Consider the following 71,697-nt stretch of genomic DNA (forward strand, 5'->3'; position numbering starts at 1 on the left):
AAAAACTGGAGGGGGGGGGCAATAGGCGCCTATATAAGAAACAGACCCCAAAATCGGGACTGTCCCGATAAAATCAGGACGTCTGGTCACCCAGGCTGCGAAACGTCTGGGACACGAGCAGGACCTGTGCGCATGCGTATCGCTAGCCCCCGTCATCCCTCTCTCGCGTTGGTCTTTCCCCTGTTCCATTTCCAAGAAGACGCGGGAAGAGAAACCGCCAATAGGGGGAGAGCTCCCCCAGACCACGCCCCGAACTCTATCTCTGCGGCTAGGCCTCTGCCGCTCCGTTCCGGCGGCACCGCCCCTCGGCTCGCGCATGCGCGGTAGGCAGGCGGCAGGTGTGGCCTGGTGCTGCGGGGCTGCTGGCTCCTATGAGCAGGCGCTGGCGCTGCTCGCCCGCCGCCACCGCGGTGCTGAGGGGCCTGGTCGGCTCGGCCTTCCTCTGCCTGGCCAGGGCCATGAGCCAGTGCCGAGCCCCGGCGACCTGCGGGGCGGGGCCCGCGGGCGGCGGCGGCGGCTCCTCCTCCGCCCGCCTCAGCCCCCCTTGGCTGCGGCTGCCGCAGGTGCCGGGCGCCGACCCCTGCCGGACCAACGACCTGTTGCTGCTGCTGCCGCCGCCGGAGCAGCCGCAGCCGCCTCGGCATCATGTCGTCTATTTCCCGGGGGACGTGCAGGTACCTGCCCGGCGGGCGGGGAGGTGGGCCGGGGGGACCGCTGCCCCGGGCTCTTCCCTCCCCCAGTGCAAACTCATGGGGGCGGGAGGCGGAGGTGGGGCCGCCTCCTGCCCCTCTCCCCGGGAGGGGGAGGAGGAGGAGGAGGAGGGCGGCGAGGGCAGACCAGCTGCCCCCGGTGTGTTCTTCCCCCATACAGCCCCGGGGCTGCCCCCGGTGTGTTCTTCCCCCATAGAGCCCCGTGGGGGGTGGGTAACCTGCTGCCCCAGGTGTGTTCTCCCCCATAGAGCCCCGTGGGGGGTGGGTAACCTGCTGCCCCAGGTGTGTTCTCCCCCATAGAGCCTCGTGGGGGGTGGGTAACCTGCTGCCCCAGGTGTGTTCTCCCTGTACTAATAAAAACCAAGTTAAACCAACTATTGCAAGGAGGGCAGAGTTTTGTTATGTTATATTGGGGCATTTTCAGATTTGCTTAGCGTGCTGCTCTCCTAACTCCTGTCAGTGTGTCCATTAGAAACAGTTAATACCCACAGCAGGTGTTAATACAATGCAGGAAGCTAAAGGTATGCTGTCAAGTGGGACACTTGGGAATGTTGCTGCTGTTTGGGCAGGATAGTGTCTCTAGCCTCTCTTTGCCAGAAGCTGGGAAGGGATGATGGGATGGATCACTTGATGATTACCTGTTCTGTTCATTCCCTCTGGGGCACCTGACATTGGCCACTGTAGGAATACAGGATACTGGGCTAGATGGACCTTTGGTCTGACCCACTATGGCCTTTCTTGTGGCTAGCATTATAAAAATGCTGCTAGAGAGAAATACAGTCCTGTCCATTAGCGTGGAATATCAGTGTGCTTATCTTACATAGTATGCATTACAACTCAGTGTTTAAATATATTGTTTCAGAGTAACAGCCGTGTTAGTCTGTCTTTGCAAAAAGAAAAGGAGTACTTGTGGCACCTTAGAGACTAACCAATTTATTTGAGCATGAGCTTTTGTGAGCTACAGCTCACTTCATCGGATGCATACTGTGGAAACTGCAGCAGACTTTATATACACACAGAGATCATGAAACGATACCTCCTCCCACCCCACTGTCCTGCTGGTAATAGCTTATCTAAAGTGATCATCAAGTTGGGCCATTTCCAGCACAAATCCAGGTTTTCTCACCCTCCACCCCCCCACACACAAACTCACTCTCCTGCTGGTAATAGCCCATCCAAAGTGACAACTCTCTACACAATGTGCATGATAATCAAGGTGGGCCATTTCCTGCACAAATCCAGGTTCTCTCACCCCCTCACCCCCCTCCAAAAACCACACACACAAACTCACTATCCTGCTGGTAATAGCTCATCCAAAGTGACCACTCTCCCTACAATGTGCATGGTAATCAAGGTGGGCTTTCTCACCCCCCCCCCTTTTTTTTTTCTTTTTTTTCTTTCCCGGGGACACACACAAACTCACTCTCCAGCTGACAATAGCTCATCCAAACTGACCACTCTCCAAGTTTAAATTCAAGTTTAACCAGAACGTCTGGGGGGGGGGGTAGGAAAAAACAAGGGGAAATAGGCTACCTTGCATAATGACTTAGCCACTCCCAGTCTCTATTTAAGCCTAAATTAATAGTATCCAATTTGCAAATGAATTCCAATTCAGCAGTTTCTCGCTGGAGTCTGGATTTGAAGTTTTTGAGTTTGTGTGTGTGGTTTTTGGAGGGGGGTGAGGGGGTGAGAGAACCTGGATTTGTGCAGGAAATGGCCCACCTTGATTATCATGCACATTGTGTAGAGAGTTGTCACTTTGGATGGGCTATTACCAGCAGGAGAGTGAGTTTGTGTGTGGGGGGTGGAGGGTGAGAAAACCTGGATTTGTGCTGGAAATGGCCCAATTTGATGATCACTTTAGATAAGCTTCAGAGTAACAGCCGTGTTAGTCTGTATTCGCAAAAAGAAAAGGAGTCCCTGTGGCACCAGTGGGGTGGGAGGAGGTATCGTTTCATGATCTCTGTGTGTATATAAAGTCTGCTGCAGTTTCCACAGTATGCATCTGAAGAAGTGAGCTGTAGCTCACGAAAGCTCATGCTCAAATAAATTGGTTAGTCTCTAAGGTGCCACAAGTACTCCTTTTCTAAATATATTGTGTGCTTGGATCTATTGGGAGCTACTTACATTTGGATACAGTGAGAGTTACTGTTGGATACAATTAAGTAGGGTGAAAGTCAATGCCTGATTTGTTTCATCTCAATGTAGTGTGTGCACTACAGTTCTGGTTAGAGTAAACAGCTACTTATTGTACAATTGAATTGGTTTATTAGGGTGAAAATAGATTTTGCTAAGATGATGTGTGCATGTGTGTATGGAAATTATTTTTTAAAAATTAGTAAAACAATATTGGTGCGAAATCAAGTGGTCAAAAGTTAAGGTTGCTCTAGAATGTTAGCAATTTACCCATACATTATCAGCAGTAATATAATAAATCTAATGAGAAACAGGACATGGTCAATCTCAAACTATTGAGCAGCATTAGCTCCTGTATCTTCTGGCTCATGAGTGCTTGGTTTCTCAGCTCTAACATTCAGTTAACAGGGGGTGGGGGCAGGGCATAGATCAGTATTCATGTCGGGCTCCCTGTCAGTGCCTGGGCAAGCTAAAGATCCAATTAGCAGACCAAATTCAGTGATGCACCCTGGTCACATGGCACTTGAGGCACGTTGCACATATGCTAAGAAGAAGTTAACTCTGACAGTTACTCCCCATGCATTAATGCATTATAAAATGTTAAGTCTAGCTATTTAGATTTGGAAGCTAACAAGCTACACAAGCGAAGTTTATAAACTGCTTGAACCAGGGCAAGTAGGCTTGTTCTTTCATGAAACACTTACCTAAATCCAGTCATTAATGTTTCTTGGCTTGAAAGTTCTTGACACTGACATCAATAATTGAGATGTTCAGTTACAATAACTTCTGTAGTTACTTATTGTGGCAGTTGGGAGCATTTGAGTGGTTTACAGTCACTAACAAATTCATACTCACAACCTATTTCTGAGGTAGTGAAATATTATTTATTGCATAGGTGGGGAACTGAGACTCAGATTGAGGCCCTGATCCCGCAAAGGCTTACCCATGTGTTAAATGTTGTCTCTGAGTAGTCCTATTGACTTCAAAAAGAAAAGGAGTACTTGTGGCACCTTAGAGACTAAGAAATTTATTTTCATGCATCCGATGAAGTCAGCTGTAGCTCACGAAAGCTTATGCTCAAATAAATTTCTTAGTCTCTAAGGTGCCACAAGTACTCCTGTTCTTTTTGCAGATACAGATTAACACAGCTGCTACTCTGACTTCAATATTTCTATGGTGAAGAAAGCAGAAGAGTAACTTTTTGTTACGGAAAAAAACCCCTTTTCCTCCTTCATAACCAGCATGGAGCGCAAAAACTGCACAAACACAATTTTATCTTACTTTTTAACCTTTTAAGGTTTGTGACTGTGCAAAGAAGCATAGACTTTGTCCTCTGTAAACTAGGTCTGGCTTATCAAGATTTGTGTGTCATTTCTCTTGCATTATCCTTCATGAAAAGCTAATCAGTTCTATTCCATCAATAGAAATAGGACTGTGGAACACCACCCATAGTTCTCGGAGTTGTTTTTGTTTGCAGTATTAGCAAGGTGGATATAAGTGGACTGCATTAACATCTTAAAATGAAATGAGACTGATTATGTCTTTGATTAGTTTCCTGTGCATTTTTATACTTAAAGTGATGTTACATTTTAAGTTTTAAGGCCAAACTATAATGGTGAATTAGTATTTTTGTGAGGCTGAATATAATTTAATGTAATCGGTAGTCTACAGAATCTTAGCCTTTTGAAGTGGGAATTCACCAGAACACAATAAATATCAACACTTGAAGACTGAATGTTGTATTTGGGTAATATTTTGCTATAATGTGTACAGTAAGCAATATCTTTTCTTTAAGACTTGTTTAAGTTTACATATTTTACTTATCAGAAAAAAAACACATGCTTCCCATTTGGAGATTAACCTCATCCTTTGATCCTGGATCAGGGGTGAAAGTAAGTTAGAGGACTTACCGGTAGGCCGGAGTCCTGAGCAGGGGGCATGGCCTCAACCGGAAGAGGCAGGGTCTTAAATCCCCGGGCCCTTTAAATCTTGATTTAAAGGGCCGGGGCTCCAGCTGCGGTAGTGGCAGCTGGGAGCCTGGGGCCCTTTAAATCACTCCCGAGCTGCCAGCTGCAGAGGCGGCTGGGAGCCCCGGGGCTTGGGGGCGATTTAAAGGGCCCAGGGCTCCAGCTGCTGCTACTGCAGCAGAGACCCGGGCCCTTTAAATCACTGAGGAGCCCTGGGGGCTCCCGGCTGCCACCGCTACCCCGGGGCTCTGGGCTCCCGCAGAGCTTTAAAGGGCCTGGGGCTCTGCTGCAGTAGCAGCTGCCTGAGCCCTTTAAATCCCCGCCTGAGCCCTGCTGCCCGAGCCCTGGGATAGCAGTGGCCGGGCTCCATCGGGGATTTAAAGGGCCCCGGGGCTCCAGCTGTTGCTACTGCCCTGGCCCTTTAAATGCCCACTGGAGCCCCACCGTGGCTATCCCAGGGCTTTGGCAGCAGGGCTCGGGCGAGGATTTAAAGGGCTGGGGCAGTAGCGGTGGCTGGAGCTCTGGGGCTCTTTAAATCCCTGCCAGATCCTGCCCACCCCTACCCCGGGCAGCAGGGCTCAGGCGGGGATTTAAAGGACCCCGGGGCAGTAGCAGTGGCTGGAGCTCCGGGGCCCTTTAAATTCCCGCTGCCACTACCCCAGGGCTTTAAATTGCCCTCTCGGTAAGCCGGTCCTGGTACAGTGCACCGGCTTACTTTCACCTCTGTCCTGGGTGTTGAATGTCTCAAAGACATACTTTTCGAAAGACAATCATGTATCCCGCTCTAGCAGCCAGACGTAGCCCTTTCCATAAGTACTTGTGCTAGAGAGTCTGAAACAAACCGAGAGTTAAACCTTTGCTCACCAGAAACACTGCACTCTTACACCATAGTAATGTATTGTCTGTCTTGTTTCTTTCAGAACTATCGTGATGTTATGGTCTGCCATCCAGAAAACTTTCAATGGGAATGCTGGAGTTTAGAAAACATTGCTACCATACTCGCTCACCGATTCCCTAATAGTTATGTTTGGGTTGTAAAATGTTCCCGTATGCATCTGCACAAATTCAGCTGCTATGATAATTTTGTGGCAAGCAATTTGTTTGGAGCACCAGAACACAGCAGTGACTTTGGAGCTTTCACACACCTTCATGCATTGCTAGTTAATGCATTCAGTGTCACCCAGAACATTTTGCTGTCCCAAAAGAGTATGTATGGTTTCAACAAGGATGCAACAATAGCAAAATCAGTTCCTACTACAAATGGCTGCCCAGCATCAGAGAGAGAGAGAAATTGGGAACATTCTGATAATTCTGCTATGAATTTTGGTACACCATCTGTTATAGGTGACGCATCATTTACCTTGATTGGCTTCAGTAAAGGTTGTGTGGTTTTGAACCAGCTGCTTTATGAGTTAAAAGAAGCTAAAAATGACAAGAACACAGATGCCTTTATAAAAAATATAAGAGCATTTTACTGGCTGGATGGTGGTCACTCTGGAGGAAGCAATACTTGGGTTACTGACCCTGAAGTGTTGAAAGAATTTGCAGAGACAGGAATTGCAGTTCATGCTCATGTTACACCTTACCAAGTGTTTGATACAATGAGGTCATGGATTGGGAAGGAGCACAAGAAATTTGTGCAGATTCTTGAAGAATTTGGTGTGCAAGTAGATAAACTGCTTCATTTTGCAGATGAAGTCCCTTCCTTAGATAACCACTTCAGAGTTCATGAAGTATTTTGAGACTTTGAATACACATCTGTGTACTGTATTCTTTGCAAAAGCACTTTTGACATAAGTCTTGTAGTGTTGACTTACCTTTTGTTTTGCGCTGACGGTCTCTACAGAAGAGTACTAAATCCATTACAGCGTGTTAATCTGTGTGTATATATATAAATTCATGTAGCGTAAGAAGGGGCTTGGCAAGAGAGCCTGTATGCTTGTGCTGATATTCCTATAGCAAGAGGGAGCGTATGACTCTTGGAAAAAAGTAACAACTGTCCATATATAGATGTATTTTTCAACATAACAGGTGGACATTTTTGTGTAAAATGTTTGTATTTAATCTGAAGCTGATTTCTGTGGCCAAAATTTTCAACCCTACTGCTGCCTGAAGTTAGGCTCCTAAGTCATATATTACTGTCAGTAGGAGTTGTAGGTGCTCAGTACCTCTGAATGTCAGGCCACTTTAATTGGGAAACCTAATTTTGACCTCTTCCAGTAGAAGAAAGCAATCTTTTAGCTTTTTGGGATAAAGGAAAAAATGATAGTTGGAACAGTCTTGGGTATATACTTCAATGCAAATTGTACTATTTGGATAGTTTAAATCTGCTAGTTCTGTAACTTTCCCTAAATGAAGCAAAAGTACAAATGACATTTACTTCTGGAATAATGGTGCCAATCTATTCTTCCTAATAGCCACAGAAAGGGCAAGGTGCTTATGAAGTTCCATTAACTAATTGTTAACCATCTGCCAGCAAGTAGCCTTTCATTTGGGGACTAGAGAATATTAAACATATAGGTATAATTTTTAAAATGACCAAGAATGCTTTCTAGTGTTTAGTTTACTATTGTTTCAACATTCCCTAGTCATATTGAGGCTTGACTAACTTTTACAACTCGTATGCTTTGACCATAACAGTTACCTGTGAGGTGTGTCTATCCAGTTGCATCTGAAACTGTTGGGCCCTTTTTGAAATTTGTAACAAATGGCTGTTCATCTAAATCAAGCCATGAAATATATTGTATGCTGGTATATATTGCAAGTTATATGATAAATTCTAGAACATGTTCTTAATTTCACAAGAATTTTGAAAGATCAGTTTGTAGAACCATGATTGTTAGTATACTGCACACACAAAAAAGCTATATAGCTGTATTTTCAGAAGCATAATTTTCTATGCAACTTTTTTCTGACCAAAGTGCAAAACTAGACAAGTACAAAGGATGCTGTCAGCTAGTGTAGGCACAAAATTTGAATGTATTTCAAAACTACAAGATGGGTGAGGGATTGAATCTGTTGCCTTACATGTCTCTTTCACGTTTATCCAGGCGATAAATGAATCTTGGAAGCTTGGAAAATCATAACCCTAAAGATAGCCACAGCTGTTGATGAACTAATGGTTGTTTGAAAAAATATTTTTGTCTAGAAGTGTGTAAAAAACAATTGAGTTACAATAACCCTTGGTTGTGAATATGGAACTACCAAAAGTTAGTGTGGGTCTACTTTGAAAAGTGATAATGTACAAATTGCGCCATACTCAACTCGTTTCTTAATGGGGGTTATATCTGCTTGCTGAGGGGACAGTTTTTACTTTTTCCTCCTTTTAGCTCTACAATGCTGAAAGAAGGAGCAGGATTCTTTTTTCCTCATGCATCATCACACAATTGTTTAATTTCCACTCAACCTCCAGTGGTCTTGCACATGGGTAGCTCTGAGGTTATATGGATGTCAAACATAATTCGGCATGGACATATCTTACTGGTGGTGGTGTGCAAGAATGAAAAATCCCAGCTAGACTCCAGAGAACTCTTTTTTACTTAGCGCAATTGATATGGAAGCAAGTGAAAAACATTGCACATTAAATACCATGTTTTACAGAGCCACTTTTCAGAGTAAAACTACCTGTTAAGGTTAAATCTGAGGCTTAAATGTTTGCTCATGAGTGAACAAAAAATTAGCCTATTCAGTAATTATAGATTAAAGTGCTTTAAACAATGGAGAAAATTATAGCATATAGTATATAAAATGAATTCATAATCATTAAACTTTCCACAAGGATGTGATATCCAGCTTCTGCTGCTGTTCAAGTTTCATTGGAAGCTTTAGCCAGCACTACCCCATGACTATCTTTTCAATACATTTTTAACAACCCTTCTTTATATACACATTCCAAAATAGAGGATTACCCCTGGTAGCACTCTTAACTACACAAGAAGTGGGAATCAGGGTTTTTCTATTTGAAATATATGCTTTAAAGACAACAAAGCACACATTTTGTAGACTGTTTAATAAAAATCTACCAATTGAGAGGTCTTAAGCAAATCATCCATGCTTAGACTGAAAAATACATCTTATGCTCCTTACTGGTCTGGTGGGTGTGTGTGTGTGTAGTGAAGAAACTTTTCCAAAGTTGTGCAGATATTAATCTTGGTACACAAAGAAAAGAGAATTGTCTAATCTGTAATAGGCACATTTCAAAACAATATTCAGTGCTAGCCAAAGTGGAAAGTTTCACTTTTAAGAGGATATTACAAACGTGTGAGAAGAGCTATTTATACTGTTTGGCAGTGCTCTCAAGGTGTCTGGATGGTTGTCCTAAGTAAATCGGAATCATCAGTACAACAGAAGTGGCTTACGGTAGTCGGTACATTTGATCATATTATAGTTTCCATCTTTAAGAGTGGTTCTCATTCTAAGATTTACTATTTGTCCCTATTTTTTTCATTTGAAATATTTTGGCTGTTGTATTTTCACTTTCTCTAGCCAGTTGCAGTGTTCTATTGGACTGTGCCTCTCATTCACTTCAGTGCATGCTAAAAATAATATGTGCAAACATTATGGAAAGTAAATAAATATTTTTATGGGGGAACCACCTCAGTGTGAATGTAAAAACTAACTGTATTAAACAAGGAATCTGCAGTTAAGTGGCATGAGGTATACTTTATTGTGGATTTCTGGAAATCTGTGTTTATGTACTGCTTATATCGAGTGTTGTCAAAGTGGCTTATTTAAGAAAGGCATAAGACGGTCTGCTGTTTGTCGTGAGGGACAGTAAAATATTTCTCCCTCACTGTATATAGTAGAATGCCCTTTAGAACAAGACTCAGCTCTGTTAAACTGTCAAGGTTCCTCATTACCTATTTAGTGTAGAAATGTGTATACTTTTAAATCTCTGGAACCTTCGCTGTAGCAATTTTTTTATCCCCCTTTGTTTTACTGATACAGCATCAACATGTAAGGATATGTGTAAAAATACTGCTAAAACATTAAATTTGAACACTTATTTGTATTTGTATCCACTTAATTATTCCATCTTTTATTTAAAAAATACTCTAAAAGTGACTGACTAAACCATAAAACAGTCAAGGATTCTGTTAGTGCTTTATACAAGTGTAAATGTAACAGCGTAGGTTTGTACTAAAATTGAATTTAAATTACGATGGAATTGTGATACGGCAGGTTAAGCAGTGGAACTATACTACTTTGTTCTACGGTAACCGTTTAAAGAGAAAAGCTACCTTATGAGAAGTGGTCAGATAATTAACCAGTGTACAGCAGTACAGGCATTTTGATCATTTAGATACTGTTTCTAAATACTGTAATGTACATTGCAGGCCCCTTGCAGTGTTCCCACCTGTGCCGGCCCCTCCCCCCCACCCCCTTGGGTTCCCTAACTGGGTCTTGGTTTTTCTCCCTACCCCTGCTCTGCCCTGGGCTCTCCATCACACCTTCCTTGTTCAGCCATTCCCAGTGTCCACCTACCACTCACAGTGGATTCTTCAGCTCGGTCTTTTTAGCTCAGTGTCTTTGAATGCCTCTTGTTTCTGATTTTGTGGCAGAGGGTGGATAAAGTTTCAGATCTACTTTCTCTACCATTTATCATTTTGTATACTGTTGTGATATCCCTCCTCTGTCTCTTCTAAACAGTCCCAATTTTTTCAATTTATTTATGGAAGACTGTCTGTCCAAGGAATTCTCCGGCTGTACACGCTTTGTGGATTGGGGGAAGGAGGAGTATGGAAGTGTGTAATCACAGATCTATAGGCAGAGTCCCACCCCTGCAAACTGGGCTTCATCGCATGGAGGGGTTGTGCAGTCTCTGGAGCTGCTGCATGAGTACGCTCATTCTTACTGCTAGCATGAAGTAGTGCGGACAGTTCACTGCTGCTGTAGCTCACTACTAGGCTGACAAGATACCCAGTCTAATCCTACCTCTCTGTTCTGCTACCAGGACCCAGAGGGGGCTACTTACAAGATGAAATCTTAATTCATTTTAGCTTAGCCATGCTACTTCTCTCTTACCTTTCGTCCATAAACACCCAGAAGACTGCTTACCTCACAGTATGTACTTTTAAAGAGATGCATTCAGCTTTCAGGAAAAATACACACGGGGTGGGAATATAATGGTGCCGTCTTGTCCTGGGTGCTTAAATTTATCTTTGTGTTTCTCTTTTGTTCTTCTGCATCCATTTTTCTAGCAATCCTGAGTAATTTTTTTTTTTGAGAGGAGGGTGGTTATATTCCCTTTCATATCGTATTTTTTATGATATCTCAGTATAGCCCCAAAGGTTATTGATTTAAGCAAAATGAAAAATCTTCCCTTTTGGCCAGACATGATAGAACTGTGGCAAAAGAAGAGTCAGCCTCAACAAATGGTGATACATCGGGGGGCAATTACCTGAGAATTTGGATTGGGTGCTGATACTAAAGAACTTTGGAGAGAGTTCTGATCTTTACTTGCAAACAGCATAATGTCTCCAGTGACCTGCTTGTGTAGCAAGTTTGATGCACCAAAAGTTCAAAATAATGGCATTAGTAAATCCATTTACATGTCATCAACTGGGAACCAAAAATGTGATTGCTTTTTATCTTTTCAAAGAACCCCAGGTTTTTGTGATCTGTGATTAGCTTAGTTTGCTTACTGCTGAATTTAGCTCATTTTGTACCTTACCTATTCCAAACAAAACTCAAGTGGAGAGAGACCACAGTACAAATATAATTGCCATTCTTACTGTTGAAAAGGAAGCATCTTTATGAAAGATGCGTTTGAAAAAATGTCCTCCTCTAATACTCTCTCCCTTCCTTCATGCTCTCTTGGGGGAGGTACCGTGAGTTTATTGAACTGAAATAGAGGATTAACGAGATCAGAGCTTAGATGTGAGAGCTGTAAGCAGAGATCAAGAGGAGGTTCCTCACTGTGCCAGCTTTCCAGGATGGCGTTTTCCACACCAGCTTCATACAAGGAAGCAAAGTCCTGAGTGGAGTGGGTGAGCTGGGATTTTTTGAAAATAGTTGTGCCTTTCATTTGCCTGGTATGAGGTTTTGCTTTTTTTATTCTTCTCCAGCTGATAATAATGTTTTCCCATCATATCTGAATTGTAAAGGGACACAGTTAAAAGTAAAAAGAAAAGGAGTACTTGTGGCACCTTAGAGACTAACCAATTCTAAGGTGCCACAAGTCCTCCTTTTCTTTTTGCGAATACAGACTAACACGGCTGCTACTCTGAAACCAGTTAAAAGTAAAATATATTTGAGTCCCTCTGAGAACAAACTCTGTGCATCTCATATTAAACAAGAGATTCACTTTGGTTATTTCCTCAAATCTTGTCCTAATATTTCAGAAATTATGGAATTGAAGCTACTGCATCCTTTGTTTTCCTGTTCAAGAAACATGCCATATATACAGTATAAATACTTTACTGGATGAACTCAGAAAACCTTGATTCATAATGTTAAAAAGGGAGTTAGCCCTAAATCACATTCCCAATGTTGTTAGCTAGACTGAATACATAATTCAGAACTGAGTGTTCATCTTTTTTATTTTAATTCAAATGTGATGTAAAAGTTACTGTTTCCAAAAATTGTCACTAGTGAAAGTTATTTTTCCCCAAGCTTTGGGGTGGAGATGGAGAGTTAATTCCATCCAAATTGTGTTCCAAAATGCAACACGCTTCATTAGCAAAGATTTAGGGATTCAGATAGACTTTACAACCTAAATACACTTACTTTATGCCAGAAATGTAGGACAGTGACATTGATTTAAACAACGACAAGTGACATTTTATTTTGATTGAACTGAAGTCTGACTATTAAACCCTAATTAAAGTTTTATTTTTTTTATTGGGGGGGAGGAGAAGTGGGAGTAGAGGAAGAGTTACGTGTGGAAGTATAATTTACATGACTAATATATAACTTCAAGCAGTAATTTAGTGCCAATTGAATGGCACTTAATCACCACACTTTCTGATTAACATTTCTAATGAGAGCTTTCTAGTGGTTTTAATTTAATCATTCAACACAGTAGGGGCTCACAAATGTGAAAGTATATTAGGAAGTTGTTAAGCATTCTGTTAATAAGATCAGTTGAAATCACTTTATGGAAATGTTAACCCATTCCACAAAGGTAACATGGACCAAATTAACAAAGGAGTTCAGTGTCCAACAGCTCCCATGGGCCCTGACTCTGGAAAGGAACCGTATCCAGGAACACACTTAAGCATGTGCTTAAGTGCCTTCCTGAATTGGGACCATTGAGAACAGTGGCTGTGAGATGAGCACTTTGACCACTTCAGTTAATAGCCTAAATGAGAGCGCAGCTCTCTTGCAACTCTGCACTAAAGTTGTAGGTGCTGTGGCTGTCTTTTTCAAAGTGCTCATGCTGTTTTCTCCTTTGTGGTACTAAGTTTATATTCCATAATAATATAAATGATGTAGTAACAAGCATTTCATTACTGCAGTTCCCACCACCATCCCTCCACTAGTCATGATATTTGAATTTTAAACAGATCTAAATTACTAATACCCTTTAATCTAGAAGAAACCCTTTTAATTGACTATATTCAAGATGAAAGTCTTGTCGTGGATAGTTGACGCCATGCTTTGTGGTGGAGTACGCCTTTTCTCTCTCAAAAAAACTCAGCTCCCTGTTTGTTTCCACCCATGCACCAAGTGTTCTCTAGGAAACATGCTCTTAGTCTAGCAATGGCTTATCCATCAGCAGCACAGCAATTTGGTTCTCAGGCGCATTTCTGATGTACAAGCTGGCTCTGGACTGGTTTAATGGAAAGCTCTCCTAGCTGTTCAAATAACACTTTCCATGTAAACAGGCAGGTCTATGGTCTTGTTTTCTCAGGCTCTCTCTCATCCTTCCGAAGTCGCCTTGACTTCGGTCACTCTCTCAAAAGATATCTCACAGAACAGTAACACTCCTTTCCACTTCTACGCTACATTTCAGACAAAGAACTCAAAGCACTTTGCAAACATCAAGCCTCTTTAAGGTATTATCTCTATTAAGAAATGCCTTCACAACACAGTTGCCAACTTTCATGTGGTAAATAAGCACCCTGACTTTCACAATAAGCCAAAAATCAAGCTAATCCCATTTCAAAACAAGGCTAAAACAAACTAATCCCTAAGAACCCTACACTATGTGACTAGATCCCCCCAGCCTGCCGTCTGGGACTGTGGTGGGCCTGCTGTGAACTCTTGATTCTCTCCCCGCCCTTGCCACGCTTGCCGGGAGCTGATCAAAAATAAAAAGGTGCAAGCCCAACAAGCTAAAAACTAACCAACAAGCAACTCAAGCCAAAAACAAGCCCAATTTCTGTGTTTTTTTTCATGGGTTTGGCATGTCTGCTTCACAATTGTCTGAAAACAGTCATGTGATGAGTCAGCACCTTTGTTTATGATCTGTCAAAGGGCTGGTCTAGAGTTTTTGTACAGATTTAACTATATAGATTTAGAAACTGCAGCCTCTAATGTGGATGCAGTTATATCATATTCTACTTTCAAGGTCTCCATTTCAAATATAAGCAAACATTTCTCTCTTCAGAGTTTAAAAAAAGGGTTTTGTTTTCTTCTCACAGATTTTGAGGGGAGCTCTTCTATTTGCTGTTGTCTTGTTCCTTTTAGCACTGGAATACCAGACTTTTCCAAATTGCTGTCACCAAAGCAAGTGTTACTGCAAAGTTTACCAAAATTTGATCTAGGGACTAATGCAGCAGGCACCCCAAAACTGGGGAAAGGCAAATCAGGGTCCTTTAAATCCCCTGCTGATTTGCCTGTCGGGCAGTGGGTTTTAACCTTTTTGCATTTTCAGAGCCCTAAAAAATTTCAAATGCAGGTGCAGAACCCTTTGGAAATCTTAGGCGGAGTTTGCAGACCCCCAGGGGACTGTGGACCACAAGTCGAAAACTATTGCTCTGGGGGGATTTTCAAAGGAGAGGCTACCACATGAAGTTAAGTCCATTCCAGCAAAGCTTCCCTTCGCCAGCCATTATTGCTGGAAATATGTTGAGTTTCTGTAATGAAAGCTTTCAGCTTGGCCTCTGAAACACAAAAATCCTTTCACAGCAAAAATTGTCAGTTACGATACAAATACGCATTATTGCAGGTGATACCCTGTAATTTTTCTCTGAGCATAGTACCATATGGACCGGCAGGGTGCTTTGCATGAACAAGCTGTTCTTTTGTCTTAAGTGTTTCCAACCTGCTCTAAAATGTTAAATAGGAATGTGTTAACAACACAAACACCAGAAAAAGAAATAGTCTGCTCTCAGTCCTTGTTGCTCTGTCCCTCTCTGTGAGGGAGTAACAAGTGTCAAACCTTGCAGCCAGAGACCAGGATCTATCCCCCACACCATTATCTGTCTCAAAAATAAGTTGGATGAAGCTTACATGTATTTGCACAGCAAACAATTTTTGGAAATTGTAGGATTTCATTTATTCTTCCCATTTTGATTAGCAGAATTTGCACTTATTATTGATGTTGGCCTGTGGGTTGAGCCCTGGTATACAAGCTACATTGTAGGAAATACACTCCCACTGGGTGCTGTGCATATGTAACATATTTAGCCTATGCAGTGCATTTACTAGATGTCCAGAGACCTAAACTGGAAAAAACACATTCACACTCAGGGATTTGGGAAGTGACGTCTGTGTACAAAGAGTAAACCACAAACCTGCCAAGTAATTATTTTTGAACTGGTGAAATAAGGGACATTGGTACTGTTAACAGAGTTTAGCATAAGGGCCACTCTGGGTAAAATCCAGCTTGCCTTACTTATGCTAGTAGCCCCACACCAGGACTGCTTCTATAAGTGAAGCAAAAAGAGTTTCATGCTGAGCACTGAGAAGGGCTCCACCTATTTGTCTACTTCTGATATTAAATGTTTTCATGACTTGTTTGGGTAACACCAAGGGTCAAACTCCAGTCCTATCAGCCATTGAAAACAATTTATACCAGAAAGATAGGCAGGGGAGATGAATATATAAATGTCTGTTGGACATTCCATTACATGAGGTTTTTATTTCATTTTTTAAAGCGTCACATTGATCAGCCAGCTCAATGCTTTATGATGGGTAGTTTAGATAGCCCATGCTAATAGTCTGACATTTATATTTTGACATGCATGTTTTTCATTTGATTTTTCTTTTCCATGGCAATTGTGCTAAGAAAAATATATAATGTATAACACCTATAATCAAGAGTTGCCCTTTGTAATCCTATCAAGGGTAAATATTGTTTTAAATTCTTTCCAGATGTTGGTTTGCAATCAAATCAGTTACATTTAAAATGTCAATCACCAACTTTGTTGAGTGTAACAAAACATAAGGGGGTGGCCAAGTTTTGACTGGTGTTTTGGGGGGTTGCCTACATTCAACTATCTCAACTTCACCTTCTATTATGACAGTATCATCCATCTTTATGGCTGTGTTATATGCTATTTGAAGTATTCTTTGTGTAGTTATGTTAGAAAAATTAAAATGTTGGCAAATACCCAATCACAGAACTTTCTGGTTTATTGTGGCATAATTCCATTTTGCTTTGGGTCCCAGAAAGGCAAAATCCCACACAACACTAACGTGTCCACTTCCCAGCGTATTATTTTAGTAACTGTGATGTTAGGTTGATGTATATTCAGGAATCATCTTAGCTTGAAGTTATTCCTTGAACATGTTGCACCTAATCCACCACTGCACTACTCCAGTTTTACACCAACATGAGATGATGAAACAAACTCAATTTACTTCTACATAGTAGCTTCAGGATTTTCACAACTAGTCGTGTCATCATCAAATAGAAGAAAACAAAACAAAACAGATGACAAAAAATGCTCTCAGATGTTAGGCCTAAGAAAAGGAATGATCACTGCTTCATAAAAAGGAAGATTTAAGATACCAATTCAAAATGGGACCATGCAAGCAGTGGTAAACTGTAAGCTTTTCCACTGACCTGCCTGGAATTGTGGGTACCCTCATTGGCAATGTCTGTAGAGAGGCCGTAAACTACAGAGCCCATAGAGAGGGAATGACTCATCCCTAGAGAGCTCCACCAGAACAGGGGAGGGGGAGTGTTGCCAGAAGCAAGGGGACATCATCAGTTTCTATTTTTAAATATAAAAACGTAATGGTGCTACTTTAAGAAAGGTTTGTGGACAGCATGTTTAAATGAATCCTTTTGTGTAAGACAAATAGCTGCATTTACTACAGCCTTTAGTTCACATATTAAAATATTCTGTGCCCTGACCCAAACTTCATGCTATACTAAACAAGAGAATTATTTCAAACACTGCACTGGGCCATCTCAGCCCTTGATTGCAATGAAGTTACATATAGAATTAATTTGGCCCAATTTTGGGGGGTTACAATTTTTATTTATAATAAAAGCCACCAAAGAAAAATATTTCAAAATTGCATCCTGAATAATTGTGGCCTAGAAGCCACTACTGCGTGCCTTTACAGTAACTAGTACTATAGAAAACCTTAACACCCCCACCAGCGGGGACAGCATCAGGAGAAAGGGTGTTTCAAATCCACAGGGCCCTTCCTTCTCTTCTATTGCCCAGTCCCAAAGGGCTGTCCCCCATAAAACTATTGTCCTACCCACAAACTGTGACACTCACAGATCAGTAACATGTTGACCACTACTTCCTTCCTTATGAATTACTATTTGCATTACTGCAGCACCTAGAGGCCTCAGCCATGGCTTTCCAGCTCAGGTGACTGAAGGACAACACTAATCACTATGTCAAGTTCGATCTTCCTCCTCAGGTATAGCTGGCCAGCAGAAGTCAGAATGACCTACTGAGCTGGGCAGGGAGGAAGAAGGAACAGTGCAGCCCCCCGCACCTCTGTGGGCTGGCATTCTGGAAAGCTGCTAATGGTTGGCTGAGAGCAAGTTAAGCCTGAATTATCAGGCAGAAAACAGGTGGAGCTTGGCCCCTAGCCTGACACTGCTTTCTCTTTCTCCCCACGTCCCAAAGAGGCCTCAAGGATGCTCTGTACACCCTTTCCAGGGATTCTTTGCTCCAATCTGCGAGAGTCCTTGAGCCCTTTCCCAGTCCAGTGCCTGGATGCACAGATCCTACCTTAATTTCTCCCTCCCACCCCCACACAGATCTGTGCAGTCCTTTTAACTAGAGAAGTGGAAATTGAGAGGAATCAAGTGTTTCAGTGTTCTCAGGTTGCAATTCTGCCCTCCGTATGCATAACGTATGCACATCAAGATTGCCCGGCTGGTTACATTCATGCCTATTCATTAGGATGGCATTGTGCCCATACACATGGTGGGAAGTTATTTTCTCTAAGTTACAGCTGCCAACAAAAATGGGTTTAGATGAATAATCTGCAGAGTTGCAAGGCCCAGCTTCTGCAGGAAGCCCCTGTTCTGTGCCTTAGTGCCACATCCCTCTTTAGTCCTGCTAACAGCTTTTGACAAGTCACAATTCTCACCCCTGTTGGAAGCATCGGACCGATCTAAATGGCAGATAAATGCCAAAAGCTCAGCTAGTTCTCTTACGCTGTAAGTAGTAAAATAGAGATATTTAAATGGACAATGGCAGCATGTCATTTGTCAGATGTCACCTTATCATTCAGCTTACAAAACAAGAGCAACATTATAGCTCCATCCACCTGGAAGCAACAGGCTTGTATCTCAGGAATGGAGTCCACTTGCCAGAGGCTACTTCTATTTCATTCTACGTAAAAGAATAAATGGACACAAATCAGATGTCAAGAATTATAACATTCATAAACCAGTCGGAGAACACTTCAATCTCTCTGGTCACGCAATCACAGACATGAAGGTCGCTATCTTAAAACAAAAAAACTTCAAATCCAGACTCCAGCGAGAAACTGCTGAATTGGAATTCATTTGCAAATTGGATACTATTAATTTAGGCTTAAATAGAGACTGGGAGTGGCTAAGTCATTATGCAAGGTAGCCTATTTCCTCTTGTTTTTTCCTACCCCCTCCCCCCCCAGATGTTCTGGTTTAACTTGGATTTAAACTTGGAGAGTGGTCAGTTTGGACGAGCTATTACCAGCAGGAGAGTGAGTCTGTGTGTGTGTATGGGGGTGGGTTTTTGGAGGGGAGTGAGGGAGTGAGAGAACCTGGATTTGTGCAGGAAATGGCCTAACTTCATTATCATGCACATTGTGTAAAGAGTTGTCACTTTGGATGGGCTATCACCAGCAGGAGAGTGAATTTGTGTGGGGGGGTGGAGGGTGAGAAAACCTGGATTTGTGCTGGAAATGGCCTAACCTGACGATTACTTTAGATAAGCTATTACCAGCAGGACAGTGGGGTGGGAGGAGGTATTGTTTCATATTCTCTGTGTATATATAAAGTCTGCTGCAGTTTCCACAGTATGCATCTGATGAAGTGAGCTGTAGCTCACGAAAGCTCATGCTCAAATAAATTGGTTAGTCTCTAAGGTGCCACAAGTACTCCATTTCTTTTTGCGAATACAGACTAACACGGCTGTTACTCTGAAATCTATTCATATAGTCACACAATACATCTCAACTACTGGAGGGTTCTTGAAGTGCTCCCAATGGATTCCATATTTATGACAATATTACCAGGGCCTTCCTTCCAGCAAATCCCATAGCTGTAGAATAAAAACCTCACCCTGATTTATCAAGTACTGTACAACTGGCTGCTGTTAGCAGTGATGCAGTTTGGTGCAATAGCCACAGCTGTGGAGATAGGGCTCCTGATATAATAAAACTATGCAAGTTGGCAGGTTCTTTTCTTCGAGCTACAGCATGAATCTAAACTTTAAAAAACTCTGGCATAAACTTTGCCTGTAGTTTTTTGCTGTCCTGTGGGTGTCTGTGATGTAGTGTCTTGGGGAAGTTGGGTGGATACTCTGTGTCTGCTCCCATGCTGTTGCTCATAGGAGTTACAGAAGCATTAAGAGGAAGATCTTTCAGAACAAGGGCAGTAACCATGCCAAGAGCAATCAGCTCACTTGGACCTTCCCAGGGGTGATGGTGTCTTTACTGAGCTTTTACTGTCTGAGCTGGGATTAAGGGAGATGCATTTAGTAGTCCCTGTATGCCTCCTCTGAACCCAGCCCAGAAGATCCAAGTGAGCTAATATTGAAATACTTCACTGTAAAAGACTCAAGGTTAAGTTCTAAGCCTTATCTTGTGAGAGAGCATATTTTTAAATGAAGACAACCAGAGATGTTTGTTTGACTCTGTTCAAGCATCAGAATATCTGCATGAGTTTCTCCGGCCATTATTTCTGCCTTCTGTTTACAGAGTGTTGGTGTAGGAAACAGTGCTCCTCTTGAAGTATCCTGAAATCATGAGGCTCCAGTCCGCAAGTATTTTATACATTGATTACGAGACCAGTGGTTCCTCAACATGCAAAAGGAATTGCTGATTATAGGCATCTGATCACTTCCTTCTTTCTCTCACTCCACACCCCACATAAAGGAAATTGAACTTAACCTCCACCCTGACTTTTTAGGGGACCTGAATTGTATAGGTTTGAGAGAGACAGCACTTGTGAACATTCAATACTCAGGTCTAATACAGCTCTCAGCTGAGCTGCATCATGGCAGGGAGCCTCAGATTTCACATCCATTTTAGGTTCTAACAAATCCCACTTCTTGGTCTTGTGTTGATTCAATCTGTCTGCAAATAATTCCAGATCAGGGAAATTAAAAGAAAAAAAATTGACAGGTGCCACTTTAGCTTATACCCTACTCAAACTAAAAACAAATGAATGTACGTAAAATACATACTCACACAGCCCAGATAAGCCAGCCAGGGCATTCTCTCTCCTTTCCATTCTTTTCTCTGCTGAGGAGAACAACAGGAACACACCTGCTGTCCCTGACTGGGTCCTGCTAAGAGCACAGCTGCTTCTCATCACCCCATAATTAGACGAAAGGGAGATAGCTAGTCAAGTTAACCCTGGCTGGTTGCTTGCCTTTTCCTAAAGCTGTGCGAGTCCCACAGATCAGCAGTCTCCACCACTCTAGAGAATAACCCATTTGGGCTGGAACTTTCTTTTCAATAGCACCCTGAAGAAGATACCAGGATCTAAAACAGAATTTAAATTGCCAATGCCCTAGGTCTTATTCAGGAATATTTATTTTCTGAAATAGTTATTTGAAAGTAAACTACCCCCAGGAAACAAGATGATTGTTCTAAATAACACAAACTTGGGCGCATATGAATATATATATATAGGGGTCAATTTAAAATTAATTTTATATATATATAATTAATTTTAAATTGACCCCTTATTGTTGTACAGCTGAATCAAACAGACTATACTTCATATGGATTAGTAGAAATGGGATCTATTAAAACATCATCATCTTTGGACTATGAAATAAGTATTCATCCACAAACAATGTTTTTATTGATCTTCTCAAAGCATCTTCAGGTACAGTATCCATATCTGTACTGCTCTCTACTTTCAGAGGAGCTTGGTTGACTTGTTGACTGTTTATTCATAGTTAGTGCTATAGGCTTTTTCCTGAATGCGTAAAACCATTCTTCGGGCATAAAAATCCCTATATTCCTCAGGCAGTTCCTCCAGTGTTTTCAAAGCCCTGTCCAAAACCTGTACAGCTCTGGAAGCTGCTGTAGGATCTTTGTTTCCATAGGTGTCTGTCTTATCATAGCACTCAGAAGGAAGATGCTTCCAAAAGACATTCACTCCCACTCCAAATTCTTCAGAAATTACATTATGGAACCATAAAGCTGTAGGAAGAAAAAAAAGTCTAAAAAGATAAACTGCCATTTAAAACTTGATTTCATTTACAACAAAGATGTTTGAACCATCTCAAACTGAATGTAACTGGCATAAGAAATAAACATTGGTTTATAGGTACTTCTGACTCACTACATCATATGCTACAGCATATCAAACAGTGAGTTCCTGATCCTGAAGATATTTATAAGCATGCTTAACTTTATGCATGAGTATTCCCACTGAAAAGGTAAGCAAGTGGGTAAGTGTTTGCTGGATCAGGGTCAACCGACTTAATTCTTTGTCCCTGATTCATGTCATTTATCCCATTACCTTGAATGGGAATACTTGCATGAGTAAAGAGTGCAGGATTAAGCCCTAAATCTTTAAGGGCCCCATTCCTGCAAACACTTATGTACATGAGTAACTTCACTCATTGCAGCAGCCGTGTTAGTCTGTATCCACAAAAAGAAAAGGAGTACTTGTGGCACCTTAGAGACTAACAATGGCCGTACTGGGTCAGATCAATGGTCCTTCTGTCTTCCAACACCAGCCAATGCCCAGTGCTTCAGAGGGAATGAACAGAACAGGGCAATTATCAAGTGATCCATCCCCACCATCCACTCCCAGTTTCTGGCAGTCGGAGATTTAGGAACATCCACAGTACTGTATGGGATTGTGTTCCTGGCCATCTTGGCTAATAGCCACTGATGGACTTCTCCCACATGAATTTATCTAATTCTTTTGTGAACCCAGTTGTAAAGTTTGGCCTTTACAACATCCCGTGGAAACAAGTTCCAAGTGTCGTGGGGAAAAGTACTTCCTTTTTCGTTTTAAACGTGTTGCTTATTACTTTCATCGAGTGACTTTTGGTTCTTGTATTATTGAAGTGGTAAATAACACTTATGATTTTATAGACCACTATCATATCCCCCTTCGTCCCCTAACCACAATTATATTGTGATACTCAGTTTTCCCACCAAGAATGTGAATCAGTGAAAAGGATCTAGATATTTATGTGTGCTCAGAATCATAGCTAATAATAAAAAAATTAATACCAAGGTAATAAGTCGTTTTTGTCTTCATTATGATGTTATCCTGTCCAATTTAATATTCCAGGATTAGTCACAAACACTGTTACTATTAGCCTGCTTATTCTGAATAGGAAGATGTAAAAGACAAATTTAAAATATTTTACAGCAAATTTTATCACGGTTTGATAATCATCCTGAAGATTCTGATAGAACACAAAGGTTCCTACAGTGTTTAAAAGATCATAAAAGATAGCTCCCCTTACACTGTGAATTTTTGTTAGTTATCTCACGGCTGCTTCAACTAATATTTGATACCAGAAGTATGACTTAACGTCTGTAGATTAGAATTGAGAAAGCTGACTTGAAAACTCAAAATAAACTCTTAAACCCTACCCCACAAAATTATATGGATAAGATCACTTTAAATTCTATTCATGGAGAATTCTTCTCCTACCCTCCACTTGAAGATTATTAGCAGTCAAAACTTTTGTTCAGATAAGCCTTTGCAACTGTTTCAATTATGTCTTTCTAGAAACACATCTGAAAGCCAGGGAATTATAAAATAAGATTCACTTTTTTCATAAAGTGGTTAAAATTCATGGTTCCACAAATAATATTAATTCTCCCCTGTCCCCATATCCCTGACCTAGGTACTGCTTAGGACTGCACAACAATTACAATTAAAACACACAAACACACACAGATTGTAGGCCCAAGCCCCAACCCTGTAGACACTTACACATATGCTTAACTTTAAGCAGGTGAGGAGTTCCAGTAACTTCAATAGGACTACTTAGGTGAGCAAAGGTAAGCATGTGCATCAATGTTTCCAGGATTAGGGTTTAAAATGATCACTTGTAATTAACAGATTACTCTTTGTTCATTGCCTAGAGACTTGAATTGCCCTTTACATTGCTTCCCGCTTAAATACTTCAGCAAGTGTCAGGCTCTGCTCCTGCAAATTGCTGATGAGGTCGGTTAGAAGATGCGTAGGCCAGCAGAAATAATTCAGCTGCCTGCTCCTGATCTCTGGTGCTGTCTCACCTTGCACAGCAAGCAGTTTTATATTTGCTACTGTTGCAGAAAGTTAGAAGCATCTTAGAACAGAAAATATTCTGACCTTATTTTCAAAACTGACAATTTGTAATAAAAAAAATGTAAGGACTTAACAGTTCCATCTCTAATGCACATTATGTCATTTGCCTCTTACTTCTGCAGGGAGAAAACATTAGAGCTACAGAAGAAGAAAGTGCCCATTCCCTGTCCTAATTCTGTCATCACTTCTGAATCTAAAGAAGCCAGGTCAGGGAAGGGACAAATTGATTTTAATAGAATAAGGCTATTAAAATATATGCATATTAAGTCAAAAAAGAGTATAATTTTGGTCATATGCAAAGTGTCACACATTAGAATTGCATGGAGAGTTATAAATATATAATTCACACATGGAAATGAAGATTCACAAAATAAAACTATTAAAAATAACCTGGGCCAGAGCGATTTGTCACTTACCTGGAATGAACAACACATCGCCTGCTTCAAGAGAACATTCATAGCGCCTGGCTTTCATAAAAAGGGGATATTTCTCCAGGTCTGGGTTATCCACATTTAAGACCTCTGATTTAGTGCCTAAAGAAGTTTCAACAAAATAATGAACATTCACAAATTCTTTTAACACTGGCCAATGTAAGTTAACACAACACTCTAGGGTATAACAATTATTGGGCCAAATTCAATCCTGGTGGAACTTCATTGACTTCAACTGAGTTCCACCAGGGTTGAATGTGGCATTCTGTAGCCACATTTCAAGTATAACTACAATACTACTGATACCAGAGAGAATTTTCACTGACCATAATAGCCACCGAAGCTAAGTTTCACTGAAACAGTAGAAGAACTCTATTAGAACCTAGTTACAGCCCTCTATTCCTATGCAGTTAAGAACCAGAATGCTTTATTAATCCACAGAACAATTAGAGCATGGGCACCAGGATTGCAAGTTCCCCTGCATTACCCCAGCAATGTTCCTCAACACTAACTTGGAGTGATTACTGTTAGAAATGAGATATTAGGTTAGTCAATGTCACCTCTCTGCTGAGATTTCTAACAGAGTTGCCAATTACGGCAGAGGTTTTTATACATAATGGGACACTTGCCTACTGGAAACTGAACTGAGAACACCAAATTCAATTAAATGTGTATGACAAGAACATACCTGCTAAATACAAATATGGTGCGTCTCGAGGATTGTACAGTATAACTCTTTTTTTTCCTGTTATCTGGATTAAGAAGTTATCCATTATCTGAAAATATAAGAGTATGCTACAAACATAAATAGCAGACAGATGTTATACAAGAAGAATGGGCAAATATATATTCCATATAATCATTCTGTTATTTAAAATATGTCTGAAAACAAAGACAATATTAAAAGCTCTGTGTGTGTGTGTGTGTGTGTGTGTGTGTGTTTAAAAAAGAAAGAAAGAAATTGCTACTCCATATCAAATTACCCTGAAAATCTGAATCATATGACATATATTTTCACTCTTAATCTTACATTTTTGGCACTTCTTAATTATAAATGGAAAAAATGCCTCTCCATGTTTCTTTTTAATAACTCCTTTACTTGTCTTTTTTTTTTCTCCTTTCTTTAAACTAGGACTTACAAGATTTATTGTTAAAAATTCAAAGCAATTATCTGCCTTGACTATCTAGCAAAGCAAAACATAAGGCAGAATATATTTAGAACTGCTTTCACCATCTTTCAAACAGCCTTCTTACTTCATTTTGTTGACCTGACACTAATGAACAGCAACGGGTTTTGCACTAGCTCAACCACACAACATAATATTCCTGTATCTAAACCTGTCTGGTATCACATTGTGGTACTTACTAGACAAATATATGTGGTATCAACTACAGCAGAAGAGCATGAAAACCCATCACATAGATTAGCAAGGAAAGGGTCTTGCAGAGTAGCAAAATAAGCTAATTCTGCAAGGCACTGCATAGCTTCACCCTCCACTGAAGCCAGCAATGTTGAGAGGTGGTTTTTTGCTTGTTTTTTAATTCTTGGCTGCTATTTAAAACAATGAGTAAAAACCCAAAAACCCAGTCTTGAGATTTTTACTCATATGAGGCAAGGGTTTCAGGACTGGGAAATAAACTGAGAACCAAAATGTGCTTAGAATAGCAGCTATATTTAAAATATACAATACCTAAAGTCAGTTATTATTTACCTAGTACCCAAAAGTATGCAAGGCACCTCTCTACCCACTAGCAGGTCCCTACCCCCTATAAGACTTGTAACCTAGTGCCCCAATCCTGTAATGAGAGCCACACCACATTTCGTCAACAAAGGCAAAAAGATTGTTTGCCTACATCATAGTGTGTCCAGAGTTGCAGTCCTGCTGAGCTGATGCGGAAGACACTGGAGAAGAACTGTTCCTTTTCAAAATATTCTGGGATCTGAATATCTTCTGCTAATGAAGGAAACTGCTTTCTGATATCTGCAATATCCTGAATCAAAAGGGATATAGTTCAACGTTCCCGATAAAATCATATATTTGAAGTGAAAGCAGGTGATTAGCTCACCACTGTGTTAAATCATACAGGCTAGATCAGTGGTTCTCAAACATTTGTACTGGTGACCCCTTTCACATAGCTAGCCTCTGAGTGCGACCCCTCCCTTATAAATTAAAAACACTTTATTATATATTTGACACCATTATAAATGCTGGAGGCAAAGCGGGGTTTGGGGTAGAGGCTGACAGCTCGTGACCCCCCATGTAATAACCTTGCGACCCCCTGAGGGGTCCCAACCCCTAGTTTGAGAACCCCTGGGCTAGATCCTCAGTTGTAGCCAAGGAGCACTTGGCACTGCTGGGGTTTGGACACAAGGGAGCCTTTTGCACAGAATCTTCAGCCATCTGGGTGCTGGTCCTGTCTCCAGTATAAGTTAGGACAGCCTGAGGGGATGCTACTTCAGCCAGGGATCATCAGGACACCCCAGTTACACTACCGTTCTCCTGATCAATCTCTTTATACCAATGGCTGAGGGATGGGAGGTGAGGCATAGGAATCATAATGGCAGTTGTATGGCATCCAGAAAGCTTCTTATGGAGGCTTGGTCCTTCGGTGACCAGCTAAGCTTGGATTTAAGTGCCTAACTTTAAGCACTCATGTTTAAAATTTCTGGCCTAAATTAATTTACAAGACAAATAGGTTGTTTGTGTAAAGGAAATACGGCCCTTAAAGATTTTAAACTGCTGCTCTGAAACACATGCCCCGCAGTCCAAAGTTACTCACCTTTCGTGGGTCTTCACCCAGTGATCGCAAGTAGTATTTCTCATCCTTAACACAAACACAAACGAGACTGATCATTAGAAAGCAAGAACAAAGAATTAGAACATATAGAGCTTTAACCATCTCATTAGATTAATGAAGAGCCTCATTAAAATTTGGTACAACTAAATTCTATTTACAAATTCAGCTATTCTGCTCTCCTGCCCTTTCTTCTATTGCTCCCTGCTGGCTACCTGAAGAAATGGAAGAAAGTGAAAATATGCTAATTAAATGAAACAGGCATATTCAAGGGGGCAGGGAAAGATCTAAGGGTATAAAACACATGTTGCTCCATATGGAGACTTAGATCACAAACTGTCAGCCACTTCAACAGTGCTTTGAGTCTATCCAGTAATAGAGCATATGTAGAAATTAAACCCTTCAGAACACTGACACAGGAAATCACAACAATGTATTTCAGAACATACTGCATGTTACAAATAAATGATGGAAGGAATATTTGAAAAATCATTTGGAGCAGCCCAGCTCCTATTCCCATGTAAACATTCTATAACTAGATTTATTTGGGGGAGGGTGAATTCCTATTAACACACAAACAATTTTTGGACATAATTATGTTAAGGTATCTACTTATTAATTACTTAATCAATGAGTATGTTGTAACATTTCTGTATTTTATATTTGTGCCTCTGATAGTTGCTATAGCTTACCTAAACACTTGAGTATTTACTTCTTTTAAAATATCTCACATATATAGTTGCTATTTTAAACATAATGTGTTTTCTTAGTCCCTTATCTTGAAACCTTTACTCATATAAAGTAGTCTTTGGCCACACAAGCAAGCCTACTGTAGTCAGTTATACAGTAGACATGAGGAATGATTAACTCTTGAGCTCCAAGCCAGCAAACCATGCTTAACTCTAAGGTTAAGTGCTATGCTAAAAAAAAATAATAATAATTTTTTTTTAAAACCAAATCTCAATATATTGACCAAATAACTTATGAAAGAAGATGTGACACTTTAAGGAAATTACCTCAGATATAAAGTACTCGTTATGTTTGACTTCAGCTGCTCTCCGTACAAACACATCAAAAGGCAATGTTCTGAAATATAAATATAAAAATTCATAATGCTAATCAATGTAACAATGAATTATTTAACTACTGGACACACAATACTTAGTACCAGATCAAATTCAGGTCTCTGGCCTATAACAATGTAGCAGGACAGATGATTTAATTTGTTTTAAAAAATCATCATACAGACTAACAATTGTTTGCAACAGGATGTCAAATAACTGCCAAGATAAAAATCATATGTAAAAATCTTTCATTATTATCCAGATTGTTCCTACACTAGATCCAAATATTTTTGGCTGTAAGTCAGCTTGTAAAAAGATAATTATTTGGGATCAGATTTTTAAGAGTGTTCACTATCCAAAAATGTTGTGCTCAAACTCTTGTGCTCAATGGGAGCAGCTGGGTGCCAAGCTCTTTAGAAAATATGGCATTTAATATAAATGTCTAAACTAAGCTCCGTTGCAAATATTATCCCAGTTATAGGTGATGAGCATTTTTGAAAATCTGGGTCATAGTTTGTGCTGATTTTTTTGAATAAATGGGTCTGTGTTTTATATATGCTGCCTCAGGTGAAACCTATGTTTACGATTGTCCCAACCTTCCTGTATTTTAAATTAATTCTCCTAAAGTTGATTCATTCAGTGATTCTATGGGGAAAAGAAAGAACTTTAGCTTTTCATCTGAGAGGACAGCTTCAGATTAGTTGCTATTAAAAAGAAATCATTAGGGCCCAAATCCTCAAAGGCATTTAAAAGCCTAACTTCCACTGAAATAACAGGAGTTAGATGCTTAAGTACCTTTGAAGGTCTGGGCCTACATGCCAAGCCCAGACCCACTGAAGTCAGTGGGAGCAGAATCAAGCCCTAGATGACTGTCAATTTCACAGGGTGAGGAGATCCTCCTAAAATTCTTTAACAACTTTAGCAGATACTGCAATAAATTATGCTTTCTACAGACACATATTTGGTAAGTTTGCTCCTGGTACAGAGTCAATACGAGCATAAAACAGTAAAGGTCTCTTAGATCTGGTCTTCAGTAGACCTTTGCCTGAACAGATATTGTAGCATTTGGCCTGCTTGATACTGGAGCAAAACAATTGCATGTAGTAATGTGACAGGTTCGGTCACCTGATGTGCTGAAATTACCTCTGAGCCCATTTTCCCTGCCAGCTTGGGACTCCAGAACCCTGCCTCATTGAGCCAGACACACTAGCCTGCTGCAACACAGACTCAGGGTCTGGGCCACGCCACAAAAGCTGAAGACTTTAACTAAAAACAGCTCAGCAGGTTACCTCTTCAGCACCCAGACCCAGTTCCCAATGGGATCCAAACCCCAAATAAATCCATTTTACTCTGTACAAAGCTTATACAGGGTAAACTCATAAATTGTCCACCCTCTATAACACTGATAGAGAGATATGCACAGCTGTTTGCTCCCCAAGGTATTTATAACTTACTCTAGGTTCATTAATAAACAAAAGTGATTTTATTAAGTATAAAAAGTAGGGTTTAAGTGGTTTCAAGTAATAACAGACAGTACAAAGTAAGTCACCAAGCAAAATAAAGCAAAACCACGCAAGTCTAAGTCTAATACATTAAGAAACTGATTACAGGTAATATCTCACCCTCAGAGATGTTCCAATAAGCTTCTTTCACAGACTATACTCCTTCCTAGTCTGGGCCCAATCCTTTCCCCTGGTACAGTCCTTGTTAGTTCCAGCCAACATCTCAGGTGGTAAGCAGAGGCTCTCTCATGACTGGAAGCCCCTTTTGTCCTGCTCCATCCCCTTTTATAGCTTTGGCACAAGGCGGGAATCTTTTGTCTCTCTGGGTCCCCACCCCTCCTTCTAAATGGAAAAGTACCAGATTTAAGATGGATTTCATTATCAGGTGACATGGTCACATGTCACTGTAAGACCCCTAGTCTCCATTCCCCATGGGCTGGCCCACACATACACAGGAAGGCTTTCAAGTAACTAAGGCCATTTACAACTAATTGTTTCTGGAGCACCCTTAATGGTCTCTACTTAATATGTTTACATCAGTGATACAAGTTTATATCTTATTCTCCTAACTCCAGATGTAGAAATAATATATGACAACAAATACGATGAAAACAGTTAGTAGATTACTAACTTTCTAATGACACTATACATGGGGTATTTAGAGTAAAGCATATTCCAGTTATATCATAAGCATATTTGCATAAAGCCTATGGAGTGCAACATCACAAGTACCAAATGGATTATTTTATGGTGGTTACTAATGCTTATAGCATCTATCAGCACCAGCTAGTTTGATTTCCACCCCAGCACAATTTAATTTTTGATTTTTTTAAACAGCAAGAGGGTAGGGGTAAAAAAAAACCAAACAAATAAACGTACATACAAAAATAGTAACTAGAACCTAATACAAACATATTATTTACCATAAGATTCAAATTAGACAATGAAAAATATGATGCACACTTTTCAGGAGTCAGTCTAACTATTGTTAAATATCCTGAATTTCTCATTCATCAGGAAAGATTTTTTTTTCCCAAGCTGTGAAGATCACTCAAATCACCTAGCTGGTACTGGCTAATATCCATGCTGCATATAGCAATTTATTTCATGCTTCACAGAACATAACAACAATTAAATGCCCAATGTTAGGAAGAAAGTTTCCCCATAGGCAAAGTTATCCATTACAGGGGGTTTACATCTTCCTCTGAAATTTCTGGAAGTAGTCATTGTCAAATATAGGACTACATGGACCATTTCCCTGACAATACACAATTTCTATGTTAGGTTTCAGAGTAACAGCTGTGTTAGTCTGTATTTGCAAAAAGAAAAGGAGTACTTGTGGCACCTTAGAGACTAACCAATTTATTTGAACATAAGCTTTCGTGAGCTACAGCTCACTTCATTGGATGCATACTGTGGAAAATACAGAAGACGTTTTTATAAGCTTGATCCAGCAGCTTCTGGAGTCAATGGAGAGAATCCTATGGACACTAATGGAAGTGGATCAGACCCCAGAGCCTGAACAACTACATCTCCCACTGAAAGCAATATGAGTTGCTTGTGCTCAGCGTACGTCTGGATCAGGTCCTTAGCTGGCCATAATGATGTCTAAGTCTTTGTACTAGAGAGTTTTTATTCTTGTAGTAATTTTATTTATTTTCCCCACAGATATAAATACATAGCCTGATTCAGAGAGGTTCTGAGTTCCCCAAGTCCTCTAGAAGTGGTGAAAGTCACAAATACTTAGCAACTCTCAAGACCAGGTATTTAGAGAGCATCACCATACTGCCATATACAAAAATGCAAATTTAGCCCCTAATCTGCAAATCCTAACACACCTGAGCACATTTATGCATGTGAAATATCACCACTGAATTAAATAAAACTACTTACACACATAACATTAGTAAAGTGCATTAGGGCCTGCAGAATCAGACCCTTAGAAGGAAAATGCAAGGATACATAATTGCATATCCCTTTTATATGCCTTTTTGTGTTTCATTTTTTCCCCAGACAGTGAGATAAACACTAAACAATATATATGAGGCAAAGATGTATGACAGAATTTTATTTGCAGTCCAAAAAATAGTTTCAAAATGTTCAATGGTTCAACCAGCTGTGAATAAAGAGTGTACTGACTGTGACACCAGGGTTCACTCATTATAGACTGTAGAACATTTGATTCCAGCACGTATGTCTGTTTTCTTAAACTTTATTAAAATAATAAATGATTGAACACATCTTGTTCACACTTGGGGAAAGCAAACGACAGTTGAAATGAAGACTTTACCATTGCAGAACAACAACAAAATGGCTAAGATGCATTAGACTCTGAAGAATGTTTTGGCAAACTACAGGACATGGACAAATCTAATGAGGAACTTCTTAGGACATTAGACATTCTGCGTGACTTGTCTCCAGACTGAAGGGCTAGTGAAATGTGTGATAGTCTGTATTTTGAGGACACTAGAAACTGCACATGCCCTAAACTTTGAAGTTGATTGTTTTTTAATTGCTGACATCCCTCCAGCGTAATTCTGTTGATTCATAGAATATTAGGGTTAGAAGAGACCTCAGGAGGTCATCTAGTCCAATCCCCTGCTCAAAGCAGGACTAACACCAACTAAACCAACTAGCATTGAACTAGCACAGGGGTTCTCAAACTGGGGGTCGGAAATCATAAAGGGGTCACGAGGTTATTACATGGGGGGGGTTGCGAGCTGTCAGAGTCCACCCCAAACCCCGCTTTGACTCCAGCATTTATAATGGTGTTAAATATAAAAAAAAGTGTTTTTAATTAATAAAGGGGAGGTCTCACTCAAAGGCTTGCTATGTGAAAGGAGTCACCAGTACAAAAGTTTCAGAACCACTGAACTAGCACATCTGTAACATACCAGCATTCAAAGCATTTCAGGTACTGAGCAGCACTAGCTTCAAACAATATAATCATAAAGTATCAGAGAATCAGAATGACATGCCTAGTTTCAAAGTTCTTGTTGCAGCAGACTGCAAGTCACAAACTGAGAGTTTCTCTCAAACTCCCCTCTTTGGATTCCCCCACTAACTTCTTCATCTTCACTACTTCAAAAACAGACCACTTATCTTCACTTTTATGCCCTTCACAGTCTATCCATGTGCTACTTATCAACTCTTATACAGTATCGTGACATTGACTCCTACATTCATTCTGCAAATGACCAGTCTTCATCGCCCATTTTAAAATTTTTCCAAACAAACATCTTTGAAGTTCTTCCCATGCTGCCCCTTATGCATGGGAGGCGCTCCCTACAAGTATCTGCAGAACCACCTCATTGTCTTCGCCCAAATACTCTTAAAACTCCTCTCTGCTGTTAGGAGTGGGGTGTACTGACAGGAGTATGTGGGAAAATCTGATTTTCCACAGCCTATACTGTACCTCACCCGTGAATTCAAGCTCAAGTTTTCAAAGCTTGGTCATTCTAACATCCTTCATGAACAGTAAAGGCATGTTAAAAAATTGCTATCTGGGACTGGGCCAAAAAAAGAAAAAGAAAAAGAAAAGAAAGAGAATAATGACACACCCATGAATGCCAAAGCCATAGCTGTAGGACAAAACTGTGATGAAATATTTCTTCTAGTACTGAAATATCTTTACCTTTTTAAATTTAAAAAAAATACCTTTCAGACAATGGCACCTGAATTCAAAAGCATCTCTCTAGAAAGAGAAGCTCTATAACATATCTAGTTAATACAGTAAATAGCAATATACACAGTAATTACCATTAATAAGTTTATAAAAAGCAAGAGAGCACTAACTTGCTGAACGGTAACACCAACAGAGCCAGGCAACATAGAAGAGTATACTTTGTATACTTCAAAGCAATGTAGAATGTTTCTAAAAGTTACCAATATGTCCCTTTAAAATAGAGGAAGCCTTGGAATAAAGTACCTATATACAAAGTTCTTACTGAGGAAGTCCATCTGTGGCACTGTGGAAACATGAATCTTTACTTCTTTAGATCCTGCTGTTTGGCTGAGGTAATCCACTGTCCATTTGGTTGTGCAAGTGCCCAAGTCTATTCCTTTCAGCACTGCTGGCTTTCTCTGAGAAGTAAACAAAAGCAGGTTTATGGCATGGCATGGAATGTTGTCACTGAATTGGTAATAGAATCCAACAAAAAAATTCAGGACTAATTTGTCAAGTACAGTATAAGAACAAATCAATCGAATAGGTACACCTGTTGCACATTAGCCAGAAGGCTCCATGAGTTTGTGCACTGAGTGTGAAAACAAAATCCAGGAAATCATGGGCCTTATTCTCAGTTATTATACTCCTTTACTTGTGGCAGGAATGGAGTGTGAGAAAAGGTTCTTTAACCAACATTGGCATTCACCATATTCTGGAGCCATGGAAGGATTTGGCAAGGCCCTGATATAACTTCAGCTCTTCTTCAAAAGGCTTAGTAGAGCACAGCTGTAGGGAAGTGCACTTAGGCTATGCCCCCAGTCCACATCCTTGACCCAGATATTGGGACAAGGGGCAATATTACACCAGTTCTAACACTGGCCATGGATGCCCTCTATGCAAGGAGATGTTTCCACTCATGCTAAGTCCTCTTTATGCTGGCAGAGCACAAACAACGATCTAATGTCCATTAAAAACAATGGAAAGACTTGTTTATTTCAGTTGGTTTTGGATCAGGACCTTTCAGAGCAAGGGGTCAGTGACAATTACAAGAACACTTCACACTCATGCAACATTGTATATTTTCAAAGCACTGCCCAAACTTTAACTAATCTTTAACTAATCCTATGAGATAAAAGTTATCATCATCACCTTTTACTGCCAGGGAAACTGAACAAGGGAGAGATTAGGGGTTTGGGACACAGAGGTATGTCAGGGACAGAATAAAATTAGAAAGCAGCAATTTCTTGCTCCCAGCCCAATGCTCACTCCACTGAGCCTCTCTGCAAAGACACAAAAGACCAGACCGGTGGAGTTACAGTAAAGTCCTAAGGAACCAAACCACCAGATTAGTACAAATTGTCCCAAACTGTTTCCTCTCATTTGCTGAATCTGTTTATAAATAGTGGGTTTGGGGAAGTTTGTTTACATATACAGTCTTTACAAACTCAGTTCTGTAATACCTTTTTAGATCAAGCAGAGTGGAGCTGGCTCATGGCCCTCATGAGTTTCTGGTTTTAATGTAACATGCTTGATGGATGAACACATGAGGTTAATTATCCCCTTTTATTTTCAAGCCAAACTCCAAGGGAGTAACAGACAGGCTTGCATCAGTAGCTATAACAACAAACAAACACAAACTATACCCCAATTTTAACTAATTAGAATCCCACTTGTGTCAGTAGGAGTTGACACATAGGCATCCAGGACTGAGCTCATCACTGCATCACATTCCAGCTGGCAGAAAAGTGAGCAGTGTACTTTCAGGATGACAACCATGCAACCATTATATAAGCAAACTGGAATTGTTATGAGGATAGGTTAAAAGAAGACATTACTCCATATCATACTCCAGCTTGGTCCTGATCCTGCACTGAGCTCTATGTGCACAAAGCCCTGTGCCCCCACTGAGCATCCAAAGAAGACAACAGAGCTTTGTGCAGAATCTGTATGCATGGAGCTCATTGTGGGATCAGTGCTTTAGCCTCTTTAGCCTAGTGAGGGAGACTCCCCAGTCTTCTTGTGCCAGGCCAGGTGATGGACTGTTGTTCCAGTTCCTCCAGATCTATGCCAGCAACTTCATATAATGGGACCTATCCCTCACCAGTATTTTTCACTTATCCCACTACCAGGAAAACATTTTATATGAATAGGCACATCACTGTTAAATAATATCAACAAAAATACTTAGTATGTCCCTTTTTTCTAATTATGCTGCAGCTTCTCCTTCTTTTCCCATCTATTCTCACCACAACATCTCTGTTTAGAAATACAAGCCATTTTTTTGTCAAATGGATACCATTCAGTAAGTGAATCTGTAAAATATCACAACCCTTTTTAGAAACGGACATACCACACAAGTAACACACTTCACAGTCTCTGATGCATCTTCATTATTTTGTTTAATTATAAAAATAGGCATTACATAAAAGTGACATTCTGGTTTACATTCTTTTTAAAGAATCATTTAGAAAGGCAACTTGTACACTCTTCCTTTCAGTTGTTAAAACTTCTGTTATTTTTAGATTTTTGTCCTATTTGTTATTTTCTTTCTCTCTCTGGGGTCCAACTGTGTTAAAACAGTAAACCCAGAAACAACAGGTGTTAAGGGCTGGGCTTCAATATTCTTCAAGTTCCAAAAATCTCGGATCAAAAAATTATGTATTTTGTCAAAGAGACAGACAGCTGCTGTAAAGGGGACAGGAAGAGGCTCTAAAGTCAAGGAGGAAGGGTAAAGGGGTCCAACGTCAACCTTGGATTTCCACAGACCAGCTAAATCTCTCACGCTCATTTTGGTCTCAGTGAAGAGAACTGGGGGTCTGCTCTGGTCTCTCTCGCTCTCGGGAGGGTGTCGGGGGCAGCACAGGGTCGGTTTTACAGAGTGTTTCAAGTGGATAAACTGCTGGGGCTGCCGAGAACAGCAGCGGGGACTGCGAAGGGCCGGCAGCGGCCAGGGTCTGAGGGGAGACGCAGGGCACTGAACAGTGTGACATACCGGGACAGGAGAGGCGAGCTGCCGGGAGGGAGGAGGTGCAGCCCCCGCCCCCGGATCTGAGGGGACCCCAGCACCTGGGCAGCCCGCAATCTCCAGCGCGGAGCAGGAAGTCAGGCCGCTGCGAGGGAGCTGCCGCAGGCCGGGTGCAGCGCCCGCCCCGAGTAGGGGGCCTCCGGCACCCAAGGGCGCGGGCCAGGCAGGGTCCCGCCCCGAGCATACCCCGGGCCTCACCAGCGGGTAAATGTCCTGCCGAAAGCGCTCCCTGCTGATCCCGCTGAGCCGGGCCACGGGGCCCGTCGGCTGCGCCATGGCGGCTGCCCACCCCGGCCGGCTGCGCCTCAGTCACACGCTCCCCCGGGAAACAAGGGCTCGCCCGCCCCGCTGCTCCGGCCGCCAAGTCTCCAGGGGGAGGGAAGCTCCGTTTGCCCCCGGGCTGGGACCCGATCCTCCGAGGGGTCTCGCCAGCAAGGGGCGCTCGGGGCCTGCCTCCCGCCAGGGAGCGGTCCTTCCGGGAGGGCCGGAGCACGCGGGGCGCCCGGCTTGATCTGGCCCGTTTCCCAGGCAGGCCCCTTTCCCCGCGCACCAAGCGGGGCGGCGCGGCGCGGGGCGGGGCGGCTCGCTAAGATGGCGCTGCCCAGCAGGCTCCGGCGCTGCCCTGGGCCGGTCCGCGCCTTCTCCGCTCACCTCCTGGCGGCGACTGTCAGACCCGGCCGGGCCGAGCTGGAGCCGCGGGGCCCGGCTGCCCTGACCGGCGCCCGGCCCCCCGCGCGCTTCTGCGCCAGCGGCGAGCCGAGCCGGCGGCGGGGACCGCCGGGGGCGGGCGGCGGCCGGAGCGTGGTGGTGGTGGGGATCCCCAACCCCTTCATCTGGGTCCGCACCAGACTCTACTGCTTCCTCATCCGGGCCTACTTCGACCAGGAGTTCAGCGTCGAGGAGTTCACCCAGGGGGCCAAGCAGGTGACTGCGGGGCCGCCGCGTCTCCAACCAATGTGTCGGGGGGGCCGTTACCCCCCCGCCCCCGCGTCTGTGTGTGGGGATCGTTACCCCCCCGCCCCCGCGTCTGTGTGTGGGGGCCGTTACTCCCCCTCCCCCGCCGCTGTGTCTGTGGGGCTCTGTAGGAGGGTGGTCCGTTATCCCCCCCTTACCCTTGCCTGGGACTCCCCGTGTGCCCCAGTTATGTAGGCGGGGAGGCCTGTTCACCGCCTTGACCTGTGTGCGATCATGCAAGGAGCCCTTCCCCACACACACTGTGTATGCAGTGAAACCCCTTACCTCCTTCCTGTCACCTCCATTATGGGGCCCACCCCCACTCTTCCCCTTGGCATACCTGGCCACCCTGGACCTTATTCCTCACTGCTTCCTACATACTCCCCTCTGCTTCTTCTCTTCCTGCTGAGCTCTCTCTTTCCTCCTTTCTCCGCTAAATACTGCTGCCCATTGGCTCTGGGGACAGGTATTTTGTTCAACTGGGATGAACTGTGTGTTCATATTGTCCCAGTAGTGAGACCCCTGTGGGAGGGATATTATTGCTGTGACAGTGACACCATATAAATTGTGGTTTATCCCCTTAAAGGAGGAGTCAAAATTTGACAGGCTTTCCTGTGTATTGTAAGTGATTAAAACAGTTGCAAAACATCTGTGAGAGTGATGCAGTATTAGGCATAAATGCAGCAGGCCATAGTAGGCTCCAGTGTAATTTGGCAACGGAAAAGACAAATTTCAGGCTGCAGAGGCATCCAGTCGCAGAGCAGGGAGGCAAGGAGGCCATTCAGTATGATTCTTATTGCAGCAGCACTTTGAATGTTGCTTTCAAGTTCTGGGTAGGGTTGCCAGCCCTCCAGGATTGTCTCCGGGAATTGAAGATTAATCTTTAATTGAATATTATGTCATAAAATGAAACCTCCAGGAATATGTCCAACCAAAATTGGAAACCCTAGTTCTAGGTGCCACATTACTGGAACGGTACTGATAAAATGGAGGGTGCTCAGAGCAGAGCAACAGAAACTAGTTTAGCTAAAATGACTGAGAGAATGGGAATTATATATCATTTTGGATCTCTCCTGGTACTTGGTACCATTGATCACTGAGGCTGGATTTAAAGCATAGTCACATCCGTATTGTTCCAGATCCTGGAATTGCATGATGATAGAATCTCAGTTTTCACACTTAATTTTTTTTAATCTTTTTTCTATTTTTTATGGTTGTGAAGAAAACCTTGAAAACATGGGGCCTAAATTTAACTGCTGTCTGCCGACAGCCTGAAACAATAGCTCTGTGAATGTCATGTGCCCACTTTCTCATTATGCTAACTCTGCAACTTGCTTCTCTGAGACCCCCTCCCCCCAGTGACGGCACCTCAGCAGAAGACTTAGATGGGGGTAGCCTTTGCTTCTGCCTCCTTCTTATGGCTCTGTTTGGGTGGTGTCAGGAGGAGCTCCCCACACATCCCTCCACCCATTTAGGTAGGTGGTGGCTGACGACTACTCCTTCTGGTATGGCATAGGTCAGTGGTTTTCAAACTTTTTTTCTGGCAACCCAGTTGACGAAAATTGTTGATGCCCATGACCCAACGGAGTTAGGGATGAAGGGTTTGGGGTGTGGGAGCGGGCTCTGGGCTGGGGTAGAGGGTTGAGGGTGCGGGAGGGGGTCAGGACTCTGGGCTGGGGATGAGGAATTTGGAGTGCAGGAGGGGGCTCTGGGTTTGGGGGGTGCGCAGGGGATTGGGGCGCGGGACTACCTCGGGTGGCTCCCAGTCAGCTGTGCAGCAGGGGTGCTAAAGCAGGCTTCCTGCCTCTCCTGGCACCGCGGACCATGCTGCGCCCCAGAAAAGGTCCAGCTCCTAGGCGGAGGTACACAAGCGGCTCTGTGCGGCTCTTGCCCACAAGCACCGCTCCCCCTCCAGCTCCCATTGGCCGGTTCTTGGCAAATGGGAGTGTGGAGCCAGTGTTTGGGGCAGGGGCAGTGCGTGGAGCCCCGTGGCCCCCCTGCCTAGGAGCCAGACCTGCTGCTGGCCACTTCTGGGGTGCAGCGAGAAGCCAGGACAAGTAGGGACTAGCCTGCCTTAGCCAGGCAGCACCACCAACGGGACTTTTAATGGCCTGGTTGACGATGCTGACCAGAGCCACCATGACCCAGTGCCTTACATTCCACGACCCTGTAGTGGGTCGTGACCCGCAGTTTGAAAACCATTGGCATAGGTAGTTTCAGGGGAGGCTTCATTCCTCCAAACAGGAGAGGTAGTGGCCCCCCACAGATACCTTGTGTCTGTGTTGGGTGGGAGACTGTGACGACCCCTCAAGCAGAGGCAGGGCCATGTGGGGTTTACCTAGGACGTCAGATTGTCTTAATCCAGCTCTGTTGATCACACACTTCTCTCCCACTTTAAAGATATAGAAACAGTAAAAAGGAAAGCACTGAGATGGCTCCAATCCTTCCTTTCAGGCTGCACCCTGAGTAGTGCTGGACGAATGTTCCTCTGCCATCAGAGTACTCGGTTGTGCAGTTCCACAGAACTCTGTTCTTTCCTCATCCTACTTAACATCTGCATGAAGCCACTATGTGATGACTCAAGTTCCACAAGCACACACATGACCCCATATCTCATTTACTTCCGATGCCAACTGAACCATCTCTCAGCTTTCTGGTTGTCTAGCTGAGATCAGCATGTGGATGAAAAACAGTTGGCTGAAGTTGAACCCAAGGAAGATGGATATGTCATCGTAAAGATCTAACTACCACTGTAGCATCACTGTTTTGATTGAGCCTGCTCTCAAGTACTCAAGCTGGTTCATAGCCTCTCTTTTCTACTAAACTCCTTGCTGCTGGATACTTGGATAGCAATGGCTGCTAAAAGTGCTTTTTTCTGCATGTACCCCATACTGCTGCAGAATGATTTGTCCACAGTGATTCGTGCCCTTGTGACCTGAAGACTTGACTACTGCATTTCCCTGTATTAGCAGCTCACTGACTGGACTCAGTTGGTCCAGAATGCAGCACCATGTTTCCACAGCGAAAAAAAATCAGCAACAGCACATCACCCTGGTCCGCTGCTCACCGTACTGGCTTTCCCATAGAATACAGGTCATATTCAAGTCTCAGCTTTAAGGCCTGTGGAATGGACCCAAGATATAGATCTCCATTGACAGTTATGTTTTGTAGGAAAAGTGAAGCTGTCATGTATGAGATGGGGAGATGGTTTTCTTGGCAGACGGCCCAAGGCTTTGCCACTTTTCTGGAGGAAGTGAGAACACTCAGACTTTGCTGTTTTCAGAGCAAAGAATAAAACTTGCTACTTCAGCATAGCTTTTCCACAGTCACAATAGAAAGGTAGTGTGGAGAAGGCCATTTCCAGCTGCTTCTAGGGAAGGACAGTAGAAACTAGTCTAACTTTATGGGAGGGCAATTATACTATGCCTTTGTTGATGTGTAAAAGGTCGATACTCATGAGTGGTGTGAATACTGAGAAAGCATTCACACCTTTCATGTACATGTAAGCTGTCACATTGTAGAATGGAGAGAGATTGTACAGGGTGGTACAAGGGGATAAAGACTAAGAATGGGGAAAGCGTAAGGTAAACATCAGGAAAAAAATCTATTTTGGTCTGGAGTAATTTTGTAAGCAAAGTGGCCATGGTCCCAGTAGATGGATTCCCTAAAACTAGATGGAAGCAGACACTAGAAAATATACTGGAGGCAACAATCCTGCCCTACCAATGTGATGGAACTAGATGATCTAATGAGTCTTTTTCTATATCTAATGTCTGATTCTCTGATTACTGGAAAATGAGCTGACCTGGAGTTAGTGGAATGTTTGCTCATGTATTTTTATGTTTTGTAGGCCTTTGCTCTTGTTTCAAAGCTGCTTTCTCAGTGTAAACTTGATCAGATGGAGGAATTTGTATCAAAAGAGGTAAAGAGTATTTTATTTCTTTTCTAAAATCTCCAACACAGAATGAAAAATATTTCTCTGTCTCACCCTTTAATCTGCCAATGGGTTCTCAGTCATCTAAAGTGAAGTTTAGCTTGTTAATAAACACAAATAGTACCAACTGGGGAAGAACTTCTCAATAAAGATCAGGAGAATGTTAGTCGGAGGACAGACAAGCTTATCTATAAGGGCATGATCGGTTACTGTATTAAGGAAAATTGTCCAATTGCTTTTACCATTAGGACAATGGAGCAGCTGCCAGAAGAGTCCGGTGAGTCATCAAAAAAGGATTAAAAAATATAATCATTGCAGAAGAGGGTGGATAACAGGGTCAGACTTGCAAACTTCTATTCACATGGGGCAAGTGAGTAGAAGTTCCTACTGTGACCACCAGTACCATTCACTGGTGCCAAAACTTTAGGTGAGCAACATAGACCTGCCCAATGGATAATTCATTTCTTGTGCATCCCCCAGTCTTAACTGGTTCCCATCCCATGCAGGTCACACTGCCACTTAGCTACCTAGTTCTAAACTGGAGACCTCGATCTTGCATCATGGCCTCAAGGATATAGCCAAATTGACCAGTGTTAATTGTCAGTGTGAATTTTGAACCACTGGGACTGTTTTCGTGGTCACCTCTGGAGAGGGGTGTCAGATCCAGAAGAGTCTCATGTGGGAGCTGCTTCAGGTGTATGTTTGTGTTCCTGTATGCCAGTAGCTTGGGCTGCCTGGTGCCTCTCGTGCCTATGGAAAGAGAACTCTAATACCACTGTGGTGTAGTGCCAATGGACCATCTTGCCTCCTGCTTCTGAGTAGAGGTAGCAGTGAAATGTGACCTTGTTCCTAGTGAGCTCTTTAAAGAGAGCATCTTCCCTTCCTCCTCCCACCCCAAACTCCATGGGTTCAGCAGGTGTTCATAGAAGCTCTACCAGTACTAAAAAGAAGACACCCACAATCAGAGGAGGGGAAAGAAATGGGGAGCCACCCCACAAAGGAGGAGAAAGGGAAGCAATTATTAGGAGCCATGTGTGACCCAAGGTGGCACAGACTGAAACTGTGAAACAATGATTGCAGTTAGGGCCAGCTAGTAGACTTCTTGTTGTTGATGCCTGGGTTGGTGAACATCATGATAATCTTTTGCAGGTTGGATGGTGCTCAGTGAATGTGGTGTGGAAATTTGTGAACAGGGCCTGGGCTCTGTGTATCCAGGACTTGTTTTAAGACACATTCAATTTGCCACTATCGCAGTGTGAACAAATTTGGAGGATGGTGTGTAGAGAAAAAAGGCAAAGTTCCACTGTCCTGTCTGACCTGTGCACTGGATGAGGCAACGGTCCAGTGCAATTAATATAGAATTATAGAGACAACTGTAATGTATAAAAGGATAAGGACACTCGCATACCACAGTGATGTGTAGTACAAAACTTAAATATAGATAAGAGGAAGCAGAGAGAAGTTTAAATGGAAGGGGGGGAGCAGAGTTTAGGTTTTGAGGAAAACCTTAATTGATGCTTTTTGACTTTGCAATGTTAATGTTCTTCAGATGTAGCTTTTTGTGTAGAATTTGGATATTCTGTCTTAATTAGTTTGAGTGTTAACACACATTGCACAGAATACATTTAAGTTAAAGTTACTGTGAGTATTTTAATTCTTTTTCATGTCCTGACTCTTGTGGATTTAAATGTTGCGTTGATGTAACTTTTTACATTTAACCATTCTTCAGACAGAAGGAAATACTATGGGAGATAGATATATATATATAGATATATATAGATATATATAGATATATATTTTGGCTGAACAATATTTCTGTTTTAATAGACTATCTTACAGCGATGTGGATTAGAAATACTTCAGTATATGTATTGGGGTAATACTGGTTAATACTGGATTGTTATGGAGTTTACAAGATCAGTGGTTTCAATTATCTAGTGAACTGTAGCTACAATTTCTCTAAATTCAGGTACTTCAGGTGTTGGAGGAGAAGCTTTCTTCATTGTCTGAAAACCACAGGAATGCCCTGGCTGCTGACATGGATGAAATAATGTATACAACACCAGGAGATGTTGGTATTTACTACGATGACAGTGGTATGTATGGAATTCTAAAACATTCACCTAGCATAGATAGCGAACCTGTTGTCATGGTTTTGCTTTTTACAGCTTTTCTAGTTACAAAGGTGTTAGAGTCCTATTTCTCATTCCTAGAAGTAACGTTTAAAGATCTCTCTTTATGTACTTATTTTATCTCACTATAAACTATCATTAGTAATATGAGTCATTATACCACCTTGATGCCTGTTCAAATTTTTCTTATTCTCCTTCACAGGGATTTTATACACTTTCCATTCATTTCTCCCTACTCACTTCTCAGGGAAAAAAAAAGTCCCCTCACAGGTTACTGTATGCAGAGTGCTAGGCCTTAAAGTGTTGTATGTGCTATAAAAACATAATGACTCCCAACGTGTGTACTCCTGCCCCTTCTCTTATAGATTCTTTTCTTCTTCTGGTCTCTCTCCTTTCTTTTATTCCCCCTCTTCTCCCCACCCTATGCTCCTGCCAAAAATCTTGCCTTGTGGCAGACATTCTTCTGATGGAGAATGGCTGGATATGACTTTCTTTGGCGCTTGTTAGTGCTGCTGCTTCTGTCAGCCCGAGCCAGAAAGGTGACGTACGGTCTGTCTTTTCCCATGTGGGCTGAGCACTGCCTCTGCAGTGCTCCAAACTCCTGCTGGCATGGAAAATGAGGGATCAAATTGAAGACCAATTTTTAAAGTTTATCTGCAAAACCTCTGAATTTTTCTGTCTTCATGTTGCAACTGACTTTGTAATTCGTTCCCCTTCATTGTCTGTCTCCCGTCCTGTCTGTTCCATTCCTACCTATTGCCTCCTGAAAGTTTGCTTCTGTGGTGGTGGTGTGGATGCAGCAGCTGCAGCATGAAATGGACATGGTCTGAGTCACTCTTTACTGTTTTCCTATTGTACCACTAAGTGCTGTATGCTGGAGCAGCAGCATAGGCATAATTTCCCCCCATGCTGGCTGAGCATATTTAGCATAGAGAAGTGGAGTGGGAATAATCTCATACCACACTGTGTGACAGTTTCTCCACATGGCTCCAGGACACCTTGATAGATATAGAGATATAGATAATATTATTATATTATTTTTTAAACTAGCAACTGTCTGCTTTATTTTGTTAAATGCCAACAATGTGTGCTTGGCTCATTACAAAATACAGCTGAGATGCTTCTTTTTCTGAACCTAACCTTGGTCTCATCCATCCATACCTCTTTATTTCAGGCTATCTAATACATTGAACTTCTCTTATTCTATTGTTTTAATAATCCTACTTCTCCACATCTCATTCCCTGTCACCCTAAGTATCTTTTCAGTCACAATAATGGTCATTCTATAATATGGAATATGCCAGCCTTCCATATAATGTGATCATATATAGTGACAGGAATAACTCCTGCTGACTTACACACCTCTCTATAGAAAGTATGATGTTTTGTTTTTACTCCTGCCAAACCTTATGAAGATGGCTTTAGGGTGAATTACTTTAAGTATCACTTCCTTTTCCTTCTTCTTTTGTGCTTCCTCTTAGGCTGTAGCCACTTGCTTCTTTAGAGTTTTAGTAAAATGTTTAGTGGCTTGCAAGTAAAAAATATTAGACTGCTGAGGTATATGCAAAATTCCTGAATGTTGTCTTATGGCTTAGTTTTCTTTCTAACAGGAAGAAAGTTTGTTAGTATCCTGATGCGCTTCTGGTATCTAACTAGCACTGACCTCCCTGATGAGGCTCCAGATGGAACCAAAGTTTTCCAGATTGTATTTGGAGATGAAACTGTGAAAGAAACTAAACGTCTTCTAACAGCAAACTATGAGTAAGTCTCCCTATCTCTTTTTTTCCTTCTTGTATTTATCTTGGCCTTCAGCATAAGAGTTTCCTCATTCAACCCAACTTTTATTCTGGGGAGCAACTCTTGGGGTGTGAGGTTTTTTAAAACAAAATCACCTTAAGGTTGTCACATTACAGCTTTGTTTCTTAACTTCAGACTAATGCTACTACACTCTATGAATCTACTAGCATGTCGCAAACTTTCTGATCCCTCCTTATCCCCCCCCTTTTTGGAAAGAGGCCCATGTCAGTCCTCAGTCCCAGTTTTGTGCACCAAATCAAACAGTGCTGCCAATCCAATCAGCCTGCTTTGTGCTGTTGCTGTAACACCACCCTCCTGCAAAGGAGTCAGCATTGCAGTTGGCTTGAGAAGATGAAAGATTTAACTGAACGCTTTCTGAAGCAAGTTAGAACAACGCAAACATCATCTGGTGTTTTGAATAATTCACATAGATCTGATCTAAATCCTCTGAGTGCTCACTGGTCAAGTGGATGTATTTTCATAGGAATGTGCATATAAAACACTGGTTATAAAATGTGCTAATGTCTGAGAGATAAAAAATATTTGCAGTCTTGGCAAAACGATTGAAAATATTCTTCAAAACTGTAAAAAGTGGAGGGGAGATGGCATATTTTTGCCTAAGTTATGATAGGCTGGCTCTCTTCTAAACTCTTTCTCAGAGAGGAGAAACTACACAGCCTCCAGGTCCAGAGAAAATACAAATAAAAACCACTTGAAGAGCACCTATGTTCATCTCTTGACCATATTTATCACATATCTTAGAGTCTTGTCTGCTTTCTTTGAGGGTCCTGACTCCTTGGGGGAAAGCTTGTGAGTTGTCTCAGTTCCAAGTGGCCAGGTGTCCAAATAAATCATCTGAAATTGGCACGCTTTCTGGCCCCTCCACAGAGGTCAAGGAACAAATGGGTAGATAGACTTCAAAGCACCCATCACCCATCAAAGCTAGGTGTCTAGGGATGGTTCTGCCCAGGCCAGGATTGGAACACACTTGAAGGATAATATGGATTACACTTCTACTGCCCTTGCTGTTCTGTGTGTGATTTAGGCATACAAATGCTGTGTTAACACACTAGAAACTGATGGCTTCACATAAAATACCTATGAAAAAACCTTACCAACTTGGAAATGCAGGTGCTCAAAGGTTCTAGCATTAAAGGGGGAAAGCTTTTAAAATTTGGGGTGGCTGTTAACATTCTTTCGAACAACTGTAGAATTCAAATGTGTAGAAGGATTCAATCCTACGCTTAGTTTTTTTGGTATATCTGGTCTAATCTCTAAAAAGATCTACTAACTTTATTATTCCGTGATTTTTTTTTTTTAATGCCTAAACCAAATATCTCTGGATAAAAAGTACCTAGTTCACCATATTGATTTGCTGATGCCTCATGGAAAAATGAAACCCTTAATTTAGTAACTAATTTTCCTATAGATCATTTTCTAGAATTTTGAGGGTATTAGCATGAAAAAAAATGGGGTACTTAAGACTTCCTCTGCTCTTGTTGTTGTTTTATTCCTCACTTGGCCTGAGCCAAAGCCCAACTGAAGTCAGGAAAGCCTTTCCGTTGACGTCAGTAGGCTTTGGATCACTCTCTTGTTGCAGAAATAGCTTTGATGTCACAATTCTCCATATGGGGACTGAGCGGTGGCATCTAATGATCTCTTATAAAACACCTGGCTTTCATAAGGTCGAAGGACGAGGGAAGAGATAGAGAAAATGATAACAGAATAACTAAGGAAAGTATTTTGCCAAGTTTTCTCAATAGCATTAGGAGCTCTTTAAAGGATTACGTGAGCTTTAACAACTTATTTGTGCTGCTTTTCCTAGGTTCCGAAGGGAATTTACACAAGGAGTGAAGGCAGACTGGACTATTACACGGATTGAGCATCCAAAGCTATTAGAATAAATTTCTTGTACAATGACTTTTATGGACCCTTATAAATCCTCTGGCATACCAAGTGTCCAGCTTTTTTGGTCTCCCCACAACGATCTCTTTTAAGGATTAATTTTGTATTTTTTAATTCCCAAAATACTTTTGAATTTATCCTAAACAGTATATTTCTCTGAAAGCATAACAGTAAAGCCTTTTCCATGAGTCTCTGAAGCTACGAAATACAAATTTAATTTGTAATAGTTATCAGAGACATTTGCATAGTAATTGGGTTACAGGCCAGAGTTACAGACATATTGATCTGTTACATTCTCAGAAGAAATCTTGGTACTAATAGGATACAATATGTATAAAACAAAAGATGCAGTTGTAACTGGCAACCCTTCTGAATAATACCACTTAATTTATTATGGGTATTTCCCCAAAGATATAATGTACAGTAGTTAAAATAGAATGTTTGAAGGAGGTGGGTACAGTTATATACACTTCCTAGCTAGTTTGACGACAGCAATATATTTGCATAATTCCAGTCTTGAATTAATGAATTGGAAGTCAAGAAAATTAAAACTAGATTCTAAAAAGCGTACATTCTTAACTCCAGTCTAAGCTGTCACAGACATATAACATTCTACTATGAAAGTGATACAGAAAAATTGTTTTGGTATTCTGATTAAGTAACGGAAGTGACAAAATTCCTTCAGACTGAAGAACCTGGACAGTTCCAAATTTGGGTATTTGGAACAAAACTTAATCCAAAACATGAAACTAAAGTTGAAGCTGGGGCGCTGTGTCAAATCAAGCCCTGGCAAACTGGAAGGCTTGCCATCAAAAAAACCGAAAATAATTAAAAACACTGGGGCATTGTGAACCAGAAGCTCTTGAATTTCACTGTCAACTCTGCCACAGATTTGCATTGTAGCTTGGTTATAATCTGCCTTTAATATCTCTGGGCCGAATTCAACCCTGCTCTAAGTAGCTGTAACTTTCATTGAGTTCAGTAGGAATTCCCGGCAGGAGCATCTGACTTCCTCTGTAAAAGGAGGGGTGCTATTAATCTACCTCACAAGAGGTGTTCTGAGGATTAACTCAGGATACAGCATTTTGAAGGTGTTAAGTGCCAAGTATTATTACTGTATGCAATGTTGTTGTAGCCATGTCTGTCCCAGGATAGGAGAAAGACAAGGTGGCTGAGGTAATATCCTTTATTGGACCAACTTCTCTTGGTGAGAGAGACAAGCTGTCAAGCTTAGACAGAGCTCTTCATCTCTATAGCTCTGTAAGCTTGAAAGCTTGTCTCTGTCACCAACAGAAGTTGGTCCAATAAAAGATATTACCTCACCCACCTTGTGTTTCAAGTATTCTTACTGTGTGAGTCATAGGTGTTGGAGTTAGAGCATCACAACAATTGTAACATACGTCTTCCTCAGTCAATCTGGGGTTATAAAAAGGATTCATGGCAATAACACATAGTTAGGATTCATCAACAAACTGTTTTAACATTCTGGGAGACTAAATGAGAGCAAAATACTTTGGTTGTCAGCCACCAGATTTGGTACGTGAGAATTTCTGTTGTCTCAACTCTTGAATAATGTTGACCGATAACAGCACTTCCTGTCTTAACGGGAGAAGACCTGAGATTCTGTATTTAAATATATATAGTCAACTCTTATAACTTGGATTTGAGAAACTTTGAGGCAGATTAAAAACTGTTCATGGTCCTTTAGCCAAAGGGTAATGATGTGGTAAATGGAGTGTATCAAATTTGGATGTCTGTCAGACTGGTTCATCTTTCTGTTCAGTCTCATCCTCATGTGAAATGTTAACAGAAGGAATAAACAGCACACTAATGAGGTAGGCAGATGTGCCCTTGGACAGGGTCACTGTTCTATGTGGTGTATTTAATGCAGGAACCAACCAGAGAGGTCAGAATCCTAGGCAGAATACGTAACACAGCAAAATCATCAATGGGTTACCAAAACCTGAAAGGCAGGCAATGCTGAAAGATAGCTGAAGTGATAGCAGACAGCAATTTAAGTAACAGTTTGGAATGTTACCATTCTACAAGTAGGTAATGGCTGTAATCACAAAGGGAATAGGATTTGATAGGATGGTAAAAAGCCATTTATGCTGGAGGAAATTAAAAGGCGCATATGTTTGGATATCCAGAAAAATTGTTCTGGGAGGGCACCATTAGCTTGTGCCATGGTCTCCCAAAGAAATGGATCAAAGCCCCATTTCTTGAAACATTATATATGGACTAAATATACTGTTTTACCCTTGCAGTGGAGTGGACTCGGTTCTCTAAGTCTCTTCTCTGGATCTGTCTAATCCATGTTTGGACCATTCACATTGTATAGTGTTAGTAAGGAAATCTCAACCCATAGCGCCCTAGGAAAATGCTATATATCGGGGTGAATTTTTCAGCATGTCTGAGAGACCCTTCAAGACCCTGAATATTAAATCTGTAGAGGAATTGCACAGAGGTGGAACTTCAGAAGTGGTGCTTTGGAAGGGACGTCTAGTACAGTGGTTCTCAACCAGGGGTACACAGGCGTCTTCTAAGGGGTACTCAACTCATCTAGATCAGTGTTTCGCACCCTGGGGTTGCAACTCTCAGAGGGGTCATGGGATGGGTTTAGGGAGGTTGCAAGTGCAGGGCTGGCATTACGGGGTGGCAAGCAGGGTAATTGCCCAGGGTCTCATACCACAAGGGACCCTGCGAAGCTAAGTTACATGTAGAGTTCGGGGTGGTGAGATTCAGGCTTCAGCCCTGCCACTCGAAGCTCCGGCTTCAGACAAGGCTGACAAGTGAAAAACAGGCTCAAGTATCACACTGAAATGTAAGTACAATATATTCTAATCGATTTATTGTATAATTATATAGTAAAAATGAGATGTAAGCAATTTTTCCGTAATAGTGTGCTGTGACACTTGTGTATTTTTTTTTTATGTCTGCTTTTGTAAGCAAGTAGTTGTTAACTGAGGTGAAACTAGGGGTACACAGGACAAACCAGACTCCTGAAATGAGTACACTACTTTGGAAAGGTTGAGAACTACTGTTCTAGCAGTCCCTGGCCTTCTGTTTGTGTGCAACTGGTCAGAAAAGATTTTATCTACAATAGCGTGACATAAGATACCAAACTTTTTTTGCTGAATCCTCCAGTTTTATGACTTTACATATCAGTGAAAAATCTTCAAAGATGCTCAAAAAGGAAAGAGGCAGATCTTTTGGCAGAATTAAAGGTAAAACAAACCCTGTTTTGTTCGCTGAACTGCTGATTTGGAGTGAGGAAACAACACTGTACTTCTAATTAAAGCATAAGAATACCTAGTGAAGGGTGCTACTTGGAGTTTTACATATCTACAGTCTCATGCTTTCAGAGTTAAGACTGAGCAGGGGTTGAGACTAAGTCTGTTGTGGTCACCTAATCAATTCTGTAAAACAGTGCAATCCCCATCTGGTTTGGTATCTGTCCTTTCCCTTATTGTAGCAAATAAATTGGGACATGCATTCAAATTACTAAGCTTTATGAATTAGAATTAACAAAACTGTGTTTAAGCAACGAGCAGAGCTTGTGCAACTAGGTTGGAAAGATGGGTTTATGTTCTAACCCTGGCTCACAAGACATGTGCTGATGAGAGGAGGCTGCTCAAAAATATAGCCCCCTTTCCCCCAGATTGGCCTATTCTAAAGGGTCAGTAACTCATCTAGGCAGATTTATGGACTGAAGGCAGGGAAGCCACAAAAAGGTTCCCAAATCCCATGTGTCCTTTGTTAATTACAATACATACTCTCTGTGGTTTATGGAGGAAGGGGCACATGCATTCCATTATCCTGGGAGTGAATTTTGTTGACTCTATCCCACTTGCTACCAGGAAATAACTGCCCCCGTCCTAGTGAGGGTTAATCTTGGATTAGTAAGGCTTTATTTGTATTCTGCTGCCCTTTACTTGTGTGACTTGCTTTGCATAAGCAAAGGCTTGTTGACCATTCAAGTCCAGGGGAAATAAATGGGAATGTAGGGCACATGGCAACTCATAGGATCAGGCCCCAATTGAACAAGCAATTGGAGACCGTTAACCACAAACTGCATTGTGTCTATCTGCTCCGTTTACTTGAGTGACCTGTTAACAAAAGAAAGTTCACATTTGTGTCATGTAACTGGGTGAATGGTGTCGGGTGACCCTAATGCCTTCTTCAGAGCCATTATTATCTATGATTTCATTTATTTTCTCAAGAATTGCCTAAAGAATTCTTAAGTGATTTTTGCTTTGGAAGCCTGTAATAATTCTTCCTAAGCCTTGATCAAGTCAAGGACTCCTGAAGAAATTAGAGAGGCAGACTTGCTGACCTAATGGAGTATAACATCTTGGATTACTGGTCTTGCATATGTGCAGCCAATCCATAGGAAACTATCCATGCAAATAGCTAATTGCTTACATGTAGGAACCTATTTCTAAACCACATGAAGAATCTCAGGATACTGTACTTTAAAAAAGTACAAGAAGCTAGGTTGCATCATGGTTACGTTGCCTGCAAATCTTACGCTTCCCTCAAACCCAAATCCACTCCACTAGTGCAGTGTTTTGGAACATTACAATAGAATAGTGGTGGTGTTTGTTTTTTAATTAAAGCCATTTTCTCCAAGTTTTGAATCTTGGCCAGGATAGAGTTATCTGCCTTGCTGTTAAAATCTACTATGTATGGCAGAAAAGTGCAGCCGTAGAGTAACGTTGAAGAAGGGAATTTAAAATGCTGTGGGATTCAGTCATTCTCTCTGTAACATCATTATTCTTTTCCTTATTCCTGAAGTAAGTGACTTTCCACATCACAAGTGAGGAGATGATAAATTTGTTTTGAACAAAGGTAAGGTTAGAAATTAAAGGAGGGCAGTTGAGAGGCATATTTCCAGCTCCCACTTTAGCAGAGCCGTTTTTCTGTTTTAAGTGGAGGGGTGGAAAAAGGTATCTGTTGTCTTTCATGGCAAGCTGATCTCTGCTGAACAGATAGTTGTGAATAGGCAAGATCTCCAATGTTTGCAACTTTTGATTACAACAGGCAGCCAGGAATGTAGGACCAAAGCAAGTCCTTATATTTGAATGGCTGTTTTGTTTTTCTAAACTTTGTGGGTTTGGTTCGGTTTGTTTTGTGCGTGTGTATGTTTGCTTTTCTTATTGGGAACACAAATAGTTTCTTGATATTGAAACAGTGATACTATTTGCGCTTCCAGAGGCAAACAAGGCAGAGCTCTTTAGGTTTGTTATTTTGGGGGGTCTGCTGTTTGTTTAGATGGCCTGGGGGATTTTTAGAGGCTCCCATGTCTGTGAAAAACATGATTATAATTTTTTTTAAATCATAAGATCCATAGACATTAGTGTATATAGGTAGTTGCTACTGAAATGTATCCTTTTTATTATTACACTTGTTTCCTTCCCCCCCCTCCACCCCACCCCCATTTTGGAAATATGTTGAACAAGAATGTTCCTTAGAAAATCATAGAATTTAATGTTTTGTAAAAGATTTATATGCTTTTAATCAATATGTTGTGGTGAATGGGTAACACATACAATAGAAGCTTTTTCTTTCCAGGTCACGGATTCAGACAGGTAGTCTGGGTCAGTAGTGATCAAAAGTTATCACCATAAGACAGCCACACCCATTCAGCCCATGGACTATATGAAATGAGCTGCTGGTCTCAGTCAGCTCCTAGTGGACAATTGTCTATGTTATGAAACATCCCATCACCCCTGGCTTCACTAGGTAGTTTCAGTGGAGAGGACAAGGACTAAATGAACTTTTGATGCTAAATTATCTTCCCATCTGTGAAGGTGGTCCTGTCAAAGTTAAGACTCATTGACAGGTGATGGAGGGAATAGTGTGCTGTCACTTCCTGTTGTATGAATAAACTGAAGTCATTTTTCCAGTGCTGAGTATCCAACACCTTATACAAGCACTGAATTTACTCTAAGAATCAAATAAAGGTTTATCACGCCTATTGTTGACGAATAAAGCATTTAAGTACAGAGTTTGATTGTAACCTCTCATGGCTTAGAGCATCCCATACTTGTCCTGGCAGACAGACAGACAGACACATGGCTTTGTGCAGCTTTATTCTGTGCTTCCCACCAAAATGAAAAGGCCATAAAAATTCTGATCCTTTTTTGGGAGGGGGGATTTTAAAAATCTAATCAATGTGTAGCCTAAATTTATTTGAAGACTGGTGTGATGAGGGTGCCTACACAGGGCCTAAGTAAAGAGAGAGGGCCAATAAACCCTGTGACGGGCTGCACCAGGGGAAGAATCAGGGCTGGTAAGTTTTCAACTGAGGATGAAACTTAGCTGGGCAAAAGGCAGGGTAAGCTGCTACAAAACCAAGAAGTAGTGAGTAAGAAGAGGCCTGTGGTCACACTGTGGGCTTAGAGAGGGAAAGGAGGAAATTAGTAGGAGAATAGAAGTCCTGGGATCCTGACTCTGAGGGGAGGGTGGCAAAGGCACCTGATAGAGGTGAAATAGGAAGCAGCCCAGGGAAACAGCAACAAGATTTGGGACCATGCAGATTGTGGTTGATGGGCATAGGGTCCCTGGGCTGGAACCTGGGGGAGTGGGCAGGCCTGGATTCCCCTATCAGCTCTGGGGAAGTGGCACAGATTAGAAAGTAGAACAGAAGATTGCCTGGGATGCTTATCCACTGGGACTTTGATACACTGGAAGGGGAGGACTATAGTGACCTGGCTGGGGTCACCAAGTCATGAAGAGGGAGTAACTTGACTCTGGAGAGAGAGACGATGAGGAGAGAAAATGAAGGAGGGGGCATCAGACTGGTGGTGAGCTAATCCCGGATGGCCCAAAAGAAAGCGCCATAATGGTGAGTAGTGAACCCTGTGACCATTGGATTTACAGCTCTTAACAGATGCCGCCCTGGCAACACTAAAACAAGGGAGCTCTCTGTGTAGTTACAGAACAAATGCAGAATGGTCAGCATCACTAAATTCCCTATGCCTTCAGCCAACTTCCTCAGTTTTGAACTGGAGGAACCTTTTCCTCACCTTCATCCTCCCTCTCTCCGACTTCCATGGCTGGTGTCTTTTTGTCTGTATTTGAGATGGTAACTCTGTTAGGGCAGGGACCTAGTTTTTATATTCACCTGCATATCTGCAGCACTACAGAAAAAATTAATGCTCCGGCCTCTGAACCATGTGCAGTTCAGTCTCTGTTTCCACACATCCCTGAAAACAAGGCTACAGATTTTGGTAGCCACTCTTCACAAAGTGGCCTTTTGTCCACGAATAGCAAACCTGCAATCACACATTCATTTTGGGTACAGTACCAAAGAGCAGACCGATGGTAACACACCTGAAGTAGATTTGAACTGGTGACCTTGAGGTGAAAGACTCTATTACTATTCTGCTGGGTAATATATTTCTTGGTTCATAGGTTATCTATAGCCATGACATTTGTAGTTGTTCCTCTTGGGATTTTTGGAGGTTTTATTTTTTTTTTCTTCATCTGAAACTGCAGTTATACTACTTACCCACAAGCCCTTGTCAGTAAACAGCTGTTTAGCACAGTTTCACTGGGTGAGTCAGTAAATTGTTAAAAATTCTCATTAAAGTTAGCTACACAGAAGTTGTTTATTTGCACATATCCCATTCGCCAGTAGATGTCCTCAGTCACAAAGCTACTGTACCATGGTAGTGCAAGTGTTGGGTAGGACTGGTGAGGAACCAATTTATTGTTATGACTGTATAGGCTTCAAATCAACCCTATTTAAACAGTCTCTGAACTCTCTAGATTTGGCTCTTTAGTGAACCTTTACATACTCACCAGCTTTGGTCCTGGGCTCCTCTGATGCCCCATAACCTTTTCACATGGTATGAAAGTGACAAAAATTCCTAATATTTAAGATCAATTGTAAAAGTAGATTAATTCAAAAGTCTTAATTTCTAACAGTAATAGTGGCAGGCCCTGGTTTATGCTTCCATTTGAAATACTGTGGGTTTTTTTTCACATGGCCCTGATCATTTGGGGGCTCTGTCTAAGTTTCCCCACTCTGTCTTCAAGGCTGGTTCCAGGTTCATCCTGTCTTCACTTCAGGTTATATATAGGTCACAATTTTCAAGTCTCCTATATGTTGCTCTCCAGTGATCAGCACTCCGGGTATGGCTACGCTGAAGCTGGGAGTGAGCTTCCCAGCCCAGGTAGATAGATTTGCACTAGCGAGATAGAATGCTAAAAACAGCAGTTTGGACACTGCAGTCTGGGCTTTCAAGCCTAGAGGTCAGGTGGACTTGAGAGCCCAAGCCGCAGAATCCACAGTGTTATTTTTTTAATGCATTAACTCAAGCTTGTCTGTGGTGTACAGATACCTTAAGTCAGTGGTTCTCAGCTAGGGGTACACGTATCCCTGGGGATCCGCAGAGGTCTTCCATGGGGTACATCAACACCATCTAGATATTTGCCTAGTTTTACAACAGACTACATAAAAAGCATTAGCAATGTCAGTACAAACTAAGATTTCATACAGACTATGACTTATTTATACTGCTCTATATACTATACACTGAAATGTAAGTACGATATTTATATTCCAGTTGTTTATAATTATACGGTAAAAATGAGAAAGTACTCAATTTTTCAGTAATAGCGTGCTGTGACACTTTTGTATTTTTATTTCTGATTTTGTAAGCAAGTAGTTTTTAAGTGAGGTTAAACATAGGGGGTACGCAAGACAAATCAGACAAGCCACTGCTCTAAGTCATATGTTCTCGTATTCACAACAGTGACTATATTGCTCTTCCTAAATGTGAGGAGTATCATCTTTCCAGCTGAGGACTCAGTTAACTCAGTGTCGACTCCATGTTATGTATCGTTGGTTATCAATGTCCTATAGGGCTCAACCTTTCTCTCCACCTAGCTGTCTCCTGTTGTTTCATATTATTTTATACAGTATCTCCCTGAACAGGGGCCATGTGCATCTATGGCTGTGTAAAAATAACTGTTGCTCTGGCCTCATCTATAGGGTACATTTTAACTGATCTTGGGGGGGAGGGGTGTGTGTGTGTGTTTTCCTAGTGTAAGGCCCTGTCAACAGGGAAATGGCTATTGACATGAATGGGAGCAGACTGGATCTGTAATTTCTCTACTGACCTTGAGGTCATTCCACCAAAAACACAGATCCAATATTAGACATGCTGTAACACTCTTGTGCTTTCCTTTAAGAACCAGGCTCTTGAGAGCAGGTTTGGTTTTTGCAATACACAAGAACAGAGCAGGCAGGAGACAGCATAGGGGCAGTAAGGTATGCATGTGATTGGTGCCAGTTGGTGGTGATGGTGTCAGGAGGATACATCTTCACATTTGGAACCCCCTAGTGTCCTTGACTTGCTGCTGCTGTTGGATCACCCAGCTGAAAAGCTGACATTTCAGCAGCAATGCAGCTCTCTGCCTTGAGGAGCTGAGAGATTTAACACATTGGGGAGACAGGTGGTGGTTTTTAATGGAGTTTTTCAGTTAGATTTCATTTTGACCTGTCTGCATCCCTTTAAATGACAAATTGTAACTTTTTTTTTTTTAAGATTCTGACTTGTACATTGTATATGGGCTTGAGCTGCAAAGATCAGATTCAGAGCCAAACTTTCCCAAAGCTCTCAAAGGTTTTGGTCTGTCCCTGTTGTATCTTCTTAAAGGCAGGAGTAGTTATTACATCAGACAGGTATGACGTTAACTTCACAGGCTCACTTGTCAGAATATCGCAGAGAGAGGTTGTCTTTTGCCAGGCTCTGGTAGCCAGAGGGCCTGTGTACTATATAGATACACTTTGTAATAGGACATTGAGAATAAAGCTTTCCTAATGGTTACCAACTCCTTTCTAACCGGAAAAGGAGCCAAGAAAAGATTAGGGGGTCTATTCTGGCCTTTGCTGCAGCCCCTTTACCTTGCTCCAGGAGTGTAAATGGGCTGCAGTGGAATCCTCCTAGTGCACAGGCAGCGTAGAGCAGGCTATGTGCTCCCAAACTGTCCTCTTCGCAGTTGTTGGTATGGAGGCATGGCAGGGCTTAGGCCGTGGGTTGCCGGGGCTGGAGGGGGAGAAGCCAGAGAGCTCTGTAGTCTGGCTATTCTGTGCTGAGTCTGAGCACTACTGAATAAGCCCACTCTGGATACATTGGTTCTAGCCAACTACTATCCAGAGTCAAACCTCCTGATCCTGATAAGCTTAAGACCAACTACAAGCTCATGTAATTGAAGCTAACATTCTAGTCCTGGCACAATCCTGACTTAGGTCAGGACACCAGATGAAAGCAACTTTAGTGGCACTGACAGATGATCTGCTGTCAATGAATAGCCGGCAGACATCCATTCTCATTCTCCTGCTAATCTCTGCCGCATTTGGCACTATTGACCATGGGATACTGCTGTCCTGTCTGAGAGAAGTGGCTGGGGATCAAGGGAACACATCGACATGGTTTTAGTCCATCCTAGAGGGATACACCCAGTCCCCAATGAGTAGTGATGGGAAGCTGCACCTCCACCACCACACCCTTCACTTGGGGAGTCCCACAAGGATCAATTTTCTCTCTGGTCCTTTTCAACATCTATATGTAGCTACTAGGTCAGAGGACAGACTCAAGTCCCAGCAATATGCAGATGAGACACAGCTCCCTCTCTCCTTCACCACATAAGACTATGCCACTCGCACCAAGACAGCCAAATGCTTGGACAAGATCATCTCCTGGATGAAGAACAGCTGGCTGAACCCAAACAAGACAGAGGGGTATGCTGGTGGGGAAAGGAAGGCATTTTGAAGAGTGACTGCACTGTTGCTGCAAAATCTCCTTTGGGTGGAGTTACAGAGCCACAATGGGCCAATTCAGTCCATAGTTCAGGAGTATTCTGGTATTCCTTGCTGACGCTAAGCTCTTACATTGATAGTATTACTCACAGAAGTTGCTCTAATTTTTGGCTGGCTAGGAGACTTCCACCCATCCTGGTGGAGGAAGACCTGGCCTCAGTTATTCACACCTTTATCACCTCTCAGCTGGACCACAGCAATGCAATATATCCGGGCATGAAGCCTTCACATCTTACAAACTCCATCTAGTACAGGCTGCTGCAGCACATCTCCTCAGCAACACTGGCTACCACAAGCCCATCTAACCTGACCTTCTCTCTGCACTGGCTTCCCGTATACTATAGAGTTAAATTCAAGGTCTCAGTCCTTATCTTCAAGGTGCTCAATGGCTGGGGCCAGGGTATCTAAAAGAACCTAAAACTCTCAGATGGAGACTGGTTGACAAAGTAAGCTCTCTAGTGTAGCCATAGGCTAGTGTAGACCCAAGTCCTCTACACTGGAGGAGGAGTTCCTACTCCTACCATAAGCTCAGTGTGACTTCTCATGGGTGCCAGATTGGGCCCTAAATTAGACTAGCATAGAACATGAAGATAACAGACAATGGAAGGGATAGTGAGAATGAGGGTCCATAATATAATTAATAATGTGAGATTCAGATAGTGAGCAGATCATAGTCCTGCTATTTTAAAATAATAGCCTGGAGTACACTGGAAGGGGAAGACCAGATAGCACAGGAATAGAAGCCAGCAGTGTAAAACAAGGTGAAATAAGTGGATTTTGAAAAGGATTTTTGAATAGCTGCTGCTGTTGGATGATGTTCTATATAACTACTGCTCCCTGCTTAAAAAAAAAAATAAAAAAAAAAAATAAGGAATTCAAGTTTTGGGGGTTTTACATTTTTATTACTACAGCCCCCAACCAAGATCAGGCCCTCATTTATGCTAGGCACCAGACATGTACCTAATAAATGTGTACCTGCCCTATTAAGGTTTACAATCTAAATAGACAAAGGAGAAAGTATTATCCCTATTCTACAGATGGGGAACCAAAATCCAGCGAGGAGAGTGGTTCACATGAGAAGTCTATAGTACATTCGGGAATATGAACATGCCTGCATTTTAGCCCAGTGCCTTAATCACAAGACCAGCCTTCCTCTCCTTTAGCAGCTGTCACTGTCCCCACCTCCAGTTTTTACTGTTACTCTTATGTTTGACTCCCGAGCAAACAGCCATTGTTGCATTTATCCCACAATTTCCTTCCGATGGCTTTTATACATCACAGATGTTCATGTGTCATCCCTTGCTTTGAAGACCTCAGATCTCTGCTCTAGTAAGCAAGATATTTATATATGGATAGGTATCACCAATCTCCTGAAGTCCTAGGATCATTTTGTTCTCTTTGCTCGAGCTTCTGCATGTTTCTAGTAGCCTAACCAGAGCTCTGCACAGTGTTTCAGATTAGTCTGAATGGTATTTATCAGCTGCTAGAATAATTTCCTCTAACTGACATTTGATATATCTTTCTATACATCCCTGAATCTGGTTTGTTGGCTTCTATTTCTTCTTGCTGCTAAGCACTGTGCCAAAGGCTTTGGAATTCTCCCAGCATTGTTCCTCACCTTTCTCCTAGTATGCATGCAGTCAGTAAGGATTTCTTTCCTTTTCTTGTTTTTTGTCCCTAGTCTCATTACCATGCATGCGTCTGCATTATGTTTAAGATCTTGTTCCTAGTTTCTCCAGCAGATTGTGTAATGATATTTGTCTGAATGCGTCCCATCACTTCTCCCAGGACATTCATATCTGAAGTGGACACAGTTTTCTTCTTCATCCTGAACTCAAAAATAAACACTATATTTGATACATTACATCCAAAAGCTACGTTAAAAGAATTTGAGCATAAGCTTTCGTGAGCTACAGCTGACTTCATCGGATGCATTCAGTGGAAAATACAGTGGGGAGATTTACATATTTTATATATTATATATTTATATATAAATCTCCCCATGAATGCATCCGATGAAGTGAGCTGTAGCTCACGAAAGCTTATGCTCAAATAAATTTGTTAGTTTCTAAGATGCCACAAGTACTCCTTTTCTTTTTGCGAATACAGACTAACACGGCTGCTACTCTGAAACTGTCATTAAAAGAATGTTAAGGATGCAAAGTCAAGCACTCAATAGCTAGGAAATACCAGAATTAAGGTTGCCTGTTCAACCTTAATCTAGCCCCCTTGTACATATGCATTATGATAGTCTTTAATTACATAATCATATACTCTTTTCACCATGGGATTCCCTGTCTCACTCAGTGCATAGGATGGATGCCTAGGGAAAGTTTTTCTCCGCCCCTGCAAGCCTGGGCTGAAGCGTTTGCATTTATACTTTCTTTATTCTTCCCAGCCCTGATCCAGAGAATTGCTGAAGCACAAATTTTATCAAAGCACGTGAGTTGTCCCATTTCTTTGAATGGTGCTTTGGTGGGTTAGGGTCTGTGTAAGCAATGTTTCCTTCCCACATTGCTAAAATCAAACTTTATTGCAGCACTATTGATTTTTGGATTTTCTCTGAACTCCTTCTCAAAGAAGCCACAGTAGCCTCCCTTCATTTGTATGGTAGCCTGTGCTATTTCCAAAAGGGTTTCAGTGAAATCTGAAGTGCTTCTTGTTTCCTTCAGTGCTGGTCTGTTGCAGTTTGTGAGTTTTTGTGGAGGAGTTTAAAATCTTTCCCTATCTCCTTTATAGTTCTTGTTTTCATTCACAATAGCCTGTCTGCTTTAGAGGTTTTCTATATTTCTCCCTAGAGCACTATATTTCCTGTTTCCTTTGTAAGCAGCACTGCACGTAATTGTTTTTCCATTCTTGGTCCCTTTCTGAATGATTTGCATAGTCCAAGCAGAGACTCTGCATCTCATGAGCATGTTTGTCCTTTGTCTTCACCAGTTACAGGCCCTGTTTAAAACTACCTCACCTCAGTTTATACACCTTCTATAATTTATTTCATTCTATTTAACCACATTCATGTCACATCCCTTCAAGGCTTAAAGTCTGACAGCGTTAGTGTGACGTGCCTTGATCAATTCCAAGATCATCTGGAACATACTGTAATGCAAATGAGGTGGCTTGATATCTCCTCAGCTGTTCCTGAACTGCTTACCTTGACCTAGCTATTAAGACCATACCTAGATAAATCTTGTTCCAAGCACTTCATCCAATACTGTTTCACAGAGCAATCACTGACTAAATCCATAATTTCTGTCATGAGGGTACCTCATATGCCTTAGGTATTTCCTGTTTCATTTTCACAAGGTTGGAATCACACAATTAAAATCTTAAAAAGAAAAGGAGGACTTGTGGCACCTTAGAGACTAACCAATTTATTTGAGCAAATTTATTTGGTTAGTCTCTAAGGTGCCACAAGTACTCCTTCTCTTTTTGCGAATACAGACTAACACAGCTGTTACTCTGAAACCTGTAATTAAAATCTTGTCACTTTAACGTACATTATTTTGAATAATTTTATTCACATGTCTTTTGGGGTGCTTTCACGTGTCTCAAAACATTCAGCCTTTAGCCTTTTTGTCTATTGCAGCAGCTCAGCCTAGATTGATTTCTTATGCTTCGTAGCTTTTGCAAGAACTAAACTTTTTAACTTCCACATTTTCCAAGCTTCCCCTCCTCTGTTCCCCTCCCATCTTCTTTCCAAAAATCTCCCAGAAACCTGTACCTTGAATGGTTTTAATTTTCAAAAATAAGCCATGTTTAGTCTAACTTAACCCTTTCTAAAGGCGCGTATCGTGGGTTTGAGTCAAGCATTGTTTCTGTAGCAGCAGCTACATTTCAACAACTTGGGCTAGGGCAGATCAACCCATTGTACCTCAAAACCTGCTGAGGCCTGAATGCGGGGCAAAGGCCTAAAAGAGGGGGATGAAGAAACGGTTCATGCAGGAATTGAAAATGTTGTAATGGTATCCGTTCCATGTTGTGGAAATTGTAACCCCAATCCCCCATGGTTCCTTATCCCTGATGTAAATGTTTCAACACTCCGACTGAGAAGACACCAGGTTGTGTGGAATGTAGGTAACTTTGGGACGAAAGTGGATGATGTCCTTTGGAGGACACTTAAGAGGTATGTGGCCCATGAATTAGTGATGCTTCTCCCTGCCTTACCCTCCACTCTCCTGCACTGAATTTATCTCAGTGCAGAAGAGAACTTGAATCTCTATTTATAAGCTTAGGCAAAGTATGCAATTTCCCATGTGTTTATACTTTCTAGGGATAATGCATTTGTATAAAAATATTGCAAGTCTCTTGTGGAGCTGCACAATTCCATCTGAGTGGCAGTTTTTAATGTAATCATTGGGTGTGGTGTGAATAAGGAATGGGAAGAGATGAGAACACCTGCCAGTTTGAATGGAATGGGACATGAATCCCTCAGTGAAGCCAGAAGCCTGTAACTTCCTTTTACTAAATAACAGATGCATTTAAAAGCATTGCTTTCACTTCAGATTCATTCAGTCATATTTCCTGCAATAAGTTAATAATATCCCAGTTGCAGGATTGTTTCTGAAGAACAACTATACTTAATTATGCTTGTTAAATGACTTCAGACTTTCCTGGAAGTAAGGCTGCATTTAACAGAATCAGTCCCAAATTATTCAGCAATCTTAACCTTGACCTACCTTAGCACTTTCTATAATGGTGTAAAGCCAGGGCTGAGTTTGGACCTCAAAAGATACAAACAGAAATGTTTGTTTATATACATACACAACATTTTAACCTAGCAATCTTGCTAAATAACTATGAGAAATTTTAAGTCCCTGATCCAGCAAAGCACTTTGAGATCTACTGTTGAAAAGTGCTACATTAATACATCTCCAAGTGCTTTAAGGTGATTAGTTTCACAGATAGGGAAACTGAGACACAAAGGTGAATGACTGAGGGGCAAAGTTCATCCAGCAAACCAGGATTTGAGCTGGACATAGAAGCAAGGTCTCCTGAGTCAGTCCGGTGTGCGATCCACTAAGCCATATTGCTGCCTCCTGCAGTACGTGCTTTGCTTTGGGAATGAATCACCTGTTCAAGTGCTTTGCTGGACTGGGGCCAGAATGCTCAAACCTGTGCCAGATGGAGTCCTAATTTTGTGTTCTTTTTCATCTGGCAGTGACTTTATTTTACACTAGTGTTTTCAAATCATTTTTAAAAACTGATCTCTTAAAATGTTTTCATTTTTTGTGTGCAACTGTCTCTAATGGTGGCACCTAAGAAGACTGGGGAAATAGGGTTTGGTATTTAATTCTTTTTTTGCTGATTCAACTCTGCAGTGGCTTATTGCAATGTACCTTCAGTATTTATAAAGTCATGGGCTCTGATTTAGGAAAGTACTTAAGCACATACTTAAAATTAAGTAGATTTCCATGGGAACTACTCATGCTTAAAGTTAAGCATAGGCTTAAATGCTTTGCTGTATCAGGGCCAGAAGCCTCAGCATATCTCAAGATCAAATCCCAGTTCGAGAAAACAATTAAAACAAAACACACAGAGTCAGACATCCCAATGCACAGTTGGCAGCGGTTTGAAATATAAATTTCACCAACAGTCCCTGTCTCGCCAAACACTAACCCTGAAACTCTCAGCTGCCCCTGGGGAAGGAGACAGGAAACTAATTCAAATGTGGGCTTTTCTACTGGGGTTTCAGTAACATTACAGAACACTAACTTCCTCTAAGACTTTATTGCATGTTCATCACTAGAGAGATTCATTTAGATCCAAGCATTTTGAAAACTGGATCAGAAATGTCCAAGTTGAGTCAGCTCTCAAACCGAGATTATTTTCGACCTTCGATCAAGCTCTAGGAAGCAATGAAGAGAACCATGTAACAGTGAATAATATTTTTAAAATAGCACTTGACTTGTCCCTGCACAGTGCAAGTTTGGTTTTCTCCTTGAATAAATCTGCTGAACTGCTCCCTATAGCTGGAGCAGGAAACCACCTAATATAATCTCAGGTATTATTCTCATAGAAGGAGAACAAAATGAAATGGTTTTGGCTCTGAAGAGTCTCCCTTAGGTAGTCCAAATCTAAGCTATTAAATCTTTTCTTATTTGCTTCACTTCTTTCCTGTCAAAGGTGGGTGGGGGAAGGGGGTGTAGAGAAGCTCCATGATCCTGATTGAGGGTAAAATTCTCAAAATTGCCTAAGTCCCACTTTGAAAAGTGATTTAGGCACTTAGGTCCCACTCCTCAAAGACATTTAGGTACCTAAGTCTCACTGAAATCAGTTGGAAGTAGGCATCTAAATACCTATGGAGGATCTGGGGGCTAGAACTGGGTGGGAAATTGTTTTGTCTGTCTCACAAATGTTCTTGAGTTTTTACCATCCGAAGTGGGATGAAAAGTTGAAATATCAAACTTTTTTTGCAAATTGGAAAAAAAAAATCAAATAAGTTAGTTCAGGTCAATTGACACATTCTGTTTTAATAGATTCAGAAAATTTAGTTTTTGACCTCTTTAAAAACTTTGTTTAATCTAATTAGTTTAAATTTTGAAATGAAAAGTCATTTTGAAATGGAAAATTGGAACTTTTGGTTTAGAAAATGTCAAAATATTTTGTTTCAACAATTTCAAAACTTCTTAGAGAATTTTTGCATCAGGAGATTGTCAGAACTGACTCTGTACCATGAACAGTTAAATTTCCAGCAAATCAGCCTTTTTAGGTGAAAAAGTTGACCAGCTCTAAGCTGGGCCTTTGGAGCCTATCCCATTGACATTCCATGGTTCATGGGCTCCTTAGCCACACAGACGCTTTTGAAAATTTTACCTCTAAGGTCTTAAGTTTTCTGACTCTCTTTTTGAAAAGAGCTGAGCAACCTGCATTTTCATAGAATCATCAGAATGAAGGGATCTCAAGAGGTCATCTAGTCCAGCCCCCTGCATTGAAGTAGGACCAAGTGTAATTGCACCATCCCTGACAGGTGTTTATCTAACTTGTCCATACAACCTCCTATGAAGGGGATTCAACAACCTCTCCTAGCCTGTTCCAGAGCTTAACTAACCTTTATAGTTAGAAACTTTTTCATAATATCTAACCTAAATCACTCTTTCTATAGATTACTTCATGTTGACTGACAGTAAGACAAGGAGAACAATTGATAACTAATCTCTTTAACAGTTCTTAACATTTTGAAGGCTAAAGGGGAGCCTGATAAATCTTTTCTCAAGACTAAACATGCCCAACCTTTCCTCCTAGGAATAACTAGCTCAGCAGTTCTGCTGCTGAAAGGGATGTTGGGGTTAGAGTGAATTACAAATTGAATATGAGCCAACAATGTGACATGGTTGCGAAAAAGGTTAAGTAATTGTCCTACTCTACTCTGCGTGGGTGAGGCGTCGGCTGGAATATTGTGTCCAGTTTTGGATGAACAAATTGCAGAGAATGCAGAGGAGAGCAACAAAAATGATAAAAAGTTTAGAAAACCTGACCTTCGTTGTTGGGTGTTCAGCAATTTTGAAGTCCACTCACTAAAGTCCTAATTCAAAAGTCCATTTAAGTAGTGACTCTCAACTTTTCCAGACTACTGTGCCCCTTTCAGGAATCTGATTTGTCTTGCGTACCCCAAGTGTCCTCTTGCTAAAAAACTATTTGCTTACAAAATCAGACCTAAAAATACAAAAGTGTCACAGCACACTATTACTGAAAAATTGTTTACTTTCTCATTTTTACCTTACAATTATAAAAAATCAACTGGAATATAAATATGTACGTACATTTCAGTGTATAGTATATAGAGCAGTATAAACAAGTCATAGTCTGTATGAAATCTTAGTTTGTACTGATATCGCTAATGCTTTTTATAAAAAGAAAAGGAGTACTTGTGGCACCTTAGAGACTAACCAATTTATTTGAGCATAAGCTTTCGTGAGCTACAGCTTTTTATGTAGTCTGTTGTAAAACTAGGCAAATATCTAGATGGTGTTGATGTACCCCATGGAAGACCTCTGCGGATCCCCAGCGGTATGTGTACCCCTAGCTGAGAACCACTGACTTAAGGTATCTGTACACCACAGACAAGCTTGAATTAATGCATTAAAAAAATAACACTGTGGATTCTGCGGCTTGGGCTGCAGCTGGGGCTCTCAAGTCCACCTGACCTCTAGACTTGAGAGCCCAGACTGCAATGTGCAAACTGCTGTCTTAGTTTGTACTGACTTCGCTAGTGCTTTTTATGTAGCCTGTTGTAAAACTAGGCAAATATCTAGATGAGTTGATGTACCTTTTGGAAGACCTCTGTGTACCCCCAGGGGTACGCATACCTGAGGTTGAAAACCACTGATTTTAGTCAATGGAAATGACTCCCACTGAAGACTCTCATGGAATTCACTGTTCTTTAGAATAAGCCAGTGTTTATTTAAGAACTTACCAGCTCTGTACAGAAAGATGCTGAGAGCGCTAGCACTTAAGCATGTGCGTAATGCCACTGACTTCAACGGACCTACTTGTGCTTAAGGTTATGTATGTATTTAAATTCCTCGTTGAATTGGGGCCTAGGTGCTTTTCAAGATTGGAACCAGAGAGCTCAACATTCTGCAGGATTTAGATGCCTAACTTCAGTCTTTTTTTGAAAAACTTGGTCTTAATTCCCAGCCAGACCAAGTTTCTTAAGAACTGCTCAGAATAGGTTTTTGGAATGTGGGTTTTTTACACTGAAACAGGGACAATGTCATTCCACCTTCTACTGAGTTCAGAATGCACCTCTTCAAAACCCTGCTGCATGTGAACAGGGTGAGTTCTACTAAGGTGGGAACATAGGTGCTTTCTTAAAGCAGTAAATAGCCCATGCCACTCTGTGGGTGACTGCTGGGGAGTCAGAAGCAGACCTCTCAGCACGAAACTATTCAAAGCAAGATTTCCTGCTCTAATATTAACTTTAGCCTTAAGTATCACTGGTTTGTTTTTCTACACCATAGTTTACCTTTCCCACAGATCAATATGAGGGATGTAGACAGAGCCCTGTCTGACTTTTTGCCAGTCAAAAAGATGGAAAAACACGTCCCTTTGTGCAGCCAGAATGAGGGAAAGCAGAAAGTGCTTCCTGCTGTGTATGCCTCTCCCTGGGTGAGAGCTAGAGTTCTGTTAGCCAAGGAGAAGAACAAATGGCCTAACCCTTCCCACTCCCCTGAAATGCGTTCATCCTCTGACAAAGAAAATCAACTGGTATGAGAATAGAGCTCCCAATAGTGGAGGATGACACACTATTGATGTGATCGCTACAAGAGACCCACCTTAATAATGAGGAAGGGAAGGTCTCTTCCCCCTGCACCATCTCCTCCCTCAGCTATTTGTTTTAATTTGAAAGAATATTGGTCTATAGGCTGGGCCCCCAAAGCAGTACAGGGTGGACTGCAGAATTTCCCTTGGGCCACTAAGCACTCAGTGCAGCTATCTGGAACTACATGGTGTAGGAGGTGGGGAAAGTCATTTACATGCCCTTTGCGCTCAGTCGGCTCTCCCATTCTTGGGCAGAGAGCTGTGCTTTCTTTGGTTTCTGCCTCCTGCAGCAAGCTGCCTGTTCTGCTGAGTGGGCTGGCCTGCCGTGAAGCTGGTATCCACAACCTTCCAGAGTTTGCGTACCCTAGCTGGCCACAGGTCTGTCTTGCTATATCAAGACTATGGAGTGTCATCTACATAGCAGGAGGCTTCCTTAGCATACAGTTCTGTGCTTTTCTCTCCTGATTTACTTTCAGTGATCCAGCATTGCCAACCCCAACTGTGCAAAACTAAGGAGTTAAGCTCCCAAAATCATGAAACTGGCTTAAAAATCATCAGACTTACTTTTAAAAATGAGGTGCTTTCTCTTTGCCTTCTGGTTTCTGATCCTTCAGGGAGTGCGTGGATCACATTTTCAAGCTTTTCTCCCCGCAATGATGAAGGCCAGAAACTAACTTCTTAAATCGAAGCAGAAATTTTCATCTATTCACATGCCCACAGGAATAGGGGCTTTAAGAACAACACCAAATATCATGAGACTTGTGATGAGATCACTAGAGCTGGTAACACTGCTGATCCAAATTTGGGAGAGGGGGAGAGAGATACAAGTGTGAGGTAATAGACCAGTCCAGCTCGTGAAAACAGAAAGGACTCTGATCTTTCCATCAATGATCATGGTGGTGGTCTTGTGTTTGAAATTCTTTTTCTCTCCCAATCATGGTATGTACGTTAGTCTAATAAATTAAAATGGTAACGTACTGCTTATGGCTCTGGCTACACTAGGGTTCTAATCAAGTCAGCAACTTGCTAACAAGAGAACCAAGCTTAAACTCATTTCTACCTAATACAGTTCCCCACACTAGGCCTTTTCTATGTGTGTGTTCAAGGAGATACTAAACCCTACTAAAAACGGCTTCCCGTTTAGCTCAGTCTTATTTATGGAAGAAGAATATTCATAATTTCTCACCCAGAAGAACTAAAATCTTCTTCATTGAGGGGGAAAAACCCCAATTAACTTGTGCTGCAAGCAGAGCAGGTCACTCTCATCATTCCTCTTTAATACACATTTTTTTAACTTTAATGGCCACCCAATTACGAAACTATGTTTCCCAAAAGGCCACAGTCATATGGTTAAAGTTCATATTGGGTATAAGAAGCCCCAACTTCTGACCTTCCCTTCATTAATGGGATTTTAGAATCCTTTGCTCCCATCTGGCAAGCCATACAGCTGTGCAACAAAACATACAACTTACATATATTTCAATTATTAACTTTACAACAACCCTTTCTGAATTGTAGAATATACCATTAATTTTATAATCATCCTTTTGTTTTTTTCTAGGAAGAAATAAATCACTCCTCTTAAGCTCAGAAAGACCTGTTCAAGACAGAACCATTAATTTAAAAAAACAACAACAAAGAACAAAACCTCTCATCCAATATATTTCCTGCCCTAGGCTAAAATTTGTATGTTTCGGTATTAGTCTAGCATTCACCTTCCCCTCCTCATCTCTCTCTCTGTGCCATTCTGCTATGCAACTTCCTGGAGATTTCATTTAACTGAAACAACTGGGCACCAAACTGAACAAGGGCTTGCCAGAGAAGGTAAAGACTATAGGGATCAAAATGTTGGAGGACCTGGAGAGGCAGATCTCTTTAAGGCCCTAAACTTGTAAACAGATCCATATGGGCTGTGTCTGTCTGGCCCTTGTGCAGAACTCTGTGAATTGTGGCTTTAGCCACAATTGAGAGCTTGCTTGACATCTGTTTGGAACTCACTTGGAAAGCCATCTGACTTTAACTTGGCCTCTAGCCTTTTAAAAAAAAAAAAAAATCTTGTTCATGCAAGGCATCCAAGTGTTTAATGGACTAATTCTAGTGTAATCAATTTAAGACTCTCTCAGGAAAGAATTGTGGCGAAAGATGCCACTGTTGTGGGAAAACAGTGGACGGCACTGTTGGTTTGCAGCTATCAATCCATAAGGGATGCAAGGTTGAAGACGCAGTATTTTAAAACAAATAATAATTAAACGGTAAACATGCAGCTGGGCCCAAGGCTGTCATAACAAAGACAGGCATTTAACTCCTATTTTGGAGATGCTGCAAATGAATGTCTTTGAGAGAAAAAGTGATGAAAAGAGCAAATGACCATCTCAAATCCAGTGTTTCAAAGAGCGGCCTCACTGATTTGGGAACTTGGCTGCAAAGGAAATAAAGCTTAGTTGATAAATTAGGATAATGACAGTCATAACGGCAAAGGAAGCTGTGCTGAGAACTGCATGCACAATGCTGAGATGTTTGCATGCCTGTCCCAAATGGCATCCTATGATCGTGGTTTACTCAGATAGAAGAAGGAAGGGGATGTTTTTGAGGACATCTTTGGAAGCCTTATATTGATTATGCATGCAAGGCATGTTTCTCCTTAGCAGTGTTTGTATCTCCTTAACACGTGTGTGTGTGTGAGTATGTGTGAGTGCGCGTGCAGTTGGACTGAACTAATCTGGAAGGGTATGAAACACTGATTCCTCAGTGGTAGCGTTAAATCACTCCCTGTTTTCTCTTAAGGGGGATGGGTTAGGTTCCTTTAAACAAGTTGTATCTTGAGCTTGGATTTGTCAAGGGGAGGGCTATCTTTTCACACTGCGAATACTTTGTATCCCATGTCTGTACATTCTAATCTAAATCCAATGCAGAAGAGAAAAGGGAGGATTTAGTGGTGGGGAAAAAAGCAGATCCATCAAACATGTAAGGGTCCAAAATATGGCCAGGATGCATAAAGCTAGAGAACTAGACACTGAGGTGTGTTTCTTTCTAAATGACATGATCAGATAATTCTGCAAGGTCAGAAGGTCTATATCAATGATATGTAATAAATCTCAGATCAATCTCTCTTAATGGCCCTTTGCCTAAAGTTTCTAAACTAACATTTTTGAGGTTTCCATAGAGCCATATGATAAATATCTCATAATAATCTTAAGGTTAATACAAATTATTGACTTTAATTGCTATGGATGCAGTACAAAAAGCACTTAAAAGATTGAATAGCATGATTTTCTATAGCAGCAGATGGAAGCAATGATCCTGAAGTCAAGAACTTCCCTATGTTAAGTTGTTGAATATATTTTTTTATAAATTTGCATTATGGACTAACTGAAACTGACTTTCTTGATATGCCTCGTCTCTAGATCATCCAGAAGCTGCTAACGTTGTCACTGTTTTGGGTGAAACATGAAAAGCATTAGATGGGCTAATGCACCTCATTTGTATCAGACAAAACATCAGTAATGCAAGAAAAATACAATGGCATTTTTTTAAAAGAAAAGTTCCAGCTGATAAACTTTGGACCAAATTCATCCTGTATGTAACTAGGCTGAAGTTAACAAAATTACACTAGGGATAAATTTGGCCCTGTAGGTTTGTGGAATTGGACTGCCATTTTGTTCACGCAAGTACTGAAGAATTGGCTATTGATCTAGTTTACAGCTTTGATAATCATCATGGAGACAGGAGTAATCCAATTAATCCCTAATATTTGGCGATTTTGAAGTATAAAGCAAGCAAGTGACTTAGAACTGAACTTAGAACTTCTGCAAAACTGTCCAGGAAATTTATTTGGGTAAAAATGCAAACTTGTTGACTGTTTGTTCCATTTTACTGTGGAAAGCAAGAGTCTGTTTTGTCGTTGGAGTTTGTGCAGTCATCTTGAAATCTTTGACTTCCCACCTCCGATTTATAAAAGTTCTAATTGTCCAGTCAGATCAGAAACACCACTTTGTGACTTAGGTGACCAATCACATACCAAAAATAATGACTAGTGAACAGTCAAAGATGTTGCTGATTCATTCAGGAAGCTGAAATATTTTTCTTTGTCATGTCCATCAAATTTTGAATAATATACTTATAAAAACCCAATTCCATTTGGAGATAATTCATAAGCAGAGAAAAGGACAAAATTAATCATATGCATTATTTGCTACAGTTTACACACCTATGAATGTTCAGTCCACATAAATGGCTATAAAGAACACATAAATTAACTTGTGTTTTCTTGCTGACTTTGCTAATGATAATAGTACATTGATCTCAAAGAATTTTATCATCGCTGAGTCTCAACAGCTAGTAAGGGATATGCGTGGATTAAATCACCCATCACTGATATCGATCCTAGAAACAATTTAATCTCCAAAGCACCACAACAGTTTAGAACTGGAAATGAAGTGGAAATACAATGTAGTATTGAAGTTGTAGGAGGAATTTGAAGAGGCAGGCTGTAATTAGCTCAGTTGAAATATGGAGTGGATCCTAAGGCTAATGTGTATTCTTGGGATCTTTAACGGCAATGGTCAGAACCTTGGATTTCTCCTCTGAAAGATGGCATGTTCATCAGCATAGTGTCTCCTCTAACACCATATTTTGGGACTAGATCTGGCTGAAAAATAGGGATTTTCAAATGTGCCTAACTAGATTAGGTAAGCACCTCTATTTTGACTAGAGTTTGGTGCCTAACCCACTT

General features: G+C 41.5%; 3 protein-coding genes across 5 annotated transcripts; 2 read left to right on the forward strand and 1 right to left on the reverse strand.

The window, feature by feature from the left end:
* The first annotated feature begins 369 nt into the window (after positions 1-369).
* On the forward strand, positions 370-9,818 carry C11H2orf69 (chromosome 11 C2orf69 homolog). The gene is made up of 2 exons (XM_077830097.1): positions 370-674; positions 5,734-9,818. Exons 1-2 carry the CDS (start codon positions 372-374, stop codon positions 6,553-6,555), a joined length of 1,125 nt encoding a protein of 374 aa, XP_077686223.1. The 5' UTR covers positions 370-371; the 3' UTR covers positions 6,556-9,818.
* An 11,085-nt stretch (positions 9,819-20,903) lies between these two features.
* On the reverse strand, positions 20,904-36,481 carry TYW5 (tRNA-yW synthesizing protein 5). Of its 2 annotated transcripts, none has more exons than XM_077830431.1 (8): positions 36,347-36,481; positions 33,385-33,539; positions 27,907-27,976; positions 26,876-26,920; positions 25,949-26,086; positions 24,783-24,870; positions 24,080-24,196; positions 20,904-21,544 (listed from the first exon to the last, which is right to left on the reverse strand). In XM_077830431.1, exons 1-8 carry the CDS (start codon positions 36,422-36,424, stop codon positions 21,288-21,290), a joined length of 948 nt encoding a protein of 315 aa, XP_077686557.1. In that variant the 5' UTR covers positions 36,425-36,481; the 3' UTR covers positions 20,904-21,287. The 2 variants fall into 2 exon arrangements, with proteins under 2 accessions (XP_077686557.1, XP_077686556.1); XM_077830430.1 differs by having other exon boundaries at positions 36,116-36,471.
* Positions 36,482-36,625: 144 nt separating this feature from the next.
* On the forward strand, positions 36,626-47,067 carry MAIP1 (matrix AAA peptidase interacting protein 1). 2 transcript variants are annotated; one of them, XM_077830433.1, is made up of 5 exons: positions 36,626-37,072; positions 40,953-41,024; positions 43,006-43,132; positions 44,779-44,929; positions 46,791-47,067. In XM_077830433.1, the coding sequence occupies exons 1-5, from the start codon at positions 36,740-36,742 to the stop codon at positions 46,867-46,869; spliced, it is 762 nt and encodes a 253-aa protein (XP_077686559.1). In that variant the 5' UTR covers positions 36,626-36,739; the 3' UTR covers positions 46,870-47,067. The 2 variants fall into 2 exon arrangements, with proteins under 2 accessions (XP_077686559.1, XP_077686558.1); XM_077830432.1 differs by lacking the exon at positions 46,791-47,067 and adding an exon at positions 46,566-46,770.
* Positions 47,068-71,697: the final 24,630 nt, after the last annotated feature.

The sequence above is a fragment of the Eretmochelys imbricata genome, chromosome 11, assembly GCF_965152235.1.
Source record: "Eretmochelys imbricata isolate rEreImb1 chromosome 11, rEreImb1.hap1, whole genome shotgun sequence".
Taxonomy (NCBI): Eukaryota; Metazoa; Chordata; order Testudines; family Cheloniidae; genus Eretmochelys; species Eretmochelys imbricata.

Bases quoted from the DNA above. Each gene is read 5' to 3' on its own strand.
- C11H2orf69 (XM_077830097.1), top strand. From the start codon at position 372: ATGAGCAGGCGCTGGCGCTGCTCGCCCGCCGCCACCGCGGTGCTGAGG. The intron at 675-5,733 runs GTACCTGCCCGG...TGTTTCTTTCAG, and splicing joins ATTTCCCGGGGGACGTGCAG to AACTATCGTGATGTTATGGT.
- TYW5 (XM_077830430.1), bottom strand. From the start codon at position 36,424: ATGGCGCAGCCGACGGGCCCCGTGGCCCGGCTCAGCGGGATCAGCAGG. The intron at 33,540-36,115 runs GTATGTCACACT...TTTACTTCTCAG, and splicing joins AGCTCGCCTCTCCTGTCCCG to AGAAAGCCAGCAGTGCTGAA. The intron at 26,921-27,906 runs GTAATTTCCTTA...GTTTGTGTTAAG, and splicing joins ACGAGTACTTTATATCTGAG to GATGAGAAATACTACTTGCG.
- MAIP1 (XM_077830432.1), top strand. From the start codon at position 36,740: ATGGCGCTGCCCAGCAGGCTCCGGCGCTGCCCTGGGCCGGTCCGCGCC. The intron at 43,133-44,778 runs GTATGTATGGAA...TCTTTCTAACAG, and splicing joins TATTTACTACGATGACAGTG to GAAGAAAGTTTGTTAGTATC. The intron at 44,930-46,565 runs GTAAGTCTCCCT...CTCTTGTTGCAG, and splicing joins CTTCTAACAGCAAACTATGA to AAATAGCTTTGATGTCACAA.